The sequence below is a fragment of the Quercus suber genome, unplaced genomic scaffold (assembly GCF_002906115.3).
Source record: "Quercus suber isolate HL8 unplaced genomic scaffold, Cork oak 2.0 scaffold_467, whole genome shotgun sequence".
Classification (NCBI taxonomy): Eukaryota; Viridiplantae; Streptophyta; class Magnoliopsida; order Fagales; family Fagaceae; genus Quercus; species Quercus suber.
The window spans coordinates 23,233-84,469 of record NW_027069918.1 but is presented as its reverse complement, the minus strand read 5'-3'; the positions used below and the strand labels follow the sequence as shown (position 1 = coordinate 84,469).

The 61,237-nt window shown below is 35.4% G+C and overlaps 4 protein-coding genes across 5 annotated transcripts; 2 read left to right on the top strand and 2 right to left on the bottom strand.

Annotated features, from left to right (window-relative positions):
- Window positions 1-3,100: 3,100 nt before the first annotated feature.
- Window positions 3,101-3,703, bottom strand: LOC136062913 (uncharacterized). The gene has a single exon (XM_065762630.1). The coding sequence runs from the start codon at window positions 3,701-3,703 to the stop codon at window positions 3,101-3,103; it is 603 nt and encodes a 200-aa protein (XP_065618702.1).
- Window positions 3,704-22,399: 18,696 nt separating this feature from the next.
- LOC112001942 (suppressor of disruption of TFIIS) lies at window positions 22,400-25,355 on the top strand. The gene is made up of 9 exons (XM_024034116.2): window positions 22,400-22,559; window positions 23,526-23,588; window positions 23,676-23,741; window positions 23,845-23,942; window positions 24,081-24,118; window positions 24,211-24,298; window positions 24,408-24,746; window positions 24,852-24,917; window positions 25,035-25,355. The coding sequence occupies exons 2-9, from the start codon at window positions 23,540-23,542 to the stop codon at window positions 25,185-25,187; spliced, it is 897 nt and encodes a 298-aa protein (XP_023889884.2). The 5' UTR covers window positions 22,400-22,559; window positions 23,526-23,539; the 3' UTR covers window positions 25,188-25,355.
- Window positions 25,356-31,408: 6,053 nt separating this feature from the next.
- LOC136062926 (helicase protein MOM1-like) lies at window positions 31,409-42,126 on the top strand. Its single transcript, XM_065762661.1, has 6 exons — window positions 31,409-32,353; window positions 32,503-32,732; window positions 32,864-32,968; window positions 37,690-39,534; window positions 39,835-40,422; window positions 40,507-42,126. Exons 1-6 carry the CDS (start codon window positions 31,519-31,521, stop codon window positions 40,738-40,740), a joined length of 3,837 nt encoding a protein of 1,278 aa, XP_065618733.1. The 5' UTR covers window positions 31,409-31,518; the 3' UTR covers window positions 40,741-42,126.
- A 6,663-nt stretch (window positions 42,127-48,789) lies between these two features.
- On the bottom strand, window positions 48,790-52,730 carry LOC112001939 (E3 ubiquitin-protein ligase RGLG4). Of its 2 annotated transcripts, none has more exons than XM_065762660.1 (7): window positions 52,378-52,730; window positions 51,273-51,357; window positions 50,575-50,715; window positions 50,380-50,493; window positions 50,121-50,197; window positions 49,953-50,032; window positions 48,790-49,102 (listed from the first exon to the last, which is right to left on the bottom strand). In XM_065762660.1, exons 1-7 carry the CDS (start codon window positions 52,546-52,548, stop codon window positions 49,075-49,077), a joined length of 696 nt encoding a protein of 231 aa, XP_065618732.1. In that variant the 5' UTR covers window positions 52,549-52,730; the 3' UTR covers window positions 48,790-49,074. The 2 variants fall into 2 exon arrangements, with proteins under 2 accessions (XP_065618732.1, XP_065618731.1); XM_065762659.1 differs by having other exon boundaries at window positions 50,121-50,218; window positions 52,378-52,724.
- Between the last annotated feature and the right edge of the window lie 8,507 nt (window positions 52,731-61,237).

Below are 61,237 nucleotides of genomic sequence, written 5' to 3'. Positions count from 1 at the left end.
AATAAATCAACAAAATGCATTGGCATTTCATACCACCATATTCTGATTTGACCTGTGCAACCCTATTAATGGTAAAACAAAAAAGCATATTTGATTTTTTAAAATATAAATGGAATAGATTTAGAATGGAATGAGGTTGTAACCCATGCAATGCACAAGAAAGTTTAATAAAATATGGTTTTTTCTTATTTTTATTTTTGTTGTCTAAATGTGAAATTGGATAATTATGGATGCTAATTGCTAATTGAGCTACAAGGCTCTTAACAATTTATGATAATTATTATAGTTGGGAGTGAGGGGTTTGAACCCTAAATATCTTCATTCGATAGTTGGTCATCTTATTCAGGATACTCTGGTTTTTGTAAACTCCTTATAGAGCTTTAGTTTTTCTCATACCTATATGCCAGGTAATTCTATCGCCGATGCCTTGGCAAAGAAAGCTAGATTTGGTTCTTCATTAACTGTCTGGATGGAGTCTATTCCTTTTGATATCTGTACTCTTGTTTCGGTTGACAAGCATTTTCTTGATTAATAAAACCTATCTGAAAGGTTCTCAAAAAACGGAAGAAGTTATTAATGGACATTTATTATGATTATATTCTATCTCAGATCAAAAAAATAATTGTGTTTGTATATGAAACTATATATGCTACCATTTAAAGAGATAAGATCAACTAAAAGAGAGAGAGAGAAAAAATATATATATATATATATTAAATGTAATAGGATTTGGCACATGTCTGAAATGTAAAATATTTTGAGGGATAAGATTTGATTTGCCTTTTTTTCCCCCCGGAAGTAATCCATTACCATTTCTATATAATAAAAAAATTATATATATATATATATATATATATGTTGGTTGATAAAATCCACAAACCAACCTATTACCATGTCTATTCACACCGTAACTAGCTATCTTAAACGCCGACTAAAAAAAGTTTTTTTTTTTTTTTTTTTGGTGAGGGGGTTGGGTTTGGTATTTGCTCTTTTATATAATTTTATAGATCTTATACGTACATTATGTGCTAATGTGAAACTTATGTAGCATTTAAGTATTGCCAAGTTTCCTTTTTACGTAAAGTATGAAGATTAAACAAAGATCAATTTAACATTTAAAAAAAATTACAGAAAAGGACAACCGCACTAATTTAATTCCCTAATCATGGTTAAGAGAAGTATCATCGTTAACAACTTTGAAAGTTTGGTTGGTAAACACAATATCAAATATATAGTAGGACCATTTGAGGAAGTGATGCAAACTCAATCCTTCTACGACCACACATATTTTGTCATAACTTGCTATTGAAGCAGTTCTCTGTGAATTGTGAACAATTACTTTCATATAAACCTACTAGTTTTCCTTATCACTCATAANTCTACCATTTAAAGAGATAAGATCAACTAAAAGAGAGAGAGAGAGAAATATATATATATATATATATTAAATGTAATAGGATTTGGCACATGTCTGAAATGTAAAATATTTTGAGGGATAAGATTTGATTTGCCTTTTTTTCCCCCCGGAAGTAATCCATTACCATTTCTATATAATAATAAATATATATATATATATATATGTTGGTTGATAAAATCCACAAACCAACCTATTACCATGTCTATTCACACCGTAACTAGCTATCTTAAACGCCGACTAAAAAAAGTTTTTTTTTTTTTTTTTTTTGGTGAGGGGGTTGGGTTTGGTATTTGCTCTTTTATATAATTTTATAGATCTTATACGTACATTATGTGCTAATGTGAAACTTATGTAGCATTTAAGTATTGCCAAGTTTCCTTTTTACGTAAAGTATGAAGATTAAACAAAGATCAATTTAACATTTAAAAAAAATTACAGAAAAGGACAACCGCACTAATTTAATTCCCTAATCATGGTTAAGAGAAGTATCATCGTTAACAACTTTGAAAGTTTGGTTGGTAAACACAATATCAAATATATAGTAGGACCATTTGAGGAAGTGATGCAAACTCAATCTTCTACACCACACATATTTTGTCATAACTTGCTATTGAAGCAGTTCTCTGTGAATTGTGAACAATTACTTTCATATAAACCTACTAGTTTTCCTTATCACTCATAATTAATCACATTGAATTATTATAAAATTGTGCACTAGGTTTTCTTATGCAAAGTACATGATATGAACATAGGGTTTCCGCTCATCTAAACCATTCAATTCACTCCGTACCATTATTCATAGCCACTCAAAAACGTAATTAGCAACAATCAAAAACCCCACAAATGATTGGCAGTATCTCCATCGGTTTGCTTTCCAACAAGGAGGCCAATAATGCTTGGATTTATAGATTGGCTTTTACTCTCAAAAGCAACAATGGTTCTTTCTCACCCCCACCCCCCCCCCCCCCAAAAAAAAAAAAAGAAAAAGAAAAAGAAAAAGAAAAGAAGCAGCAACAATGGTTTGTCCAGAATGATTCCAGGTAGCGCACTTAAACCAATCATCAATCTTAGCCCAATAAAATGAACAATAATGCTCGTATCACACTCACAAAACACATGTTTTGTCATAACTATCTTAGTGAAGATTGTGATTGACTATTTGTTATTATATATGTACTTATTATTTTTTATCTACCACTCATAGTCTGTCACGTAAGACAATTGTGGCAAAATGTGTGTATTTGTGTATAACATTAATGTAAAATGGAATCACATCACAAATTACATATCAAATATGGAGTCAGCATCCAACAAATGTTAATGTCCTTATAGAGAATGCACCATAATACCATTGATTTTTTTTTTTGGGTTTTTTTTTTTTTTTTGAGTAAAAAAATATATGACATTTTTTTTTTTTTTTTGAGAATGAGGTAAGTGAATTTATTAAACTAAATCAGATCGGAATACATCTTCCAAATCATTAGGTAGCTCTTCTACCCATACATCAATGTCAGCAAATAAAACTGCTCTTCTAGTAAAGGTATAGGCCAGTTTATTACCCTCCCTACGAACATGTAAAAAAGAACATCCTACTAAAGATGAGCTATTACATCGAATCTCCTCTATAATATGACCAAACAGTATGCAACAGGCTCCAGGCACATTGATGGCTTGAGTGACCTGCTAACAATCCCCTTCAAAACAAACTTGGAATAACATTAGTTCTTTCACTAGGGTCACAGCACTACGAGCAACAAGAGCTTCGGCATGTTCCACAAATTGGGGTCTGGCTATTTTTTGACTCAACGCTCCCATAATGTTACCTGAGCTATCCCGAACCACCACACTAAGCCCAGCCAGCTCATTGTTATCAAATAAGGCCGCATCAAAGTTGGCTTTGTACAAACCCACTAGTAGGGGTGACCATTTGACAAAGGGGGCACATCGCACGGGATTGGAAGGTCGCTGATGGATCTCGAAGAACTCCAAAACCAACTCTTTTGCTCTACGGCTAATCTCTTGAAGGGGCCACATTGATTGATGCTCTCGAAGCTTGTTTTTATGCTGCCACAGACACCAAGAAATTGTTGAGAAGAGAGTAACTGAAAAACTAGAACCTTGTTCAAAGATAGAATCAAGAAGATCCATGAAACTTCTATGTGCAATCTTATACAGCTCAGAAAAGTGAAGTTCCGATTTCCAGACCGATTTGGCTTGGTTGCAGAGCCATAATGCATGCATGATTGTTTGTTGGTACTCATCGCGGAGGGAGCATGTCTCATCCATAGGGATTTTCCGTCGCACTAAATTCTATTTCGTAGGAAGGGAGTCATTTGTCGCTTGCCATATGAAGTGTTTGATCTTCTAGGCACATGTATCTTCCAAATACGCTTCCAGAGCAGAGAACAGTCACCACCCTACGAGGAAGGGAGTCCATTGGTCGCCTCTGTAGCAAGTAATTTGTATGCTGACTTAACCTAATAATGTCTATTCGGAGATAGAGGCCAAACCAATGCACCTTCTGTACTCACTTCACTGACATATATCTTCATGATCATCTCAGCTTCCTAGGGGTAGAAAAGGTTCTGTATTAGCCCAGAATCCCATACTTTCGAGTTGAGATAAAATAATTCACACACCTTCTCCACCCCTGCACCGTTCCTAGGCGAGATCACTCTACTCTGTCCCACATCCGGCAGCCATCTGTGACTCCAAATATCTATCATCCGGCCATCTCCTACTCTCCACATAGCCCCCTTTTGAATGACTTCCCTGGATTGTAAGATGCTTCTCCATGCATAGAAGCACTTTGAAGGTATTGGGGTATCCAAAATATTGCCTGTTAGGAAGTATTTAGAGCTAAACACTTTAAAGAGCAATGATTCCTTATTATTTAAAAATCTCCAAACTTGCTTCACGAGCTTCGCCTTGTTAAAATTTTGGATATCCTTAAATCCCATACCCTTTATAGGTTTGGAGGAACACAAGGTACTCCACTTCACCCAATGTATCTTCTTTGTCTCACCTTGCCCCCACCAAAACTTCTAGATCATCATTTCAACATGATAGAAATTTAGATCCCTTAAACCAACCAGATTAACCTAGTTAATTAGCCCAATGATTAACTTAGTCAATTTATGCAATTCTAGGTTATCACAAACATACAATCATATCAAGAATATAAAGTAGCGGAAATATAAAAGACACAATGAAATGATCACTCAGGAAACCACACGGTAAAAACCTGGGGAGGATTTGACCTAGTTATCCTCAAGGTAAACCTGAATCCACTATGCGAAAGAATCGAAGTTCATACAAAAGGACTTACAAGCTCCCCGCTTGACTTCCTAATGCTACCCACCAGTAAAACTTACTGACACGACCACGTGCTCCGAATCCACGAACTCCTTCTTTCTTGGATTCTCCAACCAAGATACAAGCACCCCTGCTTTTTTTTTTCTTTAAGCTCCAATAGCAGCAACTGAGTTGATCATCAAGATGTTGAAGTAATCTCTACCTTGAAAATCTTAAGCTTTGTGTAAAGGAAAGCTCCTCTAAATCTCACAACACAAAACAGCAATATGAGCAACAAAGACCTTAGAGAGGTTTGGGTACAACCCTAGATACAAAAAAGGCACACTCTTCTCTCTCTCTCTCTCAAAAGCTCTAAAAAACGTGGCTTAGGGTTTCCTTTATATAGTGGGAGAATTAGATCTGAAACCCTAATCTTTAATGGGCTTGGGCTGAGTTGGAAATTCTGCAGAAAAAACATTTTGCCCGAGATTCGATCGATTGAGTCTAATTTTCGATCGATCGAGCCAGGCCGAAAGTCACTAATACTTCTACAGCCACTCGATTCCAACTTTATATAAAACGCCCACACTTTAAGCAAGTCTAAACAAGACTAACAACCTGTTTTGATCATGGTTTGCTAACAATACACATTAAAATTCTAAATACATAAAATCCTAAGTCTTTAGAACCTAACACAATATCTTTGCACAAGTTGACCGGCAATTTGAAAACACTCATAGAATATGCCAGGATTGATTGAATTACTACCTTGATCATTACCTCCTTTCCTGCTTGAAAGAGTAACTTCTCCTTCCAACCTTGCATTTTTGCCCAAACTCATTCTTTGATTAGAGTGAAGCTTGCTTTCTTCTCCCAACCTATACAAGAGGGTAAACCCAAATACTTCTCATAATGTTGAATTGTCGAAAGACCAAGTGACACTTTTATTGCTTCCTGGGTAGCTTAATTCGTATTTCTACTGAAGAAAAGGGTGCTCTTATCCTTGTTCACCATTTAGCTTGAAGTTGCTTCATACATTGCCAACAACTCCTTTATTTTGTCACACTTAGTCAGAGTAAACCTGCAAAATAATAAGCAGTCATCTGCAAAAAAGATGTGAGTAAGCTTTGGACCACGCCTACTAATGGAGAAACCATGAATATGTCCATCATCAGCAGCCTTTCTAAGAAGAGCATTTAGACCTTCCGCACAAAATAGAAAAAGATAAGGGGATAAAGGGTCCCCTTGTCTTGAACCTCTTGTTGGACCAATCATTCCTTGTGGCTCACCATTCACCAAGATAGAGTATGACACCGTAGTATGATCAAAGAAACCTAGGAATTCTAAAAACCCATCTTCAGTAAAACTTTCTCCAGAAGAGTCCACTCCACCCAATCATAAGCTTTGCTCATATTTAAATTTAGAGCCATAAAACCTATCTTCCCTAAGCAACATGTTTTCATGTGATGTAGAGATTCAAAAGCAATCAACACATTATCAGTAATCAACCTGTCAGTAATAAAAGCACTTTGATTTGCAATGACTTTACTGACAATTTTGTAAATTACATTACATAAGCTTATTGGTCTAAATTCAGATACTCTCTCTAGATTTTTTACTTTTGGAATTAAAGTAATAAAAGTATGGTTTATGGATTTTAAGATAGAGCCAAAATTAAGACAAGATAATACAGCTTGAGTAATATCCATACCAACTTTCAACCAGTAAGTCTAATAAAATAGGGGAGGCATACCATCCAGGCCTGGAGGTTTTAAAGGAGCCATTTCTTTTATTGCTAGTTCAACCTCCTCTACCTTATAAGGTGCTGTGAGTTTAGAGTTCATATCTCCTGAAACAACTTCTTGTACCCCCTCCAAAACAGTCTCCAAGTTTTGCAGGTTAGAAGTTGCAAAAAGTTTAGCATAGAAGTCAACTAAAACTTTCGTAAAGGCAGCTTTTCTCGGATTGTCAAACATCATCAGCATCACGTAGCCCCTTGATAAAGTTCTTGTGCTTCCTATTGGTGGCTGTCCCATGAAAGAATCTTGTATTCTTGTCCCTAATTTTGATCCATTGAACTCGAGATCTCTGGTGCCACATTTGTTCTTTATCAAACAAAACATTTAGTTCTGACTTCAGCCTCGACACCTCCTGATAGTTATTCTCCCTGACCAGTCTTTCCTCAGCTTTCCATAGCATTTCCTTTGTCTGTTGGATTTGTTTTTTAACATTGCCGAAATGTGCCTTACTCCTCTTCCTCAGTTGTTTTTTGCATCTCTTCAATTTCTTAGTAGCGGTGAACATAGGGGTGCCATTCTCAATCTAATGTGCCCAAGCTCTAGAGACTGTATTGCCACATTTCGGGTCAGTGACCCACATCGCTTTGAACCAAAATGGTTTTCGCTTCCATTTTTGGCTTTCTCCGTTTGGATCAAGAGCTAGTAGTATTGGTCTATGGTCCGACATGTAATGGTGCAAATGTGTAATTCTACCCATGGGGTATCAGGCTAGCCAGTCATAGTTGGCTTCCTTACGGTCAAGATGCTCCCAAATCCATTCACCACACCGACGACCATGCTAGGTGAACTCTAGTCCGAAATACCCCAAATCAACAAAGCCGTACCACCACTTTTACCCTTAACCTCCAATAACTCATTGAAGTCTCTAAAACAGCACCATGGGAGCTTTGGTTTTGAATGCAACATACGAAGCATGTTCACCCCTCAGTTCTTCTGCTCATCTCTGATTCGCCATAGAATCCAATTAAGCGCCATGCGTTCACTCCTTCTTGCACTACTGCATCTATATGATAATGTGAGAAACTGTCAACCCAAACCACATCTTCCTCCTTCCACAAAAGTGCCAGCCCACCACCCCTACCATTACTTGGGACAGTGAAACATCCATCAAACTTCAACTGACATCGAACCCATTCCATCCACTTTTTATCAGGCTATATTTCCGACAAAAAAAACGATCCTGGGACCTTGCGCTTATACAATATCTACAAGCTCCTAAACTGCACGACGATTCCCAAGCCGTCGGTAGTTTCATGCTAAAAGATTCATTGGTTCCAGCGGGGCTAGGAACCAGCCTCCACCGATGACATTGAACCAGACTTTGCTACCTTCTTCTTACTCCCCTCAGTTTCCTCAGTTTATACGTTCTCATCTCTAAAATCTCTTTTTGATAGAATGGAAGAGTGTTGTCCAGTGGGCTCAACATGAATTCATTCTCTACGTACCCAATCTTTTTCCTTATTTTTTCTTTTGTCTTTCACTACAATCGAGCTAAGATATAGGCCCAATGATCTAGGCCATTAGTTTCCTTTTCCTTAGACTCCTATTGGTGGGGCATGACCTCACTATTATCAAAATCAACCCCTTTGACCTTCACGTTGTCAAACTTGGAAAGCTCATAATCAATCTCCTCTAATTGCTCCTGCAATAAAGTATTCTGCATGGTCTTAGCCAAAATCTCATCGTTTCTGCTAAGCGGCAAAATCTCCATGTTTTTTGGACTTTCCAAAATGGTTCCCTGGTTTTTTGGACTTGCCAATCTTCTATCTCCGTCTACCACCGAACCAGAGTGCTCATCGATAACCTCCTTACTCCGAACTGCCATTTAGTTGCCCTCTGAGTCACGCCCTCCATCTTCCTCTGAATTGTACCCTTCCCTGGCCTTCTCGTCATGCATTCCAAATCCTTCCCAACCATCTTCATCGTCCAAACCCGGCACACGGATCACTGTTTTCCTAGATGGGTTTGGCGTAGTTACACGTAGCCAAGCACCAAACTATTAGTCACCGCCCTTGAGAGTACCTTTGCTTCTAATCCACAGTGGACATTCTCTATCTCCATGGGTGAGTTTACCGTACCAATAACAGATATTGGGCAGTCGTTCATACCTGAAGCTCACCCAGCCCTTCTTTCCTCTTGCCGTAGTGATCGTACGGCCTCAGCATAAAGGTTTATGGATGTCTACTGCAGCCCTGATCCTTATGAAGTTTACTCCATACTGATCTCCCTCGTCTGTCATTCTGTTCTCTACCTTGCCCACTACCGACCCAATTTGCTTAGCTAGGTCTAGAGAAAAAATTCCAATTGGTAGATCATGGACTTGAACCCAGAAGCGAGTGACGTTAACATCTAGGGATCGGATTGCATCATCCCTATCTATTTTTTGCAAAACCACAAGGTGCTTGTCAAAAGACCAGGGTTCCCCCTCCAAAACCTTATTGATATCTGACTCCTCAGGAAAAACAAAAAAAAATCCTGTGGTCACCCATATCTCTAATCTGAAATCTTTTCCTAGTTTTCCACAAAAGTTTGAAGGTCCTAGCTATGGCCTCCATATTCAACACCCGTCGAGTAAGAAACTTTGCTGCCAACAAATACTCCTCCACCGCGGTCTTCACTTTGACTGCAAACTTATTGCCTTCAGACTCTAAGAGGGAAAACCTTTTCCATAATCCCATCAACTTCTCCATAATGAAAACACTCACTAGCTCTCTCTCTCTATTTAGCAAAGCAACGTGAGAAAGAGGACTATGGAAGCCTCACTTAGATGCAGGCACTAGGTTATTCTCTAGATGGCTAGGGTTGCCCTAGGTTAGAGAAACGATTGGTGTAGCTTTGTATGATATCTTTGCTAAATACACCATAGAGTATTACTAGAGTTTCAAGACTCTTGATCGTTCTTCTTATACCATAACATTTGCAAACACAAAGAACAAAGGAATTGTGAATTACATGCAGAGCGTAAAAGTGAATCAAAGTTCTTGATGTAATTTGATTTCTCCTTATAAATAATATGGCTTGTTGTTAGAGGTGACGTTAGCCATAGCCCAAGGGGTATAAATGAACCCCCAACATGGCAAAATATAAAATATATATATATATATATATCTAATAGAGAAAAGTGCTGTAGATAAAAATGTACATAACTTTTTGCTGAAAGAAGGGGGCACATCGCACGGGATTGGAAGGTCGCTGATGGATCTCGAAGAACTCCAAAACCAACTCTTTTGCTCTACGGCTAATCTCTTGAAGGGGCCACATTGATTGATGCTCTCGAAGCTTGTTTTTATGCTGCCACAGACACCAAGAAATTGTTGAGAAGAGAGCAACTGAAAAACTAGAACCTTGTTCAAAGATAGAATCAAGAAGATCCATGAAACTTCTATGTGCAATCTTATACAGCTCAGAAAAGTGAAGTTCCGATTTCCAGACCGATTTGGCTTGGTTGTAGAGCCATAATGCATGCATGATTGTTTGTTGGTACTCATCACGGAGGGAGCATGTCTCATCCATAGGGATTTTCCGTCGCACTAAATTCTATTTCGTAGGGAGGGAGTCATTTGTCGCTTGCCATATGAAGTGTTTGATCTTCTAGGCACATGTATCTTCCAAATACACTTCCAGAGCAGAGAACAGTCACCACCCTACGAGGAAGGGAGTCCATTGGTTGCCTCTGTAGCAAGTAATTTGTATGCTGACTTAACCTAATAATGTCTATTCGGAGATAGGGGCCAAACCAATGCACCTTCTGTACTCACTTCACTGACATATATCTTCATGATCATCTCAGCTTCCTAGGGGTAAAAAAGGTTCTGTATTAGCCCAGAATCCCATACTTTCGAGTTGAGATAAAATAATTCACACACCTTCTCCACCCCTGCACCGTTCCTAGGCGAGATCACTCTACTTTGTCCCACATTCGGCAGCCATCTGTGACTCCAAATATCTATCATCCGGCCATCTCCTACTCTCCACATAGCCCCCTTTTGAATGACTTCCCTGGATTGTAAGATGCTTCTCCATGCATAGAAGCACTTTGAAGGTATTGGGGTATCCAAAATATTGCCTGTTAGGAAGTATTTAGAGCTAAACACTTTAAAGAGCAATGATTCCTTATTATTTAAAAATCTCCAAACTTGCTTCGCGAGCTTCGCCTTGTTAAAATTTTGGATATCCTTAAATCCCATACCCTTTATAGGTTTGGAGGAACACAAGGTACTCCACTTCACCCAATGTATCTTCTTTGTCTCACATTGTCCCCACCAAAACTACTAGATCATCATTTCAATATGATAGAAATTTAGATCCCTTAAACCAACCAGATTAACCTAGTTAATTAGCCCAATGATTAACTTAGTCAATTTATGCAATTCTAGGTTATCACAAACATACAATCATATCAAGAATATAAAGTAGCGAAAATATAAAAGACACAATGAAATGATCACTCAGGAAACCACACGGTAAAAACCTGGGGAGGATTTGACCTAGTTATCCTCAAGGTAAACCTGAATCCACTATGCGAAAGAATCGAAATTCATACAAAAGGACTTACAAGCTCCCGCTTGACTTCCTAATGCTACCCACCAGTAGAACTTACTGACACGACCACGTGCTCCGAATCCACGAACTCCTTCTTTCTTGGATTCTCCAATCAAGATACAAGCACCCCTGCTTTTTTTTTTTTCTTTAAGCTCCAATAGTAGGAACTGAGTTGATCATTAAGATGTTGAAGTAATCTCTACCTTGAAAATTTTAAGCTTTGTGTAAAGGAAATCTCATCTAAATCTCACAACACAAAACAACAATATGAGCAACAAAGACCTTAGAGAGGTTTGGGTACAACCCTAGATACAAAAAAGGCACACTCTTCTCTCTCTCTCTCAAAAGCTCTAAAAAAGTGGCTTAGGGTTTCCTTTATATAGTGGGAGAATTAGATCTGAAACCCTAATCTTTAATGGGCTTGGGCTGAGTTGGAAATTCTGCAGAAAAAACATTTTGCCCGAGATTCGATCGATCGAGTCTAATTTTCGATCGATCGAGCCAGGCCGAAAGTCACTAATACTTCTACAGCCACTCGATTCCAACTTTATATAAAACGCCCACACTTTAAGCAAGTCTAAACAAGACTAACAACCTGTTTTGATCATGGTTTGCTAACAATACACATTAGAATTCTAAATACATAAAATCCTAAGTCTTTAGAACCTAACACAATATCTTTGCACAAGTTGACCGGCAATTTGAAAACACTCATAGAATATGCCAAGATTGATTGAATTACTACCTTGATCATTACCTCATTTCCTGTTTGAAAGAGTAACTTCTCCTTCCAACCTTGCATTTTTGCCCAAACTCATTCTTTGATTAGAGTGAAGCTTGCTTTCTTCTCCCTACCTATACAAGAAAAGGGTGCTCTTATCCTTGTTCACCATTTAGTTTGAAGTTGCTTCATACATTGCCAACAACTCCTTTATTTTGTCACACTTAGTCAGAGTAGACCTACAAAATAATAAGCAGTCATCTGCAAAAAAGATGTGAGTAAGCTTTGGACCACGCCTACTAATGGAGAAACCATGAATATGTCCATCATCAGCAGCCTTTCTAAGAAGAGCATTTAGACCTTCCGCACAAAATAGAAAAAGATAAGGGGATAAAGGGTCCCCTTGTCTTGAACCTCTTGTTGGAACAATCATTCCTTGTGGCTCACCATTCACCAAGATAGAGTATGACACTGTAGTATGATTAAAGAAACCTAGGAATTCTAAAAACCCATCTTCAGTAAAACTTTCTCCAGAAGAGTCCACTCCACCCGATCATAAGCTTTGCTCATATTTAAATTTAGAGCCATAAAACCTATCTTCCCTAAGCAACATGTTTTCATGTGATGTAGAGATTCAAAAGCAATCAACACATTATTTGTAATCAACCTGTAAGTAATAAAAGCACTTTGATTTGCAATGACTTTACTGACAATTTTGTAAATTACATTACATAAGCTTATTAGTCTAAATTTAGATACTCTCTCTAAATTTTTTACTTTTGGAATTAAAGTAATAAAAGTATGGTTTATGGATTTTAAGATAGAGCCAAAATTAAGACAAGATAATACAGCTTGAGTAATATCCATACCAACTTTCAACCAGTAAGTCTAATAAAATAGGGGAGGCATACCATCCAGGCCTGGAGGTTTTAAAGGAGCCATTTCTTTTATTGCTAGTTCAACCTCCTCTACCTTATAAGGTGCTGTGAGTTTAGAGTTCATATCTCCTGAAACAACTTCTTGTACCCCCTCCAAAACAGTCTCCAAGTTTTGTAGGTTAGAAGTTGTAAAAAGTTTAGCATAGAAGTCAACTAAAACTTTCATAAAGGCAGCTTTTCTCGGATTGTCAAACATCATCAGCATCACGTAGCCCCTTGATAAAGTTCTTGTGCTTCCTGTTGGTTGCTGTCCCATGAAAGAATCTTGTATTCTTGTCCCTAATTTTGATCCATTGAACTCGAGATCTCTGGTGCCACATTTGTTCTTTATCAAACAAAACATTTAGTTCTGACTTCAGCCTCGACACCTCCTGATAGTTATTCTCCCTGACCAATCTTTCCTCAGCTTTCCATAGCATTTCCTTTGTCTGTTGGATTTGTTTTTTAACATTGCCAAAATGTGCCTTACTCCTCTTCCTCAGTTGTTTTTTGCATCTCTTCAATTTCTTAGTAGCAGTGAACATAGGGGTGCCATTCTCAATCTAATGTGCCCAAGCTCTAGAGACTGTATTGCCACATTTCGGGTCAGTGACCCACATCGCTTTGAACCTGAATGGTTTTCGCTTCCATTTTTGGCTTTCTCTGTTTGGATCAAGAGCTAGTAGTATTGGTCTATGGTCCGACGTGTAACGGTGCAAATGTGTAATTCTACCCGTGGGGTATTAGGCTAGCCAGTCATAGTTGGCTTCCCTACGATCAAGATGCTCCCAAATCCATTCACCACACCGACGACCATGCTAGGTGAACTCTAGTCCGAAATACCCCAAATCAACAAAGCCGTACCACCACTTTTACCCTTAACCTCCAATAACTCATTGAAGTCTCTAAAACAGCACCATGGGAGCTTTGGTTTTGAATGCAACATACGAAGCATGTTCACCCCTCAGTTCTTCTGCTCATCTCTGATTCGCCATAGAATCCAATTAAGCGCCATGCGTTCACTCCTTCTTGCACTATTGCATCTATATGATAATGTGAGAAACTGTCAACCCAAACCACATCTTCCTCCTTCCACAAAAGTGCCAGCCCACCACCCCTACCATTACTTGGGACAGTGAAACATCCATCAAACTTCAACTGACATCGAACCCATTCCATCCACTTTTTATCAAGCCATGTTTCCGACAAAAACACGATCCTGGGACCTTGCGCTTGTACAATATCTACAAGCTCCTAAACTACACGACGATTCCCAAGCCGTCGGTAGTTTCATGCTAAAAGATTCATTGGTTCCAGCGGGGCTATGAACCAGCCTCTACCGATGACATTGAACCAGACTTTGCTACCTTCTTCTTACTCCCCTCAATTTCCTCAGTTTATACGTTCTCATCTCTAAAATCTCTTTTTGATAGAATGGAAGAGTGTTGTCCAGTGGGCTCAACATGAATTCATTCTCTACGTACCCAATCTTTTTCCTTATTTTTTCTTTTGTCTTTCACTACAATCGAGCTAAGATATAGGCCCAATGATCTAGGCCATTAGTTTCCTTTTCCTTAGACTCCTATTGGTGGGGCATGACCTCATTTTTATCAAAATCAACCCCTTTGACCTTCACGTTGTCAAACTTGGAAAGCTCATAATCAATCTCCTCTAATTGCTCCTGCAATAAAGTATTCTGCATGGTCTTAGCCAAAATCTCATCGTTTCTGCTAAGCGGCAAAATCTCCATGTTTTTTGGACTTTCCAAAATGGTTCCCTGGTTTTTTGGACTTGCCAATCTTCTATCTCCGTCTACCACCGAACCAGAGTGCTCATCGATAACCTCCTTACTCCGAACTGCCATTTAGTTGCCCTCTGAGTCACGCCCTCCATCTTCCTCTGAATTGTACCCTTCCCTGGCCTTCTCGTCATGCATTCCAAATCCTTCCCAACCATCTTCATCGTCCAAACCCGGCACACGGATCACTGTTTTCCTAGATGGGTTTGGCGTAGTTACACGTAGCCAAGCACCAAACTATTAGTCACCGCCCTTGAGAGTACCTTTGCTTCTAATCCACAGTGGACATTCTCTATCTCCATGGGTGAGTTTACCGTACCAATAACAGATATTGGGCAGTCGTTCATACCTGAAGCTCACCCAGCCCTTCTTTCCTCTTGCCGTAGTGATCGTACGGCCTCAGCATAAAGGTTTATGGATGTCTACTGCAACCCTGATCCTTATGAAGTTTACTCCATACTGATCTCCCTCGTCTGTCATTCTGTTCTCTACCTTGCCCACTACCGACCCAATTTCCTTAGCTAGGTCTAAAGAAAAAATTCCAATTGGTAGATCATGGACTTGAACCCAGAAGCGAGTGACGTTAACATCTAGGGATCGGATTGCATCATCCCTATCTATTTTTTGCAAAACCACAAGGTGCTTGTCAAAAGACCAGGGTTCCCCCTCCAAAACCTTATTGATATCTGACTCCTCAGGAAAAACAAAAAAAAATCCTGTGGTCACCCATATCTCTAATCTGAAATCTTTTCCTAGTTTTCCACAAAAGTTTGAAGGTCCTAGCTATGGCCTCCATATTCAACACCCGTCGAGTAAGAAACTTTGCTGCCAACAAATACTCCTCCACCGCGGTCTTCACTTTGACTGCAAACTTATTGCCTTCAGACTCTAAGAGGGAAAACCTTTTCCATAATCCCATCAACTTCTCCATAATGAAAACACTCACTAGCTCTCTCTCTCTATTTAGCAAAGCAACGTGAGAAAGAGGACTATGGAAGCCTCACTTAGATGCAGGCACTAGGTTATTCTCCAGATGGCTAAGGTTGCCCTAGGTTAGAGAAACGATTGGTGTAGCTTTGTATGATATCTTTGCTAAATACACCATAGAGTATTACTAAAGTTACAAGACTCTTGATCGTTCTTCTTATACCATAACATTTGCAAACACAAAGAACAAAGGAATTGTGAATTACATGCAGAGCGTAAAAGTGAATCAAAGTTCTTGATGTAATTTGATTTCTCCTTATAAATAATATGGCTTGTTGTTAGAGGTGACGTTAGCCATAGCCCAAGGGGTATAAATGAACCCCCAACATGGCAAAATATATATATATATATATATATATCTAATAGAGAAAAGTGCTGTAGATAAAAATGTACATAACTTTTTGCTGAAAGTACTCTAAATAAAAATGTAAAAACTAAATAAAATATTTATGAACTCACATGGGATCCATGGAAATAGTAGGGAAAAAAAGAAGTAATAAGTTGGCTTATAATCAAGACTTAATACAATTATAAAGAACAATAGTTGTCAAAGTTGAATTGGATTGTTAAATAAAGAATTGTAAAGAGTATAGACAAACTAATAGATAAAAGAATTTTGACTAATAATAATAATTAAAGTTCACTTAACGACAATAATTAATATGTTTATTATATTTAAAAATAATATATAATTTCCAAAATTTCATCTTTGCAACAATAATTAATATGTTCATTATATTATAAAATAAATGTCAAATAAATTAATAATTTATCTTTTATTCTCTTTCTAGTACTATTAACAAATTTGTAATAAGAAAACCTTATAGACTACAAGATTCATCTTTTTTTTAATTCTCTAGAAAAAAAATCCTAGAGCGACCATGGCTTGCTGTGGAGTTTTGACTTTTTGGAATTAGGTACAGGCGTACAGCAAATGATTTCATAAATACATAGAATGTTTGTAAACATTTCAATCATCTCATGTTATAAAATGTAACTTCATGAACAAAACTACCTAATATTGAGTTTTAATTAATTGCCATACAAAGAATGAAAATTTAAAATAATCTTGGGTAAATGCTTGTAGCTTATCTTGTCTATTGCAATAGTAATGTCACAACTACTCAAAATTGAATCAAGTATGAGGGAAAAAATTGCCAAATGCCCTTTTTGGGTAAACTAAGCCGCGTTTTGCCCTATTTTTTAAACTAATTAGGGAAATACCCCTCTTTTGAAAATCGATTTTCTCAAAATCGAGTTAGGCCCTATAGCGGCGTTTTTAAGAAGCCTATAGTGACGTTTTCAGGACCTATAGTGGCGTTTTGTAACTCGATTTATATGAAATCGAGTTATAGGTAAAAAAAAAATTTTAAAAAAATTGCCTATAACTCGATTTAATGGAAGCCGAGTTACAAAACGTCACTATAGGTTTTTAAAAACACCGCTATATGGCTCTAGAATTTTTTTTTTTTTTTTTTATAACTCGATTTTGAGAAAATCGAGTTTCAAAAAAGAGACATTTCCCTAATTAATTTGAAAAATAAGGCAAAACGCTGCTTAGTTTGCCCAAAAAGGGTATTTAGCAATTTTGTCCCAAGTATGAGTATTTGGTTTCCAATAAGCTTATTATTATTATTACTTTTTTAGTTAATGTCTGAATCTATAATATAATTTCACTTTTTGATGCATATTAACAGCAACAACAACAAAAAGGCCAATAAAATCTTGAAATTCAGATGGTTGTGGATTGCCTTATTGGTCTTATAGTACCAATCTTTGCGTATCTAGTATCAGAATAAATTATATTCAAATATCAAAATTTAGAAGCTCAATAATGCCGCTAGTAGCATTAAGATTAACACTATTGCTTCTCCAAAAAAAACAAAACAAAAAACAAAAAATGCACTTAAAAGATTAGCATTCTTTTTTTAATTTCTATTTATTTTAGATAGAAATCTACTTTAGTCTAATCTCTTAAATCTCTTAAAGAGCGCTCTTACCCCCCTACACCCCACAAGAACTTATACATGTGGAGTAACTATCATGTCAAGTGTACGCGATGATTAAAAAATTATTATTGTTAAATCAGCAATCTAAAAATAGGTGAACTTCCAAAACAAGGGGAAAAAAAATCAAGGGACCAAAAATCCCAGGAATTTAATAATTAACCAAGGGCACCTAATTTTAAAGCTAAGAGGTGCCATGGCCAAATTTAAATACTAATCATATCCCTATTATTTAAAACCAACCTGTATAAATTATTGCTGTAATACGGCATTATCTCAGGTTCAAAAGTTCTAATGACTTGTTAGCCAGATCACATTATTTACAATCTCCGTTGCTGTAGCTTTCCCAGTCAACCAAACCCACCTAATTGATCTACAAGGTCCAATAATAATCACAGTATTTTGTATAATAATTGTAGCTCAAACTATATGACAAAATAATCAGTCATTATCATAGCCAGCCCAGATTTATGAAATAATTGAGAGAAATAGTTAGAAATGGTGGTCTCGAAGTCCCAGACTGAGCTAGCTCCCCCAACTCTGCATGTTTTCTTTTTCAAATACTTAACCATCTTTACCATATTATAAGATTTAGTGAGTGTGAAAGAATGACTAAACAAAGCCAACCCCATCAATATTTTTCTTCATTTCTCAGCTTTTTTTTCATCTACTTTTTTTGTAGTTTTGCTAATATGTAGTCTTAGGCATCCAATTATTTCATCCAAGCCCATTAAATTATAGAGAAAACGAGTTGTACCGACCGTGGTCCACATTAGGTTAGTCCTTTTCACTTTCTTGGTGGCTTAAATTATGTGTGCTGTGTATCATATGCATAAATACATATGGACGCTCCACATTCACACATTATATAAAAGATAACATAGGAAACAGTGGTCTTGGATTATATATATGTTGTACTTGATGGAAGCAATGGTAAAAATATTATATAAAGATATGACCTTGTTTATATGTTTTTTTTTTTTTTTAATTTTAATTTTAATTTGATGCCATGATATGACCTTAGTTAGTTGAACAGGAACATATCATTTACAATTTGCATTGACAACTATCTACGGTCATGTACATCTTCTCAAGTTGAAATTAATATTTGTGCATGTTACATCGCCTATTGATTTAATTGGTACAACCGTACAAGTAATCCACAACAAAATTAGATCTTTAATGTGTATAATATTATTAGTTCAAATCAACTTTCTAAAATAAAACCCCTGTTTTCTTTTTCTGTATGTGAAGAGTTTTGTAATTCAATAATACTGTCTAGTTTCTTTACGAAGAAATCAAGGTTGAATTTTCCTCTTTACTTGTGATAATTGAATTATATACTCTTGTAAATACTCACTCTTGATGTACATCACGCATTGACAGATATTTACTTGGATGGTGTTTCCTTTTCATTAGTATAAGGATGTGTTTGATAGTACGAAATTAGAAAAATGCTTTAAGAGCCTTGAAACTCTATAAGTAGAAATTATCAATTTTTTTGGCAATTTCGTTAAAGATTTTTAAAAGGTTTTTAAATTTTTTGGTAATTTATCAACCACTTCAAATATTATAAGTGGTTGGTTCTTATTGATTATTACAGAATTGGCAAAAAAGTAATTTTAGTAGTGAATTCAAATTAGAACCAATAACACCTTATTACCTATAATTTGTTGTGAAAATATTGTTAACGTAATACTTCTTTTTAATTAACGGATTATATTGTAAAAGTTCTCCCATTGAAATTTTACTTTCAATAGTAATATCAAATGCGCACAAACCACTTTCACAAAAAAGGCAAATTCATATTGCTAATGCTACCCTTTTTTTCCCCTAAAGACCTGATATTGATACTGGATTAGCACAGAGTTTCGTAAGGCCAAAAGATCTATTTCATCATAAAAAGGAAAACTCATGATGGTACCTTTATTTTTTTAATTTCCTTGAAGTCCTCGTATTTGTACTTAATTAGCAGCATATTAAGTTTCATAAAACCAAAAGATGGATTTTTAAATTTGAGGATTAGGATCCTTTTTTATAAAGAAGACAGGAGTAGGAACTTTAGTAACTCCTAAGTAGTCCGATTTTAAACAACTCTTTGGCTTGATCAAAGATCTTTATGAGGCATCAACTTGATACTCAAAATATTGTAAAAGCAAATTAAATGTTGACATGTTTCCAAATTCGTTGTCTAAAAACAGTTTTGTTTGGTAAACTCCCACGAATCAATCATTCTCATTTGTATCTTTCCTTGGGGGCATTGATGCTGATTTTTGTCCTTCAAATTACCAAATAATCATACTAGATCTCCATCTGAATGACATGTGTCCAGAAGTGTCTGGTTTTTTTTTTTTTTTTTACGAGAAGAAGAAGAAGTGTCTAGATGGTTGGGAATGGAATTGGAAGCCATTAACTTAATGCTTTGCACACATTCAGCCAAAAAAAAAAAAAAACTTAATGCTTTGCACACAAAAAAAAAAAATTGACAATTTTTTTCACACTTGTTATGTTGATAAGCTTTCACATATTATTATTTGAGCTCATCAATGACATAATCTTTTTACATACCGTTAAACAATCTGTCACATTAATAGGTTAGTTTTTTTTTTTTGTCAAACTTTTGTGTCTATACTCTTAATTTCTTATATTTGTACCTCTTTCACTAAAAGAACCAAAATGTCTCCAGGGAACTCTCTATCCAATATCAACAATGTTAGGTATACAATAATTTTTTTTCACAATTTATTAAGGTCATAGGCAAGGATTTATAATTATAATACATTAATTTTTACTATACATCAATCACAAATCGTTGAAATATTGGTCGTGCCCTTTAACTTATTGATCCAATATTCAAAATCTCATTAAATAATTATGTTCTCTAATTTCTACAACCTACAAAGTCATGAATTAACCATTTCTTTTATTTAACTTTAATGTCCCCCAAATTAGTTTTTTTTTTTTTAGAAAAACAAACACACAAATACAAGAGACAGGGAAAGAAGTTCTAATACAAAAACACACTACAACTCTACTCAAACCCCCCCCAGTTGGAACAAAGTTTTGTGGACTTTTTATTTAACTTTAATTTAATATTTTTGAGCTGGCTTCTCTGATTAGGTTAACTGTACTGCACTAGGCATGTACCTTGTTTTATACTTTTATTCCTTCCCGCTTATTTCAAAGATAATCTGTTCGACCTTGTCCAATTGGTTTTGTCCTTTTTTTTTTTTTTCCTGCTTATGTATTGGCATATGTCCAATTATAGGAGCCGCAAAAGGTACCCTACCCATCAGGGTCAGTTCCGGAATACTGAAAAATTAGAAGCAGAATCTATACTCTGAACCACGGGTCTAGTAGCAGTTGTTGTTTAGGCTTCGAGTCTAGATCCAGGATAGAAAAATCTGGACCAATGAGTTAGTGACAATTCACAATTTGGAGGATGGTGCAGTTGGCAACAGTAGTATATCCTAATAAGCCACGTATTCTTACGACTTTTGTTACAATTATTCACGTGATAAACTATGATAATTATTTATTATTTTTACGTGAACCTATCACTTTTCTTTCGTAACTAATAATTTTATACATAAATAATGATGACAAAAATTCCGACTAGTACTGGAATTTTCGAGCAAAAAATGGGAGTTTTATGGACAAAAGATACAACTAAGTAGAATCCTACACGGCTTTTTTTAACGTTCGAAAGTCGAAACGTTCCGTGGCCTTCCTGTTACCTTCCTTGTTCCTTCAAGCAGTCCCTATCTTTAAATAATTGTCCCTGAGTAAATGAAACGTGTTTATTACAACTACTAAAATTAAAAAATTTAATTAGTTTTCAAATCATAGAGCCCCAACGGTTTACGCCTATTTAAGCCAACCTTTCTTTCACTTCTTCCTCCCCCCACTTCTTCAATCTTTCACATTCTATTTGCAATTCCTCTGTTTCTCTCATAATTACCCAATTTTCCTTCTTTTCTTTCATTGCTCATTTCGAATTTGGTAAGTCCAATTCTTGCACTTTAGTCATTTTTTTTTTTTAAAAAAAAAAACAAACACACAAATACAAAAGAGAGGAAAAGAAGTTCTAATACAAAAACACATCATAACTCCACTCAAAAATCCCCTAAGTTGGAACAAAGTTTTTTGGACTTTTTATTTAACTTTAATTTAATATTTTTGAGCTGGCTTCTCTGATTAGGTAGCTGTACTGCACTAGGCATGTACCTTGTTTTATACTTTTATTCCTTCCCGCTTATTTCAAAGATAATCTGTTCGACCTTGTCCAATTGGTTTTGTCCTTTTTTTTTCCCTGCTTATGTATTGGCTTATGTCCAATTATAGGAGCCGCAAAAGGTACCCTACCCATCAGGGTCAGTTCCGGAATACTAAAAAATTAGAAGCAGAATCTATACACTGAACCACGGGTCTAGTAGCAGTTGTTGTTTAGGCTTCGAGTCTAGATCCAGGATAGAAAAATCTGGACCAATGAGTTAGTGACCATTGACAATTTGGAGGATGGTGCAGTTGGCAACAGTAGTATATTCTAATAAGCCACGCAATCTTATGACTTTTGTTACAATTATCCACGTGATAAACTATGATAATTATTTATTATTTTTATATGAATCTATCACTTTTCTTCTGCAACTAATAATTTTATACATAAATAATGGTGGCAAAAATTCCGACCAGTACTGGAATTTTCGAGCAAAAAATGGGAGTTCTATGGACAAAAGAAACAACTAAGTAGAATCCTACACGGCTTTTTTTAACGTTCGAAAGTCGAAACGTTCCGTGGCCTTCGTGTTACCTTCCTTGTTCCTTCAAGCAGTCCCTATCTTTAAATAATTGTCCCTGAGTAAATGAAACGTGTTTATTACAACTACTAAAATTAAAAAATTTAATTAGTTTTCAAATCATAGAGCCCCAACGGTTTACGCCTATTTAAGCCAACCTTTCTTTCACTTCTTCCTCCCCCCACTTCTTCAATCTTTCACATTCTATTTGCAATTCCTCTGTTTCTCTCATAATTACCCAATTTTCCTTCTTTTCTTTCATTGCTCATTTCGAATTTGGTAAGTCCAATTCTTGCACTTTAGTCTTTAGTTCTCTAGCATTTCAGTTTTTTTTTTTTTTTCATTTTCTGCGTTCTGGGTCACTGGAGTTTTGAGTATTGCTTATGTTATTTGGTTTTGGCTTTTGCATTCTTTGATTCCTTTAGCAATGGATGGGTATCTAGGACGTGTTTTCTTCTTCCTTCTCCGGTTTTCATGGGTACATTTGTTTAAAAGTTTGGTGTCTCTGTTGTTGTTGTTGTTGTCATGGCTGAAATCATAAGGCCAAGGTTCATTTTTGTTACAAATTAAACTACAGTTTTGAATTGGTTCACAATAAACCCGGTTTTGAGTCGTGTAATCAATATTTGTTATTGTTTTAATGGTTATATTATGTTGAGCTTTAAAAAGTGACATTGTGGTCCTTTCATTGATACCTATGTTTCGTAAAAGCTCTTGTTGATTAAAGTGATAATCCATTCTATTTTAATATAATTCCTTTTTAGTTCGGCCTGGAGTTTGTGTCTAATGAGTTGTATTTGATGCTAAAAGTTATAACACACTCTGGAAAAGGTTTGCTAAATCACATGAACTTTGTTTAAAGATCTCTAATGATGCCTTTATGCCTTTGCCTTTGTCTGAGGAGGTAGAAGTTATCGCCAGCAAGTTGTATAAAAATGGAAACTTTTGAGCTTTCAGTTACTTGCTAAGGTGTTTTAGCCCAATAAAGTGAACTGGTCCACCTGTTTTTGATTCATAGTGTAGTAAGTGGATGTGGATTGTCCATCCAGAAACTTAACTAAGCCTTATCCTTAATAGATGCCCTTTTTTATTCCTATGGTGGTAATCTGAGTCAATAGGGGCCTCAATTATTTAGAAGCCATGAAAATTTGTCGTTTGAGACTCAAAATGAATGTGCATATAAACTTTGCCGGATTTAAGTTGTCTTGGAGATTAGTGTTCACTCGTTTGTGTTCTCTATTCAAGGGTTGCTGAGCAAAATGGAATACAGGCAGACTCAGAGGCCAAAATATGACTGCCTTCTGTTTGGTAGGCCTTCTTATTCAAAACATTTTGTGTGCTAATCTGAATTTCCTCAGGTAATGATTGTAACTAATTGTTTGTTTGTACTTGCAGATTTGGATGATACTCTTTATCCCCTTAGTTCTGGTCTTGCAACATCATGCCGCAAGAATATAGAAGGTAAGTCTATACGGTAGTTATGAACTACTTATGCCTCAGATTTCTCTCTTATATTTTCAATTCTGCATTTCTAATCTGTTTATGGATAATTCCTTTGCGGTAGATTATATGGTTGAAAAGCTTGGCATAGACAAGAGCAAAATCTTTGACTTGGGTAACCTATTATACAAGAACTATGGAACAACAATGGCTGGTCTTAGGGTATGATTTTGATTTTTTTTTTTTTTTCTCTTTTTATTTTGTTGGGAACCTTTGACCTTTCGTGGCTTTCTTTGTCAATTTTTTTGCTTGGTGAAATGAAAAGTGATAAATTATGTCTTGTGGGATTCTCTCTTGCAGGCAATTGGCTATGACTTTGACTATGATGAATACCATGGGTAGGAATTTTTTTACTCCTTTTTGTATCCTGTACGCCTCTTGTTGTATTGGTATTGAACTTTTATTGACCTTTAATTTTCGTGTCTTACAGTTTTGTTCATGGGAGATTACCCTATGAGAATTTAAAACCTGATCCAGTTATGAGAAGTCTTTTGCTGAGCCTGCCTTACCGGAAAGTTGTAAGTGATTTATTACCAAATGGTATCATAGTGCCTAGTAAAGGCCAGAGTTGTGACTGTCTTCTTATTTCTTATGATCTTTCTTTTCTTTTCTTTTTTTGGCAAATAGATCTTCACAAATGCAGACAAGGTTCATGCAGTCAAAGTACTTAACAAGCTTGGATTAGAAGACTGTTTTGAAGGGATTATCTGCTTTGAGACCCTTAATCCCATTCACAAGAGCACCGTTTCTGATGATGAAGATGACATTGAGTTTGTGGGACTAAGCACTACTACTACTTCTACCAATACCAATACTATTAGTAGCTCTAAAATATTTGACATCATTGGGCATTTTGCTCAGCCAAACCCCAGTTTGGCATTACCAAAGACACCCATTGTCTGCAAACCATCAGTAGACGCCATAGAACGGGCTCTCAAAATAGCCAATATAAACCCCCAGAGAACTGTAAGATTATCATCTTCTTTTAGAATTTTAGTATCATCCTTTAATTTTCTGTGTGTTAAAGTTTTACTAACGTATCTTTTATCATCTATATTCTTGCTCTTTCAGTTGTTCTTTGAGGATAGTGTCCGCAACATAAAAGCTGGAAAATGTTTGGGCCTTCACACTGTCTTGGTAAGTCATTGGAAATTTTGTACTATAAATATGCTTCATGAGAAAGTGAAAGTCTCAGGACATAATAAAATCTCACAACATTAACGTGTATCCTACTGTGCCTACTCCAAAATGCAGGTTGGCACTTCTCAGAGAGTTAAAGGTGCAGATTATGCATTAGAAAGCATTCACAACATTAGGGAAGCAATACCAGAACTCTTGGAAGCTGACATAAAATCAGAAGTTGCTTATTCAGGCAAGGTTACAGTGGAGACTTCTGTGACAGCTTAATTTATATGATATTGTCAATGTGTCAAAGCAATCGTGTCTTCGGGATCTTATCATCCCCATGCCTAATCTCATTGTGCAGATGATGTAGTTTTTTCGTTCTGATTAATTATTAATTCCGAAAATTGTCATTTTCTTTTGGCTCAAAATAAGTGTTCCTATTTTATTGGACATCTTTGTCAGTTAAGTCAAGAGTCATAATTAACATTGCAATCACTGTTGGGTCGCAATCTAACAAAAATTCTCAAGCCTAAACACAACTCAGTGGCAAATCACCAAAATTTCCATGGAAAACCATTTCAATACAATAAAAGGAAAAAAAAAAAAAAAAATCTATGAGACCAAGTTACCCACTCCAAACAAATAATATAAACTTCAAGGACGAGATTATAATATGAAAAAATTCATGGACAAGAAAGCCTTTTTTTTGTCGCTTAAATTTTTATTTATTTATTTAGTGCTTCATATTACCTGACGCCAATAAGGTCTTTCCAAGTTCCAACTCGCATCTATCAAGTTCAAGCATCTCTAATTCTCTATTATCTTTACAACAACAAAGAAAATTTACGAAATCAATTTCTGAAAGAATTAATCTTCTCTTAGATATTCTTAAGACTGGTTGTTTGAGGTTCTCTATTGGGCTTTGATAAAGCCTGTGCTGAAAATCTCTAATATAGAGGGCTATTCCTCCTGATTAAGACCCTTAAAATTTGGCATGATATATCAATCAAAAAAAAAATTAGCATCATTATAGTGCATTTTAAACAAAGTTTAGCTACAAAATTGGTTGTAACTTAAAGTTGCAACCTTACTCAATATCTTTTTATTGGAGGTGAATTTTAACAAATCCACCATTGAATTACATTTTCTTTTTATATCCTCCATACTTGCAAAATTTTTAGAAAAATAAAGATCAATAACTATGTCATCAATAAATTGTTTAAATTGCAAGCTTTTGTAGTTTAAAATTATGCATAAAATATAAGCTTATAGATTACATACTATATAATATCTGATTGACACAAAATTTGACATGTGTATTAAAAATGTAAAAAACATGCAATTTAACGGTTAGATTTTCAAAATATGTAGTATTGTTTATTTTAATGAGTAAAGTTGTAACCTAAGGTTACAACCAGTTTTGTAGGCTTGTAGCTAAACTTTGTTTAAGCCTTTTTTTCTTATATGCGGTACAGTCCGATAGAGGAAATTTGTATTTTCTTGGTAACAAGCCATTAATTCAAAGTCTAAGTTGTGGAGTTCTTTCATAATCTTAGACCACATTAAACTCATTGTTACACACCTTCATTATAAGTCTTGTACAAACTACAAAAAACATTCATTCAAATTAATTCAAATTAATTAAAGTGACCACTTTTAGTTCTCGACATATAATAGTCATTTAAGGAACTAATGCAATCGCTTTAAATTTCAATTGAACTCATTGTTACACACCTTCACATAAGTCTTGTACACACCACCAAAAAAAAAAAAAATCATTCAATTTAATTAAAGTGACCACTTTTAATTCTACATATAATAGTCTTTTCTTTTCTTTTTTCTTTTTTCTTTTTCTCATTTTTTCTTTTTTTTGAGAAACCACATATAATAGTTATTTAAGGAATTAAAAGCAATCACTTTAAATTTTAAATGCTAAAATCAGTTATTAGCTACCGTTTAAGGACCAAGAGTGCTTTTATTTTTTACTTTTTTTTTTTTTTATGGCCGCTTTTATTTTTGACCTTGGCTACCAGAAATTGAAACTTAATTGTATACTGTATTTTATTTACTTATTCTACAACAACAAGAAAGCCATTATTATTATTATTATTATTATTATTATTATTATTTATAACACTTCACGCGAGTTCACATCTCTCAATGCCATCATGGATGACCCAACAATAACAAATGGAAGTTTGCAGTGTCGTGTTAATCGTGTGCCCCATTGAATATATAAAGACCCTGTATAATTTGATAAGTATTCAACGAAAGAGATTCATAACTAATACTAATTGATGTTTATGAAACATATACCAAATCTATAGCGGATTTGACGCCTATAAGTAGGAGGAAAATGGCATGTTTAATCATTTTATTTTCCAGGATTAGGATTCACGAGGGTATGATTTATATATTAGATAGATTACAGGTGTATGAAATCCATGTTAAGCTTATCAATATGATAGACAACAAAAAATGATGGACAACAATATTATCATTCTGTAATACTTTAGGCTAACCGGACCTATCGTTGAGTCCCCACCCTTTTGCATCATTGATGCAAGAAGATGGTCCATCAATTTTTTAGAAGCGTATCACCTGAATATACAAACCCTACAATATATCCCTATGGACTTTTATTTTTTTGGGTCCATAGGGACTAATATATCCCTACAGACTAATTTAAAAAAATCATAATTAACAATTCAATAATCTAAGGTTTCAATCTAACTGTAGGTTATTCAAGGCCAGAGGAAGAACCCAAAAATGATTTTTTTTAAGGGCCTATATGGGTTGGGCTTTTACAAACAACCTTCACATTCCTAAAGAATTAGACTCGAGCTCATTATTACACGGAATGAGCTTGAGAGCTCATCCTTTCTTGCTTCGCCCAAAAACCCAAACTTCCTCATCACATGAATTGGGCTTGATGCCGATGAACATTATTGGTATGAAAAGCTTATACTACATGATGGGCTTACAAGCCCATCAACTCTTGACCCACTAATTGGGTCTAAAAGCCTAAACCTCCTTACTACATGGATCAAGTTTGGAAACACATGACTTCTGTCTGTTAAAGCCCAAGATTATTTGACTACGAAACAAAGTAAAAGCTCCACTCAAGAAAACCCTTTGAGCCATACAAATCAGCTGGACCCATGTTCTAGCACTAGCCTAGGGAAGGACCAATATAGCCTAACACATTAAGAGAGGAGAAAGCAAAGCAGAAGGGAGAAAGAAAAAATGAATGACCTAAGAGCACTCACAATAAATATGCTAAAACAACTCAAAAATTGTTTTAACATCTCAACCACACAAAAAATGCCCTATAACAAAGTTGCTATGGCTAAAATATTCAGCTATATTTTACCTTCATGCTACAGTGAGTTGTTATCAATAACAACTCAATGTAGTATGAAGGTAAACATAAAAAACTTTTTTTAATACTTCTCTCACACTATTCTCTCTCATTTCTTCTCTCTTTTTCTCTCACCGGTCTCACTTTCTTCTCTCTTTTCTTCTTTCACTTTTCTTCTTTCACCAGCCTTTGGCTTTCTTTCACTTTCTTCTTTCATCCCAAGAGAAAAAACTTTGAGATTTTAGGCTTGGGTCTGAGAAAAATTAAAAGAAATGAAGTTTGGGTCTAAACAAAATCAAAAGAAAGGAAGCTAAATTGAGGATGGTCAGAGCAAGGGTTGCGAAGAAAGGATGGTCGGAGCGAGGGTTTGTGGAGGTGGTGAGTGTGGGGTTGTGGGTTTGTGGAGGATGGCCAAAGCGTGGTGGTAGTTGGTTGCGAATTTGTGGAGGTAGGGTTGTGGGGGTGGTGAGTGTGGGTTTGTGGGAGGATGGCCAGAGCATGGTGGTGGTTGGTTGTGGGTTTGTGGAGGAGGGGCTGTGGGTTTAGGGTTGTGGACTTGTGGGTTTGGTTCAAACAAAAAGAGAAGAAGAGAGCCCAGAGAGAAGAGAAGAAGAAAGAGAGAAATGAATAAAGAGAGAGAGAGAGAGAGAGAGAGATAGAGAGATGAATAAAAATAAATAAATAGTTTTTAGGTAATGTGAAAAATATAAACTTCGATGTAGAGTGTATTGTAAACTGTGTTGTTAAAATAGATAAAATTGTTTTTTAAGTTGACAAATATTAAAAACCTAAACCTTCTTTCTACATGGATCAAGTTTGGAAGCACATGGCTTCTGTTTGTTAAAGCCCAAGATTATTTGACTACAGACAAAGTAAAAGCTCCACTCAAGAAAGCCTTTTGGGCCATCCAAATCAGTTGGACCCATGTTCTAGCACTAGCCTAGGGAATGACCACTATAGCCTAACACATTAAGAAAGGAGGAAGCAAAATAGAAGAGAGAAAGCGAAAAATGAATGAGCAAATGGCATAGAAGAAGGGCAAGTATCCCAACTTTTTTTTAGACACACCATTTGTCACACAATTTATCAGTTGTTTGGTGTCAATTGATAATTAGATTACATCACTCATATATGAATCCTAAACTTTTTGCATTGACACCCAAGCAAGTTATAGCAAAATGTGTATTAAAAGATGCATTCCTAGACCTTTTGCAAGTACCTCAAGGTTTCAAAATTTCATTTTTTTAAGTAACTCCTTGCTGCCAGCTTGAAAAAGCCAAAGACTAGGAGTAATTGTAATTGATATTTTTTTTTTTTTTTTTTTGANTTCACCACTTTTCATTTCAGTCCTTTAAGTTTAAATTTTGTCATTTTCCTCCTTGTATTTTCTAGGTTTGCTCTATGATCTTCATGCATAGAGTAGCCATTCGTATATATAACATTCTTACTTATAAAAAAAAAAAAGTTTAAATTTTGTCATTTCAGTCCTTTAAGTTGTGTCATTTCAGTCCTTTAAGTTTCATTCATCCTCAATTAAGTCCCTTGTTAATAATTTGTTAGTTGTTGCCGTTATCCCACCCAAACAACACCGTTTTTGCCCTTTATTTATTTATTTTAATTAATTAATTAATTTTTTAAAAGCGTTAATTAAAAAAAAGAAAAAGAAATTAATCAATGTCATCCCTACCATCTGAAAGAACACAATTGCAATCCCACCCACCTGATACCACAGCCCAGCCCGATACTGAGAGGGAGAAGGAGAGTGAAAGAGAGATTGAGAGGGAGAACAGGGAACTGGAGCCACTGAATCTGTACAGTCCGATCAGAGCAAAGCCGCCCAAGTCTTCCCTTTCAGTCTTATGGTTCCCAGAAAATGTAAATACCTTGGGCTCATAGGCTTCCCAAGGCATTAAGTAATCTCCCACTTGAGTTGCTAAATGAGTTGACATGTTTGAACTGGATTCTCCTCATACTCTGCACCTTAGCAAATCTGAAAGAAAAGCTCTGGAGGAGGAAATCCCTCATCAAAAGTTTAGGGAATCTGTTGCTTTCCACCACCATAACTCTATAATGACGCACTGCTTTGTTACCAACTTAGGATTTGGTTGGATAGAAAAAGGAAAACTAAGGAAAGAAATTGTTTTTATCAAGATAGGTTTCAGATGGAGGGACAACGTTTTTTTATTTTTTATTTTTATTTTTATAAATTTAAATTTAAATTTATTTATTTGAAGTTAACGTTTTTTTAAAATTAATAAATAAATATAAAATTAAAAATTAAATAAAGGGCAAAAATGGTATCTTTTGGGTAGATAACTGCAGCAACTAACAGATGGTTAATGGAAGACTTAATTGAGGATGAATGAAATTTAAAAGATTGAAATGACAAAACGTAAACTTAGAGGACTGAAATAAAAAGTGGTGAAACTTAAGAGGGTGAGTTTTGCATTTTGGCCTAAAAATAATTATTAAAGAATAAAATACTACCCACAAGCCACAACCCACCACCATGAAATAAAAAGTGGTGAAACTTAAGAGGGTGAGTTTTGCATTTTGGCCTAAAAATAATTATTAAAGAATAAAATACTACCCACAAGCCACAACCCACCACCATGAATACCATTCTCAGTGAAGTAAGAGATGACTAACTGATTCCCCCTTACATATACACATTTAACACCAATCTAGAAGTGTCATCTTTTTCCGTTAATTGTCAATCGTCAAGATTTCATCCAAAGCTGCAGTCCAAATAAATAAGGCAACTCTAGAAAGAACCTTTGATTTCCATATGCTCTTCCAAGGGAAGGATTGATCTCCATTGCCAACTCTCTAATTCTTTTACATTTTACTGCATTTGATTTGACGATTTTCTTTTGGTTGAGAAGTAAAAGTACTTATAACAAATCAATATACAATGATAAAAAAGGAGAATGATGGAATATACTAGCTATATACCTAAAAGTTCCCCAAAAGAGATGCAAAATACAAGGGATTTAAAAAAGCATGCATGTTGGAAGGTCTAACTTCCATCCATAGATGTCCAACAAGACCCAAGAAACTGGGACTTAATCTCTGTGTACAGTGTATGTTTTGGAAAATGCACAGCATATGTTTGCAACTGTAACGGTTCTTATCTAAACATTTTTTTTTTATTGACAGGCGATTGGTGGTTCTGGAAGAGATACTATTGGAGATATTTTGGATGACTTCCTGCGTCAAAGATTTGGTGCAGAATCTTATGAACGTGTTGAAATGGGTGTTATACGTTCTAAGAAGGAAGCTGCTATGAATATGTTCAACAACAAGGAGTGTGGGAGGTTTGTGTTTTTATTAGAATACCGTGCCTGTCTTCCAAGCGTGAAACTGTCATCGGTTGATACTGTACTAATATTTGATAGTGATTGGACTCCTATGAATAATTTAAGAGCTCTGCAAAGGATAACACTTGACTCACAGCCTGAGCAGATAAAAATATTCCGTTTATATTCATCTTTTACTGTGGAAGAAAATGTTCTAATCCTTGCAAAGCAAAAAAAGATATTTGAAAGCTTACAGAACATTACCCGGAGTACTAGTCATATGCTGCTCATGTTGGGGGTAACTCATTTATTTGATAATTTGGATAAGTTCCATTGTGGCAATACTCCAGCCTCTAGTGCAGGTACCGTGTCTGAACAATCACGGATGAAAGATATAGTCCGGGAGTTCTTGTCCATACTTCTTCAGAATGGTGAAGCCACTGACACAAGTAACTTGTCTATAATTTTGAAAGTTCAACAAGTAGGAGGATTTTACAGCATGAGTTCTCCATTGCCTGGGGAGCTTATAGTTCCTCCATCAGATGAATCACAACCCCACATTTTTTGGGCAAAATTGTTGGAGGGAAAGAATCCTCCATGGAAATATCGTGTTGGTTCATCTCAGAGGAATCGGAAAAGGGTTCAACATATTGATGAGTTGCCAAGGAGATCAGAAGTTGACAGTGAAGAAGTTGTAAAGAAACGCAAGAAGGTGGTCAACAGTAATGTTGATCCACCCTTTCTTAAATGTAGACCAGAGGAAAGAACAAATGCAGGGGACAAGGAAGGTAAATGTGACTGATTTAACTTTTTGGGGGGACATAATTCATTATTCGATAGGGCTTTTGTTGGTGGATAGAAGATTCAATATTTGTTGGAAAGGATTGTAGACTTAATTTATTCCCAAATATAACTTTCTAAAGCATCTCTTATGTAGGTGAGCATATTCTGTCTCAATCTGCCCGTGGGTCAACTGCTCTTGTGAATGATAACCTTCATGCAAATCATGCTCCTACCTCATCTTGGTTGGCTAATAGTATTTCAGAATTACCAGAAGGTAACATGAGTGAGTCTGAGGAACGGAGAAAATTGCATGATGCACAGAAGATTCTCCATCTTCTTTTGAAGCCACAGATAAAACAACTATGCCAAATCCTACAACTCACTGTATGAATCTCATTCCTCTCCTGATAAAATTTTATGTGTCACTTGTTGAGCTGCTATTGTTCTTTTCTTTGGCAATTATTCTTATCCATTTTGTTTACAACAATGATATTCATACACATTCCCTTAATCAGGAGGATGTCAAGGACATGGTTGAAAAGTTTCTTGAATATGTAATGACTAATCATCATGTCAACGGAGAACCAGAGACAATATTGCAGGCTTTTCAGATATCTCTGGTCAGAAACGTCTCCCTCATTTGCTTTTTTCTGGGAAAAAAAAAAAAATCTTCCTTCCATTATACTTGCTGCTCTGTCATCTGTTTGTTTTTGGAAGTATCTGTCATTTTCTGAACGAAATCTAAGCAATGGCGTTTTTGTGTATGAATATTAGAAATTGGTTAGATGAATGGTTAGTTGTATAAAATAAGAAGTCGTTATTATTTATGAATTTTATTTATTTATTTATTTCAGTTCAGTAGTCATTATTAGCCTGTTGATTTTGTCCCGTCCCTATAAATATTAGTAGCCACTTCATCATCTAGGCCCCCTTTTCGTTTGGGATGCTTACCGCTTACAATGAAATAGCAATGTTTTCTTTTAGGCAATATCCAGTTTAACACACCTTGAATAAAAAAATTCTCTCGATGGACTGACACCACTCTTTCAAAAATGGACCACTCTTCCAAAAAATTCTCTGGGTATAACACTTTGAACTTGTCATGCCAAAACATCACATGATTACTATCCCCTACATCACATGTTAACCCCATTTACCCCTAGCTTTAAGTGTGCTTCTACCAATATTGTAATGCCCTTTCCCTCCTTGAATCTGGACTTGAAACCATGGCTCCGCTGAGCCAGGAATCCATCATGTGGCTCCAACTACTCTCCTACAACTTGATGCCTGCGCTCTTTGGATCCATTACTTCCTTGAAACCACCGCTGCTAAGCCAAAGCTTACACTGTAACCCTTGCAGCAACTGTATTAGGGTGATGGTGCTCCACACTTAAATTTCTCCTTCTCGTAGCAAGTAACACCCATGGAGTTGTGCATTGGGCCAAATTTTGAGGCTCTTCTTTGGTCGAGAGAGCTCCTTCCTCTCTCTCTGTCTCTAGCTTTCTTTCTTTGAGAATATTGTCTCCTTCCCGAGCTCAGCACAAGTCACCTGATTACTTGTAAGTATGCACATAGATGGCCTAGGTCTGATGGTAAATCTTGGGCCGTCTACCTTCACATGAATAACCATTCCATTATAGGATCTATTACAGGATATTAAAAGTGCCCTTAGTGCTCCGCCGTTCAAACCCTTTCAGTGCAGCTGTTTAGATTGCCGGCCTTGGATGCTGCTATAATTTATCTACAGTTTTTGTTACTGCTGATTTCCTTGTTTCAGCCCTCTGATTTGGGATTGCACAAGGTTCCAGGGTTCTACTTCCAGCCCAAAATCTTTCCAACCACTACAATTCTGTCCCCCCGGAATAATGATCAAACCCTTCCATTTGCCACTGCAGAACTCTGTAATTGTCAAAAACATACCCCTAGAGTTGGACGGTTGCTGTATCAGCAACACTTTTGTCTACCTCTCTTGATATTCTTTTAGACTCCTTTTCCTTGTCTGTATCATAAACACTTTTGTCTCCCTCTCTTGATATTCTTTTAAGGGACAGGCTCCCCTCCCGTTCCAGTTTCTCCTATTTCCTCCAGTTTTTATCCGGATGCAAGACACGTGTCAGAAAAAATATCCAAAGGCACAAAACAAACCACCTAAAAAAAACCCAATTTATTATTCTCTCAGCAACCAACCTCTCTTGTCAAACCCACTGGACTGCTGGCCACTTCCCATAGCAGAGCCGCCACCGCCATGGCCATACACCAACACCATCATAGCGCTGCCAAGACTGCAAACATTTCGTAAATAAACTGGGTTTCAATAATTTTACGGTGGACAAACGCTTAAAACACACCCAGCATACAAACCCATTAATTTGTCTCTTGCCATTATCATTTTCATTCATTAGTTTTTTCTTTTTTTTCAATTTCCATAAATTTCATAACTACAACCTAATTTCATCCCATACTCTTTCTAGTCGTTCGTATTAATTTATTACAAACCCAAAAATAAAGCAATTGAAGGTAAAGACAATGTGAATTACAAAGGCAAACCAAGTGAACCCTGAACCCAAGGAAATGATTTTTAAGTTGAAGAAAACACAATTAAAATTTAAGAAATGGGAAAAGAAAAGGAGTAAATTATTTGAGGAAGCAAATCTTGAGAAATCTGAGGTTTTTCGGCAATGGGGATTGTCCTAAAAATTACGAAGTAATCTTTGGCAGTAGACAGCAACGGACTTGGCATATTTCTGGCTGTGGGTCTACCACTAGAAGTTGTTGGTGGTCTGATGGGTTTTGCTAGAGAGAAGTTGGTTGCTGAAAGGTTCCAATGTGAGAGAAGTAATTTAGTTTTTTGGGTGGCTTGTTTTGTGCTGTTGGATATTTTTTTTTGACACGTGTCTTGCATCTGGATAAAAACAGGAGAAAATGGGAGAAATTTGAACTGGAGGGGAGCCTGTCCCTTCTTTTAAACCCCTTTGCCTTGTTGGTCCTAACCAACTTACAGGATGGATGACAGCCATTGTGCACTTCTCTTCCCTAGGAAAACTGACCTCAAGAATTCATTTCCTCTCTCGTAAATTTGGAGTTGGAAGTACTAACCCCGTTATTCCATTGTGATCTTCAACGCTTTGTTTTCGATAAAAAATCTTCGTGTGCCTCACATGATGCCATGTTATAGTCTCTATATGCTAAACGCCTGGGTGACTATCACCTCTACTACCAATATGGAGCTCCAAAGGTTGCTGCCAGCCAGCAGTGGAGGAGGTTCAGTGTGGGGAGCTGGTGGTTCCCTAGGAAAGGGAAACAATTTGTCTCTCCAGCTTCTCTCAACAAAAAAATGAAACTTTTCACCTAACCAATTCCACCAACCTATTAGTAAATCTGTCACTCTACTCTGCATCACGCAATTTACTTACTCCAAAGAGACTGAAACATAGCCCCAGTGCACCAGTAAACTCACAATTTACTTACTCCAAAGAGACTGAATCCTAGCCCCAGTGCATGAATAATTTCACAATGCAGTAAAAGATGATACCTCCGCTCCCTAATCCTTACTGCACCAATCCATTAACTTGTTACCCCTTTTCTAAGGTTATAATTTGTTTGAATCCTCCTCCATGCTGCAGTCCACACAAAGAAATCTCCCTTGAGCCTCGCACTGTTATATATTTTTCCCTTTAACTTAACAAATATTTTACGATCACATAATATTTCTTATGCATTTCTCCACTTCATTCACCTTGCTCTTATCCTATGATTCACATCCTCTTCAATTTCTCCATCTTTAGGAATAATTGATCCAAGATATCAAAAGCTCTAGCTCTTTGGTATCTCTTGGCCATTAAGTCTTACAGCTCTTCATCTTTATTTCTATCTTTACTAAACTTACATTCTATGTATTCCATTTTAGTCCCGAAAGACTCTAGATTCTAAAGCAGCCTGCCAAATTTCTAACTTGCCCTTAACTTCATATCTAGTTTCATCCTCTAAAATTATATCATTTGTAAAAAGCATACATCAAGGGACTTTCTCTTGAATCGATTCAGTGAGCTCATCCATCACTAATGCAAAGAGATATGGACTAGTTACAACTCCGTTATATATTTATCCTTAAAATCAACTTAATATCTTTAGAGGAACTTCTTTCTTTTCCAAAACCCACCACATAACCTCACTAGGGATTCCATATGCTTTCTCGAGGTCAATAAATACCATACGAAGATCTTTGTGGGTCTCTGTATTTTTCTATTAGGCTTTTACGAAGAAAATAGATTCCATGGTTGATCACCTTGGCATAAAATCAAATTGATTCTCCAACATTGTTTTTTTGTGTCTCAACCTATGTTCAATCACCCTCTCCCAAAGTTTCTTAGGGATTGACTGTGAACAAAATATACAGCACTAAATGCCGACATAGGCAAAGTTAAAATTCTAGACTCAACTAAATTACCAAAATATTCTTAATTTGAAGGGATTGTAGAAAGTACAGTTTTTCTGCTAAATACAAAATTAACCATAGCTTAAATGACATCCAAATCAAAAACTGTTTTAGCCCTGTAGGACAAATAACTAGACCTTTAAAACCTCACAACCTTTACTTCAATTGTACTTCACACATGGGCACTGTAAAATAAATCCTAAGTTGTCAATAGACTCAATACTTTAGTGACTCTATACTAGTAGTTTGGTTAGAGGGAACGAAATATTTTGGTACCAGTTAATATCCTTGTACCATTTCAGGGTTACCACTATTTTGTGTGTATTTATTTACTTATATTTTTATAAGCATAGAAACTAAATCCACATATTTTATAACCCCTCTATATTAGCCCGACTAGCATATTTTATAACTATTTTTTTTTTCTTCTTGTACTGGCTGTAACACCTTACAAATCACTGGTACAATCGGTAATGGCCAGTATTTTATTCGTTATGTTTCAGGGGATATTTGTACTTGATGGTATGTATTGACAACATTGAATGAATAGATGAATTTGCGAAATAGTAACAAATTAATCTTAAATGGCTGCATCACTTGCTGCTTATTGTTGAACTCAACTAAAACTAAAGCACAATCTAAAAATATGATGTGGCTGGTTAGACATAGAAAACCCACTGTTGATACTTTTTAATTATGTGGGGGTTCCCTTTGGTTTTACTTGGGTGTGATACATGCCTGTGTGTGTATCTCGATAACAAAAATAGCAATATTTAAAGATGTCATTATATATTTTACAATTCCACTTGGCTTTTGCCTGCATGCATGCAATTATTTTTTATTTTCCCTTTTTATAATACTACTTTGGCGCTTCTAATGACCACTGTTGTACTGTTTAAATTTCAGTGTTGGACTGCAGCTTCATTGTTAAAGCACAAAATTGACCACAAAGAGTCGCTTGCACTTGCGAAACAGCATCTAAATTTTGACTGCAAGAAAGAAGAGGTGGACTATGTTTACTCATTGTTGCGGTGCCTGAAGAAAATGTTTTTATGCCGTACAGGGATTTTCAAAGTTTCAGATTATCCAAATGTTTGCGAATTGTCAAGTAAAGGTGTTACAGATGACCATTCACATGCAAGGCTTTCACGTTCAATGACATCTAGCCCACAAAAGGTGAATGGAGAGGTTGAAGCTCTGTCACTGCATCAAGAATTCTCTGATAAACAGGTCCTTTCCCAGCTAGGATCAGTGCCTGAATTTAGATTTGCACTGAAAGATATCACAAAAAGTATCAAAGAAATTCAGAAGAAGTGTAACAAGCAGTTGATGAAAGTTAGTCAGAAGCAAGAGGAAGAAAAGAATGAGATTAAGCGAACTTATGAGGAAGAAAAGTCACTTCTTGAGAAAAAGCACAGAATGGAATCAACTATATTCCGTACTTGTTTGCAAAGTAATATTTCTTTGAGAGCAGATAAGCTTAAGATATTGGATAACGAACATGTAAACAAACTAGAAGTACTGGCACAGCAGCTAGAAATACGCCTAAAAACTCTAGAGGATATGCATCAAGCTGCAAGAAACAAGTTGGCTGAGAGGGAGGCCCGCTGGGTGGAAGATGTAAAGTCCTGGGCTCAAGTTGAATTAATGGGCAAGACATGTTCAAATGGGCCTGAGTGTGGAGTGAAGTGCTTGCAGACAACTGAACAAGTTACAGTTCATGCTGGTCCTAAGAATGTTGCGCCTGTTTCTGGTAATCTATCAGAAGAGTGTATTCCTCGCGAAACTGCACCTAGTTTACCAGGCCATGGATTGGGATTTATTGAATTACCAGAAAATGTGCCTGACAAAGCTGTTGCATGCAGCAGTGCTGTTGAAACACTGGCTCCCCTGCATAGGCCTGGTACTGCGAATGATGAATCAAATACCATCAGTTCTGAGAGTGTCTCAGTTATGGGATTTGTGAATTGCAATGGAACTGGCACTTCAGGTGATGTTCAAGCGAAAGTTGGCTCTATTAATCCTTGTACCAAAGAGTGTAATCGTGATGGAGCCACTTCTAGTATGCCAGATGATGAGGTTCTACTGGAAGTGCCTGAAACTGTCAGTTCCAGTGATGGTACCAAGAAAGTGGTCCCATCTTCATCTGAAGAAGGGAGAGACACATTAAGTGTGCCTCATGGAGAAGTTTTAATGGGAATTCGTGATAATTCAACTGAGTTTCCAGAGAAGGTACTCTCATTGAATTTGTCTTCTACTGAGCAGATTCCTGATGAGGCTACATTAAGTGTGCCTGGCACAGAGGTTCTGTTGAAAGTTCCTGAAACTCACAATTCCAATGATGGTCTGCAAAATGTTGTCTCTGTTGATGGATCCAGTCTACCAACTGAAGGGGTTCCATTTGGAGTTCCTGAGACTGTTAGTTCCAATGATGGTCTGGAGAATTTTCTTTCTGTGACTCCGCTTTCATCTGATGAACAAATTCTTGACAGAGCTTCATTAAGCATGCCTAATGGAGAAGTTCAATTGGAAAGTGCTGCCAGTAAAGCGTTGGAGTTTGATAACACCAACAACCACAATGATGGAGCATATGCTGTGGCCTCAGATAATTTTATTAGAGTTGACCAGCAGGATGGAGTGGATAATACTATCAGTCAAAACTCTCATTCTCAGATGCTCTCTCTGGTAAATTCACCTTCAGTGCAGCCCATGACAACCTTGGATCAAGGAAGTCCTGTGCCATTTGAACAGGTAGTGTATTTTAGTGTCAATATGTATCATAATCACACTGTTGGTATCATATGGCATTATATCAAACCAATGTAATATTGTGATTTCCTTAGTAGTGGACTATGTATTCTGTGTTGGAAATTCCAGAGGATTGTTTCTGAATATATTTAGAGGTGTGTTGCAGCACTCTGTTTGACTCTTATTGTGATATCATCTTGCCCATGTTTTTGGTCCATTTTCTGCATCAATAATATCTGTTGAAAAATTAAAAATAGAGATTGTCCTTAGCTATCCAATTCTTATTGATGAATCTGTTTCCAGGCACTCCAAGATGAATGCACACCAATCTCCACCTCTGCCCAATTTCCAGTTAGAGATGCACCAGCTAATGAGATGCAGAATACTTCGCAACAAGTTGAATCTTCAGTATCTAATCGAGATGAAGCTGTGCCTTCCAATCGATTGAATCATGAAGCAGCCACAACAGAGCCTTTGACGCAAATACAGCTGTTATCACCTGCAGATTCACACACTGGCAATAATGTTGATTTACCTTCAACTGGTGGAATCGAACCTCGGCTAAGCTCTGGAGCCCCTACATCCAACCAACTTGCTCAGACTCCTACACAAGCAGTTGAGAATCCTGTTGAGCTTTCAAGTCAAGCTGTTTCGCAACCTTCAACATCTTATGCATCACATTTGCCCATTGATGCACCTATGGTTGGCTTGGGAACACATTTATCAGACACCAGGATGATGCCCACTACAGAAATTAGTAATCCTCCTATTCCAAATGCAGCCCCTGTGGCATCCAGCATGTCTTTGCTTTTGTATCCTGACCCACTTCAATATGAGTTTGAAAGAATACGTAAAGAAACGGACCAAGCCGAGAACTCCCATAAAGATGCAGTCAGTTTCCAATTTATTTAGTTGCTTGTTTAGTTATCATTACACTTTTTATTATCTAACTGCCTTTGTTTTTCCTTGGAGCAGAAGTTGCAGCTCAAGTCTGATTGTGAGAAGGAGATTGAGGAGCTTTCTGCCCAAATTCGTCTGAAGTATGACATGAAAATTCAGGAGGTGGAATCTGAATTTCTGCTTAAAAAGAAGGAACTGGATGCAAATCGTAACAAAGTTCTAATGAATAAGATCTTGGCTGAGGCTTTTAGGTCTAAATGCATGGATCTTAGGGTACCTGGTCCATCAGGAATGCCGCGAGGTATGTGACATCTCAACAGCTTTTGAATTTTTAGTGCTGTTCTTTAGTTCACTGCTCAAATTAGTTGTCAGACAAATGACCTTGTTCAAAAGGTTTTTATATTTGGTGAATCTATAATGTATTTGGCTTTCATCAAATTTTTTTTTTTTTGGGGTTAAAAATTGATTACTTTTTGTTGTTTGATTTTCAACATAGGGTAGCTGTTGCAAATCATGATTATGTTTAAAGCTTTATGTAAACAATTTTGAATAGAAGATATAACTTGTGTAGGATGCTTGTGACACAAGCTGTGTGAAGGCAATTATGCAGTCTTCTAGTTTCTGGACAAGGCTATTTATTTGGATGTATTACTTTTTATTAGGGGGGCAAAAAGAATAAGTTTTCTAGAGTTTCTAAAGCTATGAAGGTTTTTTGAGGTTTGTGTGATCCAACCTTCTTCAAGGTTTGATGTCAAGGAAATCCTAGGTTGAAGTTTATTTATTCTCTCTCCTTTTTTTTTTCCCAGCAACCTGAAACCTTGCAACCACACAATTTGTCACCTTTAGAGCTTAAAATTCTAAACTTCAGAATCCTAAACCACCCATCCATCAAATAGTCCCAAATAACTCACAAACAGCCCAATTATTGTTCATTGTTACTGTTTACAGCCTTAGAATAGCGAAACCTAGATCTTGGTTTTCCCTTTTATTTCATCACCAAATTATACTATTCCTTTTCATCATTAGAAATCCTATATGCTTACTATTTTCAGCCTTTTCCCACCCAACCCTAACCCTAATTTTTCATATCCAACTTGTCCAGGAATTGCCAGACCTGATTTGGTGTTACTCCATTTGTCCTACCTACATTAGCTCGGTTTGACTGTTTGATTAGAACCATCAGAAAATTTTGGCTGAATGTTGGAAATTGGGTCAATTGATATCCCTGCTTGCTTGTGTTTGTTGAAACAAAGAAAACTCTACTAATCTGTTGGGATTTGGGGCTTGCAAAAGCATGTTCACACTAACAGTTGAAAATATTGATTGTGGGTCAGCTAACTTTAAGTCGACATCCGGATAATGCCAACTGAAATCCACTATCAACAATTTGGATTACAACTACTCATTTAAACCTCACAAACTAGACTCTAACAAACACAATCGTAAACACAACTCTTAGAAGCACATAGAAACTCACAAACCTCACACACAAACTCATAATCCCAAAGCCCCAATATACCCAATACCTGTTGCACACTCATACAAAAAGGGGGGAAAAAAACTCAATAACTCAAACATACAGGTATCTTTCAACTGCAGAAACACTACCAGACCATTCTTCACACAAGAGGACTGCTTTGGATAGAGCTCCCACTTGGGGCTAAACACACCAAACCTTCTTTTTTTTTTTGATAAGTAATAATGATATATATTCAAGAACACCACCTTATGCAAAAATACAAAAGGCAGAAAGAAAAATACAAAGGGAAAAGAAAGAGAAGAAAGAAAAAAGAAAAAAGAAAAGAAAAGATACTAGTGACACAGGAGAGAGCTAAGAAAACTAGGGAGAGAATCACTAGAGGTGAGTCCCCAAGCCCTAGACCAGTCAAATAGAGAGCCACCAAAGGAAGCCAATAGCTGGTCATCCAAACTATCCATGTTCTCAAATGTCCTCTTGTTTCGCTCCCTCCAAAGACACCACATTAAGTATAAAGGAGCTAAATTCCAAATGCTAGATGAATGCTTTCCAAGCCAATTCCACCAACCAAAAAGAGTACCCGCAACCGATCTTAGCAAGACCCAAGAGATCCCAAAAGATCTAAACACCAAACTCCACAACCGATTAGCCTTACTACAGTGAATTAACAAATGATCCACCGTCTCCCCATTACACCGGCACATGATACACCAATCAACAAAATCCATCCTTCTACCCCTCAAATTGTCACCTGTAAGGATCCTATCCCATACAGCCGTCCACATAAGGAAGGAAACACGCCAAGGAACCTTAACCTTCCAAACACCTTTCCAAGGAAAAATAATGGGCAATGGACTTCTCAACTTATTGTAAAATGATCGAATATCAAAATCCCCATTCTTTGTCAACTTCCATCGCATACGATCTCTATTCACAGAGGGAGGTAGATTTGAGTCTAAAGTACGGAGAAATTCATCCACCCCACCCATTTCCCAATTATTAGGTCTCTGAGTAAAATGAACATCCCTGCTTCTCCGTTCCTCTATCCCCAACCGTTCAAGAGAAGGGGCCACCGATGCCTCTTTATTGGATGCAATCCCATACACACTCGGGAAAGTCAATTGAAGTGGAAAATCCACACACCAATGATCTGTCCAAAGCTTAACTCTATCACCCACCCCCACCTCAAAGCGAATATTTTTGCTAAAGTCCTCCCAACCTGTGCGGATACTTCTCCACATGTCACACCCATGTACCCCTCTACCTAGCTTGGAAGACCATCCCCCCCATTCCTCCCCAAACTTTAGAGCTACAGCCCTTCTCCAAAGCCTTATCTCCTCAATCCCGAACCGCCATAGCCACTTCCCTAATAAGGCTTCATTAAAAGTAGTTAATTTCCTTTTTTTTTTTTTTGATAAATAACGTAAGAATATTATTAATAATAAAAAGATTGCCAAACCGAGTACATTGGGAATGTACTATGGAGGCACAAATCAGAAAACAAAAGAACAACGGTCAAGAAAAAAAGAAAAAGAAGAACAAGAAAAATGAGAAAAAACCACACTCCATTCAAAGAGAGTGTGTAAGAAAAAAGACTTAATCTCCAGCAAAGCTCGTTCACACCCCTCAAAGCTTCTAGCATTCCTTTCACGTCAAATGCACCAAATCAAGCAATGAGGCACTAATCTCCAAACATCAATGTGACGATGACGCGCAAACTTTCCTTGCCAAGCCTCAAACAACTCAATAACAGTGCGAGGCATAACCCATTGAATACCAAACAAACAGAAAACCAAGGACCACAACTCCCAAGCTATGGAGCAATGAAGAAGAAGATGATCCACCGACTCCCCACACCTCTTACACATATAACACCAGTCAAGCACTATCACTCTTCTTTTACGAAGGTTATCTGTTGTTAGGATCTTTCCTAAGGAAGCAGACCAAGAAAAGAAAGCTACTCTTGAGGTAATAGTTAATAATCTATTTTAAGAAAATTTTGATACCACTTTTATAAAAAAAAAAAAAATTATCACAACATTAATTATTTTTTTTCTTTTATAAAAACTATTTTTAAATAGATTATTAACCATTATTTTATTTTAAAAGTATTCGTTAACATTTTTCATTTTAAGGTTTAGCCTAAAATAAAATCAGAGCACATGCGGTTCATGATGAATTTCATAACCCAATATGTTTGTCGTGAACTATAAAACATCATTACAACAGGCTATTCGTAACTAATAAAACAAAAAAGATTCTTGCTACACATCCAACTATCTAGTTGATGTTTTCTAAAAAAAAGAAACTATCTAGTTGACGTGTTAAATATACCTATAGACATAAAAGTTGGCAAGGAATTAAAGATCGAGTCGGAATTTAAACAGCCACCACTCATCAATCCACTTACTCTTTTAAAAGTGAAAACTACAGAATACAAAACAATCTACAAACCTTTTACTTAAAAAAAAAAGTTAAACGAACTCCCTGCGCCACATTTTTATAAGGGATCAAATATCCACTCTGATCAGGTTTTGTTTTGTTTTATCTTTATTTTTATTTTTATTTTTTTTGTTTGTTTTTTATTTTATTTTTTTCTTGATAAGCACTCTGATCAGTTTTATTGAAGAATATATGTCATCTCGTAATAGAATTACTGAATTAGTCACGGTGTAGATGTGCAAATGCAAGTACGTCAAAAAGTATTATGGCCTTTTTGGTATCAGGATTCAAACAATGATATTTATTATTTTAGTATTTAAACGCTAACACTGTGTTTAGTTGGGGGAAATTTAAGGAGGAAGAAAACCATAAGAAGGAAAATAGAGTGAAAAACAGTGTTTTTCATTATTTGGCAAAAGAGAAAAAATAGAGAGGAAAGAATACTCGGGAGAAAATTTTTTCTCCCGGACCCACAAATTTTTTCCTCCCAAATCGGGAGGAAAAGCCGGAAGAGAAAAAGTGTCTCACACCACTTTTACCATAATGCCCTCATTCATGTCCTTCTCACCTACCCTACCTGATAACTTTTGCCCACAAATCATTATCACTTTTTTGCTTTTGCTCATCTTATTACCTTCACAGCACAAAGCACACCAACGTTTCCAGGTTCTCTTCTCTCTCTCGCGCTCTCTCTCTCTCTCTCTCTTTTTTTTTTTAACGTGATCTTTTTTCTTTTTCTTTTTTCAACGTGATCTATTATTGTTTCTTTTTTTTTTTTTCAACGTGGTTAGCAAATGTAGTGTAAATTGGCTAACGACTTTTTTGCCGGTTACAAAATCCTTTGCCCAATTAAATTTATATGTGCACTATTGTAATTTTTACATTATAATAATAAAAATATAAATATAAATTTATATATATGATGTGGTAAATTTTATATTATTTAATTAGCATAAATAAATCTATTTCTTATATATTATGTAACAATGGTATAATAATCAATTTATATAAATTACATTTTTCATCATTCCCTTTTTCTCTCCAACTAAACAAAAGAGTTCGCCACCCTCCCACTTTTCCACCCCTCCAACCAAACACACAAGAGGGAAAACTAAATATTTTCCATCCTCTTACTTTTCCACTCCTCCAACCAAATTAACCCTAAAAGTTTGGAGGCCTAAAAAAAAAATAGGGTAAACTACATATTTGGTTCCTAACCTTTACACCATATTTCAATTTAGTCCATAACCTTTCAATTGTGTCAATTTGGTCCTTAACATTTCAATGTCGTGTCAATTTAGTCTCTGATGTTATATCTTAGATGAAAATTGCTAACATGACAAACGGCCAAAATAAAATTTAAGTTTATTGTCTCATCAACGCAAACTAATTTTTTGTTTTGACCATTAGACACGTCATAAATTTCATCCAAAAGATAACAGTAGGAACTAAATTGACACGATACTAAAAGGTTAGGGACCGAATTGACACAATTGAAAGATTATGGATCAAATTGAAATATAGTGTATAAAATAGGGACCAGTTACGTAATTTTCCCAAAAAAAATACATATTTGGTAGATGTGTTTATTTTGAAGTGTTTGAATTACCCTTCTTAAACTAACAAAGTTGAGTGGCAATGCAAAAGTAAGGCTCCATTCGTAAAGCTATAGCCAAAATTTTTGCTTCTTTGCTACAGTGCATAGCTATCTTTGGCTGTACACTGTAGTTCAAATGTTAAAAAAAAAAAAAAAAAACTTTTTTTTTTATTCCTGCCTTTACACAACTTTAATTATTTTACTGATTTCTTTTATTTCTTTTTTTATCTTTATTGTAGTGAATATATTATTTTATTATGTTAAAAGCTAAAATAAAACCATTGATGTTGAATGTTTTGTAAAATGAGAAGGTAAAATAGATAAAATAGTTTTTTTGTAGTGTCAGAGTTAAAATTATAGCTCCATCAATGTGGATTCTCTAAGAGCATTAATATTGGTGAAGGCAAATTGCTAAAATGCTAAATTTACCAACCAAATAACAAAATGTTCCTGCATCAGTGGAGGGAAAGCCAAATTTTTTGGCTATTGAACTACAGTGCACAACTATCTTTGCGTGTGCACTATAGCTCAGATGTTAAAAAAAAATTTATTAAAAGATATATTATTTTATTGTGTTAGTGGTGATGGTTTTGTTTTTATGGATAATTCCTTTGTATGGTTGAAAAGCTTGGCATAGACAAGAGCAAAATCTTTGACTTGGGTAACCTATTATACAAGAATTATGGAACAACAATGGCTGGTCTTAGGGTATGGTTTTGATTCTTTTTCTCTTTTTTTATTTTGTTGGGAACCTTTGACCTTTCGTGGCTTTTCTTTTTCAATTTTTTTGTTTGGTGAAATGAAAAGTGATTAATTATGTCTTGTGCGATTCTCTTTTGCAGGCAATTGGCTATGACTTTGACTATGATGAATACCATGTGTGGGGGGAAAAAGGCCCAATCTAACATAGTGGGCCTAGAGTCCCATGTGAGGATTACTATGCGTCCGAAGAGAAGGAGATGGTAAGGGCAAGACCCATCTGGAAGAAGGATCCCCAGAAAGAAGGATGGTTGCCGTCCGAGGAGATTTTATTCTTCGGACGCGAATAGTATTGATTGATCAAACGTGTGGAAGGTCTGAATGATTTTCCTAGCAACCCCAACGATCAAGATAAGTTCTGGGTATATCTGGAGAAGATAAGAATGAGAAAATATCTAAAGGAAAAGCTGCTACCACTGCATTTAAGGCACTGTAGCAACTTCTCTGGCTGCATTTATGTGGAGAAGACCTCTGAATAGTGTAACCTCATCTACTGCCACTCACAAAGAGCCAGAAGAAATACTTGATATGACATATACTCAAGTAGAGTCACAGATGAGGAACAAGTGGACGATGGGGATAATGGAGAAGGAGGTTATATAAAAGAAAGAAACTCCTGAGAAAAGGGGATGGAAAAAAAACAAGGGAGAAGAAAATAAAAAAGCTTTATTGTAACCCTGAGATCTGTATTCACCAAATAATCAATAATATGCCTCTTCGGACACCAATTCTTTGCGTGTAAATTCATGTTGGTTTATGCTTGGGGGTTGTGATTAATTGTTGTCGATTCTATAATCAACCTAACTCTTTTACCAATTCTCTACAAATTCATTGTTTTGGGCTTGGGCCACAAATCCTAACCCCACACCATGGGTAGGAATTTTTTTACTCCTTTTTGTATCCTGTACGCCTCTTGTTGTATTGTTATTGAACTTTTATTGACCTTTCATTTTCATGTCTTACAGTTTTGTTCATGGGAGATTACCCTATGAGAGTTTAAAACCTGATCCAGTTATGAGAAGTCTTTTGCTGAGCCTGCCTTACCGGAAACTTGTAAGTAATTTATTACCAAATGGTATCATAGTGCCTAGTAAAGGCCAGAGGTGTGACTTTCTTCTTAAAATATTTCCATTATTTTCTTGAGAGATCATTTCAGTTTTTCCTCGGAAGGCCAAATTATTTTTTCCCAGATTTTTTACTACAGCAATAATTCTTAACAACACCTTTTTCCAATGATCTTTCTCTTTGTTAACTTGTTTTTGGAAATTTTTATCAATTGTTTTATTTTTCAATAATCTCATTTCTAAATCAATCCAAGCATTCATGTTAGTAACATGCTCTTTCTCAAAAAAAAAAAAAAAAATGTTAGTAACATGCTCTTTGCTTGTTTCATGATTTTTAATCTTATTGCTAATATTTCTCCAATCATTAATTACTTCATTAGTAAGTTGATTTGTATCACTATCATGTATCGTTGAATTTAAACCAAAAAAATAATAGTAATATCTTACGAGTAGATTTATATATTCTCACGGAAGGTTTTTTTTTATTAGAATTACAGAAAGTATTTGATATCAAATAATATTGGTATCAAAACTTAATAAATGCTACTAACAAATGAAAGCCATGTAACATGTTAATAGATAGTTATTTTTATATAAGTCTCTTATTTATTAAATTTTGATACAAATAATGTGATATTATTTGATAAAAAAATATCATTTTGTTTTATCAAAAAAAAAAATTTGTGGATGATAATTTATAACTATCATAGTCACAGCAGCACTTTGGAGCCTTGGAGGCCTCGATCACACCTGTCAGCTGCACCACGTCATCGCGTTCGTTGTCCGCAGTAACGACTTTCTCAGAAATTGAGAGCAAAATCAATTGAATTTTTAGATTCACTAAACTTAATAAATGCTATTAACAAATGAAAGACCGTTGGTTAACAGGTAGTTATTTTCAGGTGTCTCTCCTTTATTAAATTTTGATATAAATAATATGGTATTATTTGATAAAAAAAAAATATATATATATATATATATATTTTTAATGGATGATAATGAATAACTAAATTAGGAGAGTAGAGTGAAGTAGAACTGACTGGAAATTGCATCCAATTTCCTAACACCTGAGTCACAGCAAATTTTGATGGACCCCATTTGGACAAAACAAGGCTTACTGTACATACACTTTGTCCAAAGATGATTTATGACACAGCATATTTCAAGTCAGCAAGTCTTCTCAGCCGTAGCCCACCATCCCTAGGATTGCAAAAGCCTAAGTGATTTTTACAGCTCCCTTTATTACATTAGCACCATTCCAAAGAAAAGTTTTGAGAAAAATTGCCAATGGTTGTCATTAATCTTTAAGGAATCACACTGCCCCAACTAAACCTGTATAGTAACCAGAACAGATTGTATAACTAACAAAAACATTCTATAATAGGACCAAGGTATCCACTACATTGCTCACTACAAACCACAACAACTCACATAACCAGCACTCAACATATCAAATACAAGAATTAATATAAATTATGGCTTTGAATTCATCTTCCAGTGATTTTTTTTTTTTTTTGATAGGTAAGAAAAAGTATATTAAAAAAAACTGCTAGATGCAAAGGTGCATCAGCAGAACAGAAGCACAAGAAAGATGAGAAAGCAAAAACATATAGAGGCACTAAATACAAAGAGTGAGAAATCTAAGGAATAGAGGAATAGAGTCATTAGATGTGAGTCCCCAAGCCTTAGCCCAATCATAAAGGGAACCAGAAAAGAGAGCAAGCAGTTGGTTCTCGGATCTATCCAAATCCTCAAATGTCCGCTGATTGCGTTCCCTCCAAATACACCACATCAAATACAGCAGAACTAGGTTCCAAATGTAAGATGCATGCTTCCCCAACCAATTCCACCAACTAAAAAGAAAATCTTGCAACATACATGAGGGGACCCATGAAATCCCAAAAATCCTAAAGACAAAACACCACAGTCGATACACCTTTCCACAATGTAACAATAAATGATCCATTGTCTCGCTACAGCAACAACACATAATGCACTAGTCAACGACTCCAATCTCCAGTATAATTTTCTTATTATTGGACAGAAGAATGCCTACTTTTCTAGCTTTTTAAAGAATAACACACAAAAAGGACGGCAAAGTAGCTCAAAAGTCTTGGGGGGGGGGGGGGGGACTTCTCAGAAGCCTAAGGAGAAATTTTAAATAATCAATCTGCAAGGTCACCTTGCTTTGACAATTAAATCGATTGTTTTTTCTTCTGTGTGACTTAGTTCCGTATCTCTTGTATCGACGCTCCTTGTAACCTTCACAATAGAACATTGCTCAAAATAAGAAAATTAAGCTGCATGCATGCAACAATGTGTCAGTTTGAGAGATGACTTTCAATTCAACCTGGCCATCAGCTATGAGCAGCAGTACATGGTGCTTGCCACCACTTTCCTCCACAACGTCAATTGCAGCCTCAATTACTGGAGCATAAGAAGTTGGCCCTTAAACACAATTACACAAATTGATGAAGCCATGACTTTTTTGAGATAAAGCAAAATATTATAGAATGATGTGAAACCAGAAAAGTCCATGGTTTTGATAATGGAAAGCAATTGCCAATAATGAAAATATCAGCTTTCAAATAAAGGAATATAAAACCAACCTCTAAGTTGCAATTTTGCAACTATTTTTTGGTAGCATGAAAGGACTCCATCAAAACCATTGCAAGGTGAATGATCATTGTGAAAGGTAAACACGCCATAATCTTCAGTACTTGCTATAACAGAAAATAAATCCAGTGATTATATGAAAAAATGAGAAAAACTTGTCCAGATATTCTTTAGGGCACTAGACATACCGTCACCAAAACCATAACAAGGAATTAAGTTGCATTTGCAGAAAGGGGATAAGGTCTTCCCAATGATAGAGATGGCCATCTGATATGGATTAAGTTCATCTCCAATTGTATGCAAGCTCTGCTTATTGAATGAGAATTTGCCTTCAATAACAAAACCAATGCATTGGCTTCCCAGATATACAAATCAAATGCAAACCATTTTGACAAATAAATGATATTAAAAAGACAAAACTGTTGCATTGCCTCCACTTAGATTCTTGACCATGCGATCATTGCATCATAACCAGACTGGATAGGCAGTGGCATCATAAGTAGGAGTAGAAATCACATGTTAACAAAGTACAGGGGGGGGGAAACAGCAGATTATGTGTTACAGAGGGCCTGCTAAAGATGCAATGACCTTCACTGTAATGCCTTCACCAAAACTATCTAGTGTCAAGTCTAATAATGCATGACCTTAAGGTTGAGAAAACACTAATGAATGTACAATAATGAGAAAACACTAATGACTATCTAGTGTCAAGTCTAATAATGCACGACCTTAAGGTTGAGAAAACTCTAATGAGAAAACACTAATGACTATCTCATGTCAAGTCTAATAATGCGAATAGACGAATATTGACTAGGGGATATCAATTTCTGCTCCATGTACAATAATGAATGAAACTGTATAGCGTGCCATCCTTACTGCCACAAACCTTTCAATTCATTGCTTGCAGTGAAATCAATTCCAACTATAAGATTGGTTGATTCTAGACCTGCCTTTCTCAATGCTGCAGTAACCTATTAGAAAAGAGAGCCCATTCAAAAATTCAACTTCATGTTAAAAGTAATCTAGTCATAATTTAAAATTTGGGGGTCTAAACTTATTCTAATATTTCTACTAGTGAGCTTTCAAATTATATATATATATATATATATATATAATGTTGCACTAATCTACCACCTCGATCCATATGTAATTAATAAAATTTATGAAATTTATTTTGTCTATTGTCGAATGTCGATGGCACTAATGGCAGTGAAAGTGTGAAACAGGACAAAAGAAAAGACAAAAGCCGTTTCAGCGGAAGTCAATGGTACATTGGGATCAATTATTTTGTTTTGGTAAAAATACTTGTTAATTAACGACAACGCCTAACTGGGCAGTTTTATCTATCCAGTTAATAGAAGAACGTTGATTTCTCACGTCTTGACTTATATCCCTCATCGAAAAAACAAAAATCTTATTTTCACAAGCTCAGCAGAATTACTGGCAAAAATGGAATCCAACTATGATCGGAGAAGTGAATTGAAGTTTGAAGGCTTTTGATGAGTCCAAGGCTGGGGTAAAAGGACTCGTTGATGCTGGAGTGGAAAAGATCCCACGGATATTCATCCATGAGCAAAATAAGCAGAAGAATGTGTCAGATTCTTCTTGTGACTCCAAGTTCTGCATACCAGTCATCCATGGTTACTAAAATTTAGCATTCTGTCCCAAAATCTCAAAATTTACTCATCTAACCCATATTTGAGGGCAATGGTCTTTCCAAAAAATTCCCTTTTTCATAACAAAACAAAAGCAAATCTCTTAACAGAAAATACTCTTTGAATAAAAAATGTGTTTGGTAAGATAGTTTATTTATTTTACTTATTTGGGACGAAAATTAAAAGTTTGGCATTTCGAGATTTGGGTATTGTGGAACTATTTTTTTGAAAAGTTTATAAGTAACTGACTATTTTCTTCGCTTCAAATGAAAATAGCAAAAACTAAAAAAAAAAAAAAAAAGCACAGGTAGACAAATGAAAGAAAGGAAAGAAAACCTGTTCAAGTGAGTTGAAATTATCAGGGATGTAACCATATTTCCCCTTGACTGAGTTCAAACTCGAGTTTTGGATGAAGCTACGAACTTTTTGGGGAGTAAGAGCGTAGCCTAAGCGGTACCTTTGAGAAGAAGAAGAAGAAGAAGAAGAACATGGAGATGTTGAAGACATTTTTATTTCATTTGGTTTGGGTACAGAGAAAGAAGTAGGGTTGGTGTGGTGGACTGAGGCTGAGGTTGAGTTTCACTTTAACATCAACTAGAAAGAAGACAAGGCTTTTATTTTTTATTTTTTGATAGGAAAGAAGAGACCAATCGTAAACAGTGCACAAGAACATTATTCATATATACGAAAGTCAACATTCACGGCAAACAAACAACAAATAAATCCTATCAAAAAAAAAAAGAGGAAATGCAGACGCAAAAGGCGTCTGCTTTTCATTCGTATCCAAACCAAGTCTAGGCCACACACCGCCACCGGTGTTTCATTTCGTGATAAGATCTTTGTCACCATCAAGGCTTTTTATTCACAATAGTAATGGTTTGAAATAATTAATTAAAAGTAATTTTATGAAATGTAATGAAAAAAGTACCTAAAGAATTTATTGTGTAGTACATATACTGTTCTTCAAAATTCTCCAGGTAAAAATTGAGAGAGGAAGAAAGGTGAAGATATATGTATTCGTGGCTTAAAGTGAAACTAAAAATTCAATTGATTTTGCTCTCAGTTTCTGAGAAAGTCGTTATTGCGGACAACGAACGCGATGACAAGGTGCAGCTGACAGGTGTGATCGAGGCCTCCAAGGCTCCAAAGTGCTGCTGTGACTATGATAGTTATCCATTATCATCCATAAAAAAACAAAATAATAATAATAATAAAAAAAATAAATTTTATAAAATAATATTACATTATTTATATCAAAATTCAATAAACAAAAGACTTATATCAAAATAACTATCTGCTAACGCTGTAAAAATCTTACATTTTGTTAGTAGCATTTATTAAGTTTAGTGAAACTAAAAATTCAATTGATTTTGCTCTCAGTTTCTGAGAGTCGTTATTGCATACAACGAATGCGATGATGGGGTGCAGCTGGCAGGTGTAATCGAGGCCTCCAAGGCTCCAAAGTGCTGCTGTGACTATGATAGTTATCCATTATCATCCATTAAAAAAAAAAAGTTTTTATCAAATGATACTATATTATTTGTATCAAAATTTAATAAAGGAAAGACACCTGAAAATAACTACTTGTTAACCAACAGTCCTTTATTTGTTAATAGCATTTATTAAGTTTAGTGAAACTAAAAATTTAGTTATTCATTATCATCCATTAAAAATATATATATATATATATATATTTTTTTTTTATCAAATAATACCATATTATTTATATCAAAATTTAATAAAGGAGAGACACCTGAAAATAACTACCTGTTAACCAACGGTCTTTCATTTGTTAATAGCATTTATTAAGTTTAGTGAATCTAAAAATTCAATTGATTTTGCTCTCAATTTCTGAGAAAGTCGTTACTGCGGACAACGAACGCGATGACGTGGTGCAGCTGACAGGTGTGATCGAGGCCTCCAAGGCTCCAAAGTGCTGCTGTGACTATGATAGTTATAAATTATCATCCACAAATTTTTTTTTTTGATAAAACAAAATGATATTTTTTTATCAAATAATATCACATTATTTGTATCAAAATTTAATAAATAAGAGACTTATATAAAAATAACTATCTATTAACATGTTACATGGCTTTCATTTGTTAGTAGCATTTATTAAGTTTTGATACCAATATTATTTGATATCAAATACTTTCTGTAATTCTAATAAAAAAAAACCTTCCGTGAGAATATATAAATCTACTCGTAAGATATTACTATTATTTTTTTGGTTTAAATTCAACGATACATGATAGTGATACAAATCAACTTACTAATGAAGTAATTAATGATTGGAGAAATATTAGCAATAAGATTAAAAATCATGAAACAAGCAAAGAGCATGTTACTAACATTTTTTTTTTTTTTTTTGAGAAAGAGCATGTTACTAACATGAATGCTTGGATTGATTTAGAAATGAGATTATTGAAAAATAAAACAATTGATAAAAATTTCCAAAAACAAGTTAACAAAGAGAAAGATCATTGGAAAAAGGTGTTGTTAAGAATTATTGCTGTAGTAAAAAATCTGGGAAAAAATAATTTGGCCTTCCGAGGAAAAACTGAAATGATCTCTCAAGAAAATAATGGAAATATTTTAAGAAGAAAGTCACACCTCTGGCCTTTACTAGGCACTATGATACCATTTGGTAATAAATTACTTACAAGTTTCCGGTAAGGCAGGCTCAGCAAAAGACTTCTCATAACTGGATCAGGTTTTAAACTCTCATAGGGTAATCTCCCATGAACAAAACTGTAAGACATGAAAATGAAAGGTCAATAAAAGTTCAATAACAATACAACAAGAGGCGTACAGGATACAAAAAGGAGTAAAAAAATTCCTACCCATGGTGTGGGGTTAGGATTTGTGGCCCAAGCCCAAAACAATGAATTTGTAGAGAATTGGTAAAAGAGTTAGGTTGATTATAGAATCGACAACAATTAATCACAACCCCCAAGCATAAACCAACATGAATTTACACGCAAAGAATTGGTGTCCGAAGAGGCATATTATTGATTATTTGGTGAATACAGATCTCAGGGTTACAATAAAGCTTTTTTATTTTCTTCTCCCTTGTTTTTTTTCCATCCCCTTTTCTCAGGAGTTTCTTTCTTTTATATAACCTCCTTCTCCATTATCCCCATCGTCCACTTGTTCCTCATCTGTGACTCTACTTGAGTATATGTCATATCAAGTATTTCTTCTGGCTCTTTGTGAGTGGCAGTAGATGAGGTTACACTATTCAGAGGTCTTCTCCACATAAATGCAGCCAGAGAAGTTGCTACAGTGCCTTAAATGCAGTGGTAGCAGCTTTTCCTTTAGATATTTTCTCATTCTTATCTTCTCCAGATATACCCAGAACTTATCTTGATCGTTGGGGTTGCTAGGAAAATCATTCAGACCTTCCACACGTTTGATCAATCAATACTATTCGCGTCCGAAGAATAAAATCTCCTCGGACGGCAACCATCCTTCTTTCTGGGGATCCTTCTTCCAGATGGGTCTTGCCCTTACCATCTCCTTCTCTTCGGACGCATAGTAATCCTCACATGGGACTCTAGGCCCACTATGTTAGATTGGGCCTTTTTCCCCCCACACATGGTATTCATCATAGTCAAAGTCATAGCCAATTGCCTGCAAAAGAGAATCGCACAAGACATAATTAATCACTTTTCATTTCACCAAACAAAAAAATTGAAAAAGAAAAGCCACGAAAGGTCAAAGGTTCCCAACAAAATAAAAAAAGAGAAAAAGAATCAAAACCATACCCTAAGACCAGCCATTGTTGTTCCATAATTCTTGTATAATAGGTTACCCAAGTCAAAGATTTTGCTCTTGTCTATGCCAAGCTTTTCAACCATACAAAGGAATTATCCATAAAAACAAAACCATCACCACTAACACAATAAAATAATATATCTTTTAATAAATTTTTTTTTAACATCTGAGCTATAGTGCACACGCAAAGATAGTTGTGCACTGTAGTTCAATAGCCAAAAAATTTGGCTTTCCCTCCACTGATGCAGGAACATTTTGTTATTTGGTTGGTAAATTTAGCATTTTAGCAATTTGCCTTCACCAATATTAATGCTCTTAGAGAATCCACATTGATGGAGCTATAATTTTAACTCTGACACTACAAAAAAACTATTTTATCTATTTTACCTTCTCATTTTACAAAACATTCAACATCAATGGTTTTATTTTAGCTTTTAACATAATAAAATAATATATTCACTACAATAAAGATAAAAAAAGAAATAAAAGAAATCAGTAAAATAATTAAAGTTGTGTAAAGGCAGGAATAAAAAAAAAAGTTTTTTTTTTTTTTTTTTAACATTTGAACTACAGTGTACAGCCAAAGATAGCTATGCACTGTAGCAAAGAAGCAAAAATTTTGGCTATAGCTTTACGAATGGAGCCTTACTTTTGCATTGCCACTCAACTTTGTTAGTTTAAGAAGGGTAATTCAAACACTTCAAAATAAACACATCTACCAAATATGTATTTTTTTTGGGAAAATTACGTAACTGGTCCCTATTTTATACACTATATTTCAATTTGATCCATAATCTTTCAATTGTGTCAATTCGGTCCCTAACCTTTTAGTATCGTGTCAATTTAGTTCCTACTGTTATCTTTTGGATGAAATTTATGACGTGTCTAATGGTCAAAACAAAAAATTAGTTTGCGTTGATGAGACAATAAACTTAAATTTTATTTTGGCCGTTTGTCATGTTAGCAATTTTCATCTAAGATATAACATCAGAGACTAAATTGACACGACATTGAAATGTTAAGGACCAAATTGACACAATTGAAAGGTTATGGACTAAATTGAAATATGGTGTAAAGGTTAGGAACCAAATATGTAGTTTACCCTATTTTTTTTTTAGGCCTCCAAACTTTTAGGGTTAATTTGGTTGGAGGAGTGGAAAAGTAAGAGGATGGAAAATATTTAGTTTTCCCTCTTGTGTGTTTGGTTGGAGGGGTGGAAAAGTGGGAGGGTGGCGAACTCTTTTGTTTAGTTGGAGAGAAAAAGGGAATGATGAAAAATGTAATTTATATAAATTGATTATTATACCATTGTTACATAATATATAAGAAATAGATTTATTTATGCTAATTAAATAATATAAAATTTACCACATCATATATATAAATTTATATTTATATTTTTATTATTATAATGTAAAAATTACAATAGTGCACATATAAATTTAATTGGGCAAAGGATTTTGTAACCGGCAAAAAAGTCGTTAGCCAATTTACACTACATTTGCTAACCACGTTGAAAAAAAAAAAAGAAACAATAATAGATCACGTTGAAAAAAGAAAAAGAAAAAAGATCACGTTAAAAAAAAAAAGAGAGAGAGAGAGAGAGAGCGCGAGAGAGAGAAGAGAACCTGGAAACGTTGGTGTGCTTTGTGCTGTGAAGGTAATAAGATGAGCAAAAGCAAAAAAGTGATAATGATTTGTGGGCAAAAGTTATCAGGTAGGGTAGGTGAGAAGGACATGAATGAGGGCATTATGGTAAAAGTGGTGTGAGACACTTTTTCTCTTCCGGCTTTTCCTCCCGATTTGGGAGGAAAAAATTTGTGGGTCCGGGAGAAAAAATTTTCTCCCGAGTATTCTTTCCTCTCTATTTTTTCTCTTTTGCCAAATAATGAAAAACACTGTTTTTCACTCTATTTTCCTTCTTATGGTTTTCTTCCTCCTTGGTGTGAGACACTTTTTCTCTTCCGGCATTTCCTCCCGATTTGGGAGGAAAAAATTTGTGGGCCCGGGAGAAAAAATTTTCTCCCGAGTATTCTTTCCTCTCTATTTTTTCTCTTTTGCCAAATAATGAAAAACACTGTTTTTCACTCTATTTTCCTTCTTATGGTTTTCTTCCTCCTTAAATTTCCCCCAACTAAACACAGTGTTAGCGTTTAAATACTAAAATAATAAATATCATTGTTTGAATCCTGATACCAAAAAGGCCATAATACTTTTTGACGTACTTGCATTTGCACATCTACACCGTGACTAATTCAGTAATTCTATTACGAGATGACATATATTCTTCAATAAAACTGATCAGAGTGCTTATCAAGAAAAAAATAAAATAAAAAACAAACAAAAAAAATAAAAATAAAAATAAAGATAAAACAAAACAAAACCTGATCAGAGTGGATATTTGATCCCTTATAAAAATGTGGCGCAGGGAGTTCGTTTAACTTTTTTTTTTAAGTAAAAGGTTTGTAGATTGTTTTGTATTCTGTAGTTTTCACTTTTAAAAGAGTAAGTGGATTGATGAGTGGTGGCTGTTTAAATTCCGACTCGATCTTTAATTCCTTGCCAACTTTTATGTCTATAGGTATATTTAACACGTCAACTAGATAGTTTCTTTTTTTTAGAAAACATCAACTAGATAGTTGGATGTGTAGCAAGAATCTTTTTTGTTTTATTAGTTACGAATAGCCTGTTGTAATGATGTTTTATAGTTCACGACAAACATATTGGGTTATGAAATTCATCATGAACCGCATGTGCTCTGATTTTATTTTAGGCTAAACCTTAAAATGAAAAATGTTAACGAATACTTTTAAAATAAAATAATGGTTAATAATCTATTTAAAAATAGTTTTTATAAAAGAAAAAAAATAATTAATGTTGTGATAATTTTTTTTTTTTTTATAAAAGTGGTATCAAAATTTTCTTAAAATAGATTATTAACTATTACCCGAAAGACATCTATTAACATGACCCAAACCCAAATAAAATATACCTTTTAAGTTTCAGCCTCTCAAAAAATAAAAAGTAAAAAAAACTTCTAAGTTTCACAATTTTTTATTTTGGCCTTTATTTTAATTTTGGTGGTCAAAATTGTATGGTTCCTCTCACTTTGGCTTAGTTGTATGATTCTACTTTTCCTTTCAATTATTTAGTTCCTCTAGATTTGGCTTAGTTAGAAATTTACTATAAAGATTCGTTTGGTTGGAGGTGAAACAAGGAGATTGACCATTACAGATGCACTCACTGCCAAAAGGCCCTTAGTCACCCAACTGATCAAACATGTTCCACAAGTTCAACGGCAACGATTCACATACGTGTATTGTCTTCATCCTCAACAACGTTATCATCACCGTTGATGTTTTATTTGGGGGCGAGATCTCGGGTTCTACACCCCACGAAAATAAAGTCAACTTTTTGGGCCAGTTGAACAGGCATAACATGGAACTTCTAGATCCATTAAGTGAGTTGGACTCCCTCCACCAAGTTAAAAGTATCTTCTTCTCAAAAAAAAAAGTTAAAAGTATCTTGTTTCTCAAAAAAAAAAAAAAAAGTTAAAAGTATCTTCTAGTTTCATTAGGTGAGATGGACTCCGCCACCTAAAGTTAAAAGAATAAACTATCCCTCCTCCATCTCTGTAAAACATTAATTTTCATACCAAAGCCAAAGATTATATCAAGGTTAAAATGCAACTTCATTCTCTAAGTTTCATCATTTTTCATTTTAGTTTTCTAAGTATAAGTTTTGTCATTTCAATTTTTTAAGTTTTATTTATCCTCAATTAAGTCTTCTATTAACCATTTGTTTGCTGCAGTTATCTACCTAGAAGATACCATTTTTGCCCTTTATTTAATTTTTAATTTTATATTTATTTATTCATTTTTAAAAAACGTTAACTTCAAATAAATAAAAAATAAAAAAAATGAAAGAATCAACGTTGTCCCTCCATTTGAAGCGAATCCAAATCTTCTGTCCTACTTTTCCTGCTCCACTCTATACTCCACCAATAAATACTTGTCACGTGATACTATTAATTAATAACTGTAGGATTAATAAGTCAATAATGATAATATTTAATTAATTAGGTGAACACGTAGTAAGTATTTATTAGTGGAGTATAAAGTGGAGCAGAAAAAGTGGAACAGAAGATTTGGACTCATCTGAAGCCTATCTTGATACTAACAATTTATTTCCTTAGTTTTCTTTTTTCTATCCAACTAAATCCTAAGTTGGTAACAAAAGCAGTGGGTCATTATAGAATTATGGTNGCTGTGATCGGTGCCTAAGGGGGTTGTGGGTCGTGGTTGGGTCCGGTGTTTGGGTCATGGTTGGGTCCGGTGTTTAGTCGTGGTTGGGTTGTGGTTGAAGTGGGTTGGGTTCGATGTTGTGGCTGAAGTGGGTTGGGTCCGGTGTTTGGGTCGTGGTTGGATCGATGGGTTAGGATTGGTTGATGGTGGGTTTGAAACAGTGGATCTGTTGATCAGTGGGTGGATCGGTTAGGTTGATCATCGGTAGTTCCAATGGTGGCTCCGATGATGATTTTTTTTTAATGGGTTTGCTCCGATGGGTTTCAAATCGGTGACATGGGCTAATGGGTTTTTGGTGCCATGGTTGTGGTTGTTGATGGGTTGAGGTGCTGATGGGTTTTTGGTGCCGTGGCTGTGGTTGTTGATGGGTTGATCGGTGGCATGGTTTTTGATCGGTGGCTTGAGTTTTTGATCGGTGGCTTGAGTTGATCGGTGGCTTGTGGTTTTGGTGCTGTGGCTGTGGTTGTTGATGGCTTGTGTGTTGCTAGATGTTGAGGAAAAAAAAAAAAAAAAAGACTGTTGGAAAGCCAGGAAATAGGTGTCTGAAAAAAAAATGACAATCATAAAGAAATAATAAAGAAATATTAAAAATAATATTTAATAAAATAGAGTTTTGAAATATAGAGATATTGTAAAATGGTATGGTATAATAGAATTGTGAGTTTTTAGAATAGTAAAATAGAATAGCATTAGCATTCCCCAATCCTAATGCTCTAATAGGAAATAGTTGGTGGTTATTTCAGCCAATAACTACCCACTAATCAAAGAAAGGGTTAGTTAAGTGGATTTAGAAAAGAACTATCATTTACAAGTGTCATCTTTTTGCCAATTTATTTACCATATGGCATAAGAACTATTACATTTATTTACTTTTTTATATTTTATATTAACACTACCAAAACTTATGTGGTGGTTCAAAAAATGTCATTTTGACATAATAAATAAATAAACCTATAAAAAAAATGACGTAGTAAATTGTAAGGCTACTGATTGTAAAATGTAAAATATTTTACATGTAAATTATTTCCAGTAAAATATTTTCATTCTACTGTGTTTGATTGTCTACATGAAAATACAAATGGATTTTTTTTTTTTTTTTTCATATTTCTTCA

Bases quoted from the DNA above. Each gene is read 5' to 3' on its own strand.
- LOC136062926 (XM_065762661.1), top strand. From the start codon at position 31,519: ATGGGTGTTATACGTTCTAAGAAGGAAGCTGCTATGAATATGTTCAAC. The intron at 32,354-32,502 runs GTAAATGTGACT...TCTCTTATGTAG, and splicing joins AAATGCAGGGGACAAGGAAG to GTGAGCATATTCTGTCTCAA. The intron at 32,969-37,689 runs GTCAGAAACGTC...TTTAAATTTCAG, and splicing joins AGGCTTTTCAGATATCTCTG to TGTTGGACTGCAGCTTCATT.
- LOC136062913 (XM_065762630.1), bottom strand. From the start codon at position 3,703: ATGGATGAGACATGCTCCCTCCGCGATGAGTACCAACAAACAATCATG.
- LOC112001939 (XM_065762659.1), bottom strand. From the start codon at position 52,548: ATGTCTTCAACATCTCCATGTTCTTCTTCTTCTTCTTCTTCTTCTCAA. The intron at 50,716-51,272 runs GTTTGTGGCAGT...TTGTTATTGAAG, and splicing joins TGCAAGCAATGAATTGAAAG to GCAAATTCTCATTCAATAAG. The intron at 50,033-50,120 runs GTTGAATTGAAA...TCTATTGTGAAG, and splicing joins TGCTCATAGCTGATGGCCAG to GTTACAAGGAGCGTCGATAC.
- LOC112001942 (XM_024034116.2), top strand. From the start codon at position 23,540: ATGGAATACAGGCAGACTCAGAGGCCAAAATATGACTGCCTTCTGTTT. The intron at 24,747-24,851 runs GTAAGATTATCA...TTGCTCTTTCAG, and splicing joins ATATAAACCCCCAGAGAACT to TTGTTCTTTGAGGATAGTGT. The intron at 24,918-25,034 runs GTAAGTCATTGG...TCCAAAATGCAG, and splicing joins TGGGCCTTCACACTGTCTTG to GTTGGCACTTCTCAGAGAGT.